Source organism: Nicotiana sylvestris, chromosome 2 (genome assembly GCF_000393655.2).
Source record: "Nicotiana sylvestris chromosome 2, ASM39365v2, whole genome shotgun sequence".
NCBI lineage: Eukaryota > Viridiplantae > Streptophyta > Magnoliopsida > Solanales > Solanaceae > Nicotiana > Nicotiana sylvestris.
In genome coordinates, this window is record NC_091058.1 from 25,401,845 (window position 1) to 25,473,933 (window position 72,089).

Sequence of the window (72,089 nt, forward strand, 5' to 3'; positions counted from 1 at the left end):
GTCCTCCACATTGATCATTGCACTAGTATCATCAATTATCATTGCTGTGACAAGGTCCACAAAAGAGCACACTTCAGAACTGTTGGGTTGCTTCATTGATTTGCACACATGAAAGACCACTTTCTCATCACCTACCCGGAAGGTGAGTTCCCCTGCTTCCACATCAACTAAGGCCTTCCCGGTAGCAAGGAAAGGTCTTCCCAATATGATTGGAATCTCATAATCTACCTCACAATCCAAGATCAAAAAATTAGCCGGCAAGATAAATTTGTCCACCCGGACAAGAACATCATCAATGATACCCAATAGTCTCTTCATAGTTCTATCCACCATTTGCAATCTCATGGAAGTCGTCCTCGGTTGCCCAATACCCAAAGTCTTGAAAACTGAGTAGGGCATCAAGTTGATACTTGCCCCCAAATCACATAGAGCTTTTGCGGCGTCCACACTCCCAATGGTGCAAGGAATGGTGAAAGCACCGGGATCTTCTAGCTTCGGGGCCACTGAGTGCACTATTTCACTAACTTGGAGGGTCATCTTGATAGTTTCCTAATCCATGGATCTTTTCTTTGTCACCAAGTCCTTCATGAATTTAGCATAGCCCGACATTTGTTCTAGAGCCTCCACCAAAGGCACATTAATGGATAAGCTCTTCATCATATCAATAAACTTTTTAAACTGATTCTCATTTTTCTGCTTCGTGAGCCTTTGAGGATAAGGTGGAGGTTAAACTGATTCTTATTTTTCTGCTTCGTGAGCCTTTTAGGAACATCCATTTCTGGCATGTCTATTACTTATTCCCTTGATGGGTTCGCGTCATTCTGAGTTTCCACCTTGGCATCTTGAATATCAATCCTCACTTCCTCATTCACATTCTCATCAATCACATTTTCAAACACCAAAGGAATCTTATCTTCTTGCAACTCAACTTCAGCACTCAAAATTTCTTTTTGTTTGGACGCATTCACATCACCGCCTTGTCCACTTCTTGTAGTTACCACCATAACATGATTGTTCCCACCCTTCGGGTTAACTATTGTATCACTTGGTAGATCCCCCTTAGGGCGAGTATTCAAGGATTGCGAGATTTGGCCTAATTGAACCTCCAAGCTTCTGGTTGAAATATTGTGGGAAACCAACTGAGCATCAGAGTCCGCATTCTTTTTCATCATTTGTTCAAACATCATTTCAATTCTCCCCATTTCATTGGTAGAAGATCTAAGACCTTGGGATGTAAATGGGGTGGATTATTCGGTTGTTGATACATTGGGGGCCTTTGAAAGCCTTGCCCCCGATTTTCTTGATTGCCATTGTTCCAACCACTCTAATTGTTGTTACCACCCCAGTTGTTGTTGTTGCCATTCCAATTACCTGATTGTTCTGATTATTGTTCTGATTGCCCCAATTGGAATTTTGGTTGTTGTTCCCCCAATTACTATTCCATTGTTGTTTTTGATTGCCCCAATTGCGTTGGGGTCTCCATTGTTGTTGGTTGGAAGAATTGCCCCTTGGACTTGATAGTTGTTCACGTATTGCACCTGTTCATTCTGCCCATCATAACCATCATCTTGGAATCTACCACAATCATTGTCATATTGATCCGAACTCCCTTGGTTCTGTTGACCTCTTTGTCTTCTTTTTTTCACTAGCATGTTGACACCCTCCATAGCATTTACTTGGCGCGGATTTTGAACCTGTTGTAACTATGCCTTCACTAGCTGGTTTATTATTGTTGTCAGGTCTACTATAGCCTGCCCATGATCATGGAGCTCTTTGTGCAAGTGAGTGACCGTGGGGTCACCCTGTGGCACATTAGCTCTACTTTGCCAAGCGAAGGACGTGTCAGCCATCTCGTCAAGAATGTCACATGCCTCATCATAAGACAACTTCATGAAATTACCCCCAGCAAGTCGGTTCACTATGCACTGATTTGTTGTATTAATGCCCCGGTAAAAAGTCTATTGTATCATTGCCTCAGTCATATCATTGTTGGGACATTCCTTTACCATAGTTCTATATCGCTCCCATATCTCACATAATGGTTCGGTGGGCTCCTGCTTGAAAACTAAGATCTCATCTCTCAATGCTGCCATATGCCTTGGCAAAAAAAACTTTGTAATGAATTTATACACCAACTCATCCCAAGTAGTGATGTAATGGTTGGGAAGTCATTCAAGCCATCCCTCTAAGTGAGAAAGGGAATAGTCTCAATCGAAGTGCATCCTCTGACACATTAGTTTGCTTGCTCCTCCAACAGGTATCCACGAAACCCTTGAGATGTTTGCAAGCATTCTGATTGGCAGCACCCGTGAAATACCCTCGCTGCGCTAGCAATGTCAACATCACATTTGTAATTTGAAAATTGTCTGCCTGGATCCGAGGTGGGACAATTGCACTAGCATATCCTTGGTTGGGAAACACTCGAGAAGCCACTCTTGGAGGTGGCGAGGGAGTGTTTGGAATATCATCATTGGCCTGGTGGCCTCTCCTTTGTCCTTGAGGTATAATAGGAACCTCATCATCAATGTTGTGATCTACCTCCTCCCCCGACGGAAGATCTCCAAGAGGTGCATTGTTTGCTGCCATTTAGTACCTGAAGTTGTGAGACACAGAAATTAGTAACGCAGAAGGAAAGAAGAATAATACACAAAACTATTTAGATAGATAGCCAAAATTGTTAGCTCCCCGGCAACGACACCAAAAAGTGATCGGAGCCAACCCTACACCACTACGAAGCAGCGAGAGCAGTCGAAGCAGCTTTTACCCGAGATGGTCGGGATCGAATCCACATGGAGCTAGAAGTGGGAATTGGATTCCTATCTAAACTAGATATGCGTAATTGCTCTTAATTACTCTTCCAATCATTTTTTGGTTGAATATTACTTCTAATATTTAGGCTAATAATAAGCTAAATTAAACTAAGAATGATTGCTTGTAGGGTTTTCTAATTAGTTAAAAAGGCACTAGGGAAGTGACTTTCTCCTAGGTGACTACTTGAAGGGATCTAAAGCCTAAGGCAAAGACGTTATGTTGGGGGTTGTGATATAGCCAATGCACATATTTACTCACTCTATACCTCTCGGTAGCTTGAGTGACTTTGTCCTAATTGACTTTCTCAAGACCAATTGGGTGTCAAAATTGTGCAAGCAATTTAGGCTCAAGTCGGGTATTACTATCTCTAGGTTTAATCCTTTAATTGGGGCTATCAATCTCTTGATTATACCCCAATTCCTTGTTGAACTGATTTTCCTAGACTTAAGTTCACTTTCTCAAGAGGAACCCAAGTCAAATAGGCACAAATTAGTGTTTGCAACCACTAATTCAACATGGAAAATACAAATCAGTCATAATATCAACTACCCATACACATCTAAGCCTTAAATCAAAAGACCCATCAAATACCCATACTAGGGTTGAGCCACAACCTTAGCTACTGGGTCTAGCTACTCATAATAGTGAAAGAAAACAGAGAAATAGATAAAGAAATACTCATAAGATTTAATTACAAGCTAATAATTGAAAATTCAATGATAAACCAACTATAAAATTACTTAAAATAGTTAAACACAACCGTTCACGTGCTCTGGTCTTTCACAGATTACAAAAAATGGCCTAAAAATGAGAAAAAATATATTTATACTAGGCCTAATATTCTGGACAAAAATACCCCTGACAAGGTAGTGCGGTCCGCACAAAATGCACTGCGGACCGCAATGAGGCTTCTTGGCTTCAAACTCTGCTTTCTGAACTTGGCCACCGCAAGCTGCATAAAATGCACCGCGGCCGTGGTGGCTTCGACTGCGGTCCGCACAAAAAGGACCACGGAGCGCATTGGCATTGATCTCAAAACTCCCAACTCTCTGAACCCCATCTTTGCGGACCACACAAAATGGGTTGCGGCCGCAAAGAGTCTACTGCGCCCGCACTAAATCCTCCGCGGTCTGCATTGCCTTAGGCTCCAAAAGTGTACCTCTCTGATTCTCCTCACTACAGACCACACTAAATGGATTGCGGCCGTAGTGGATCTGTTTTAATTGTGCTTGGACTTGTTCTTGGTACTTGTGCATGTTTCACTTCTTTTTGAGATGGTTTTGACTAATTGTCACCTTTTTGACCAAACCCTACAATAAAGTACAACATGTAAGCCTTTGGTAATATTTTGTATACATTTTTTATCAAAACTTAAGTAAAAAGTAGTGTTAAATGGGCTAGAATCCCTAGTTATCACCGGTCCAAAGATATCGAAAGAGCGTTGTCATCTCACTTAAAACCTAAGGAGCATAACCAAGGGATAAGTAGTCAGATTTCTCCCGAATTTGTAGCAATCATGATCCATCTGCCTGGCCCGACAGGGGACGACCCCGACAGACGGAGGGACTAACTGTATTGGTCAAAATCTGACCGTTGCGGTCAAGTTGACCAACATCCCGTCCACGCGGCAAGGCAGCGAAAGACGACATGGTCTATTCCATATCCCGCACTCACGATACCCGTCGAGTCATAAGAAATAACATTCAGGGGACGACCAAGGCAGACATAGTGTGAAAGAGCGTCAGACCAAGTACATAGCAAAGGTCCCATGACTATATATAGTGGGTGAAAACCTTTGGTAAGGGGGGGGTTACTTTTTTCTCTCTCCCTAGTTTTCTCTTCTGAAATCTTCATAATGAAAAGAAGAGCGAAGCATTCTCCAAGAAAATATGTAAAATGGTCTCCTCCATTGATTAATGGGAGCCACAATGGAAAGTTTCAATAAGATTGGTTACCTCTATCTCATCTTATGTATTATTTTTCCAATTCGTTTATTGATCTGGAGTTTATTATGGTTGACTAAGATTTACCCAATCATTCCTTTTGATTGATTTATTCAAAAAGATTTCAATATCTTTTGAGTCAAACAAGAAGCACAATTTGGGTCATTTCCTTAAACGTAGATGACACGAAATAATTTATATTTAGAGGAAGGTAAGGATCTAAATGAGTTATTGTCGTTACCTAATTTTTTAAAAAATATTATGCACTATTCCAAACGTTTACTTTCTTTTTTTATAGTTCTTATATCATACTAGTATTTATTATTTCTTAAGAAAAAAATACCATATAAATATACTATTATTAGAAAACGGGGCCCTCAAAAGTTGGGGCCTAAACAAAGGCCTTAGTGGCCTCCCCCTCTGGCCGGCCATGTGCTTATTTAAAATTCTGGAACACGGAGTTGTTTGACAAAAAAATTGTTTTGACGATTTGGCCCTTTGACATATTTCTGCAAATTTTTCATATTAATCTGACTGTCATTCCCATTTTCTTACTTACTATTCCAAAAAGGTGAAAAGGTTGAAAAAATCACAGAAAAGGACAAACACAAAAAGTGAAAAGAAAAAACGACAAGAATAATCACAAAGATCCACCAAATTACTCTGTCATCCACGTACTCCTTTCTTACGAGAGTTAGTTCGTTCATGTTTCACAAGACTATTGTATCTGTCATGTACGTACCTAAAATTCAATTAACTACTAGTACAAGTTTCTAGACAATAAATTGGTAATTTGATAAAAAAAATTTAAAAAAATTGACTGGCATAAGCACGCTTAAGCCACCCTCATATGATAAAGATAGTCACTCCAATTAATTTTCTTCAAATTTGTTGACTATTCTAAATTCATCAATTCGACTAATATAAAAATTCTCACTAGGTGGAGTTCAGAGACAAGTCACTAACTACGGTGCCAAAGAAAGTAATAGCATGTATCAAGCATAGTGGCCTACCTACCTGCTATTCTACAACACTTAAAATAAAAAATAAAATGAAATTCAAATTGATCGGAAAAAGAGTCGCACAAAAGTAAAAAGAAAAAAGAAAAAAAAAAGAAGATACTCTATGTTGTAACTTGCTTGTCTAAAATGAAAATCCTTACTAGCCGAAGTAAGAGACTTTCTTATTAGAGCATACATAACGGACAAGAATTTATAAGACTATTCTGTTCAACCAAGATGATAAAATGCTCTTTACTAAAAGATTTTTCATTTCCATGCCTTGAATCACCGATTAAAGATAGAGATTTTCAATTAATCATACCACCATTTCCTTCATACCTCATACAGCTCCAATAACTTTTTTAATCCTTAATTAATTACCCCTAGGCGCATAGTAGTCATTAACAGCAGAGGAGCCATCTGCCTTTTATAAAAATGCAGGGGAGAAGACAAAGATTCTATGCATGATAAGAAAATTTGCTTTGAGTTTTTTTATTTGTGCTACAAAGTTATTTAAACTTTTAACCAAATTAGTAAATGTTGTGCTTCCGTTATATTCAAATTTTCAAGTGTAGGTCTTTAAGATTTGTTTTAAAATTTGTTACAATATTTAACTAATTTGTCACTAAGAATGATCATGCCATTTTCTTTAGTTACAGTTTATATTCAGTAAGTTCCAAATTTTTGTTTTGAGAAACTAAATTTTTTATAATTTCATACTCTTCTTACGTTTATGGAAATTATTCTTTAATTAAGCAAGTAGAAGCAATATTAGTACTATATCAATCTCAATTATATGAAATCTTTGTACTAAAATCAGATTGTAAGCATTTATTTTGACACACGTATTATATTAATGGTGATAGAAGAAATACTAGTATGGTGGTTTTTTCTTCGAAGTCTAAACCCGGTTATACAGTTATACTAGCCTACGTAAGGGGGAAGTGACTAAAGGGGGAAGTGCACGGTTAGCCATTAATAACACATGTATTTACTTTTAAGCCACTATTTAAAATATCTTTAGCCTTTAGCCACTACTTTAATAAACTTTAACTGCCCGGACGAAAATACCCTTCTTCTCATGTCCTTAACTTTTGAATTTAACTTCAGGACATCAGGACTACATGTCCTTAACTTTTGAACTTGTAACTCTAAGTTTAGGACTTCAGGACTACATGTCCTTAACTTTTGAACTTGTAACTGTAAGTTCAGGACCAAATGTCCTTAACTTTTGAGTTTGTTAGTCTAAGTTCAGGATCTATTGTCCTTAACTTTTGCAGTCACCTGGGCTATGGATTTTTCCGTTGGTTGATTCTCGAAATCACCTCTTGAAAAAAAAGGCCCTCGGGTCCAGACCCACAAATGAATAGGAAGCGAGGCGAGGGTCCTTCATTAAAGGGGGGGGAAGAGGGGTGGGGCTTTGTTCTGGGGGAGAGGGGCGCCTTGCGCAGCTTTAGAAAGGAGAGAATTTCAGAAAGTCATTCTCTCCAACCTTTTCTATCTATCTTTAGAAGTAGGGCGAGAGAAAGTAAATATGATATTTGCGTTGGTTTTTCCAACGAAACTAAGCATTTTTCTTCTTTCTCATTCGGAAGGCTCAGTCCCACACCCTGACTTCAATGATGGGAACAACCTCCGCACTCCGGCGCTCCACTAAACAACAGTTCTCCGCCTTACTATATTTAGAATAGTGGTCGATCCTTCGGGAGTTACATTCGTAACTTAATGTAATGTTATGTTCACGCGGTAATATTCTATCTTTCCAAGAGTACTACCCTGTACGTAGTCTATGTCTGGGGAGCATACTTGATAGGAGATAGACACAGGCGGTAGAGGGGTCCCCCACTTCGATTCCCGCCCCGTTAGCATCTACGATCCTAGATAAGGGATTAGTCCATTAGGTCTTTTCGGTCCGGAGCCTGCTGGTAATGGACAACGAAGAATGGAGAGAATGAACCTAGAGAAAGGTGGGTTTCTTAGCCTAAGTTCAGGACCTATTGTCCTTAACTTTTGAGGTTGTTAGTCTAAGTTCAGGACTTCAGGACCTATTGTCCTTAACTTTTGAACTTGTAACTGTAAGTTCAGGACCTATTGTCCTTAATTTTTGAGCTTCTTAACCTAAGTTCAGGACCTATTGTCCTTAACTTTTGAGCTTATTAGTCTAAGTTTAGGACTTCAAGACCTATTATCCTTAACTTTTGAACTTGTAACTGTAAGTTCAGGACCTATTGTCCTTAACTTTTGAGCTTGTTAGTCTAAGTTCAGGACCAAGTGTCATTAACTTTTGAACTTGTGGGATTATACTGGGTTTATTGTTGACGTTGTTGTTGTTATTGCAAATAATCAATTGGTCATTTGACATGTTTTTCAAAGAATGCCCTCGCCCAGATGATAAACAAAGGAAAGAGTTGGGGAAAATATTAGGGTTAGAGCCTTTGCAAATTAAGTTTTAGTTCGAAAACAAGCGTACTCAAATGAAGGTAATTAGCTAGTCTTTTCTGTTTTAGCATCAACTTTCTAAACGCAAAATTAAAAATAGCATTAAATGCCAGCATTCAATGTAATAACTGTTACAACGACATTATTTTCATTATTTTTCCCTAGCTCATCACGAACGCCATGAGAACACACAACTGAGGAACGAGAATGAGAAACTTGGTGCCGAGAATATACACGAAAGAGATAAAGAAAGGGTAACACAGTCTTTTTATATTAATTTTAATAGACTAGTGGCTACTATTGCTAAGTATTAAAAATGCTGGATAGAAAGTAAACACCACTTTAAAAAGTGGCTATCCCATGCCATTTCTACACGTAATGGATGGTTTGACGTGGATCGCTACTCTGTATGTTAAATACTATACCATAAAAAATTACATGTGATAGAAACTAAGCGTCCACCAAACTTTATAGAGAACCAGATTCTCTATCAGTTTCCCCAGTAAGCAACAAACTATAAAACCAAATAGCATAGGGAACCAGGTTTTCTATTTATTCCCATATTAAATCGGCAGTAAATAAAGAACACGCGATATTTATGTGGAAAAATCTCAAGGGATTAAAAATCACGACTTACCATAGTAGGATTTCAACTCCACTAAACCGAGCAAACTTCAGATTACAACCTAGGAATTAACCTCTTAATCCCTCACTAACTTGTAATACTCTATTACAAGTCACTTTGTAATAACTCTATTACAAGCCACTTTGTAATAACTCTATTACAAAGACTTTAGTATTCCTCACTAACTTGTAACACACCTATTATAAGCCACTTTGTAATACCTTTATTACAAAGACTTCCAACTCGACTAACTCTAGCCAAGACACAAACATAATGGTTTATGATTTACAAAGGTTTCCTACACAATGCTTCAAAGCTAAGTAGGAATTACAAGTGAAGAACAAAATAACAAAGACTCAACAAACCTAAGAACTTAAGATATCTTCAATCTTTGGATCTGATCTTTGAGGTTGCAGTAGCTTTGTTCTTGAGAAATGTGTTAGCTAGCACTTGATAGAATATTGTTTTGATTTGCAAGTGCTGGGGAGATGAATCCCTTGCCTCATGTTGATAATATATGTGTGTGATGTCATCAAGGATGATGTAATAAAGTGCCTTTTGGTTTGACCTTAGCAAGCTACAACCGTGCAGCTGTACTGCTGCCAGAAGGTACAGTGCAGTAGCCTGCCAAACGGTATAGTGCAACAACTTTTACAGTTGTAGAGTTGACTGTACAACGACCAGGGGAACTAATCCCTATCTGTTCCCTCTGTTGTTCCCTCTTCTGTTTCCTTATCTGATTTTGTTGATAATTGAACTAGACATTTGACTAGTTACTCTGAATGCAAGGGAACTAATTGTATCAGATTCCTTATCTTGTTCTCTCATGAAGTTTGTCAAATCATCAATACAAGAGACGCATAACTTATCAATTTCCTCTTTTTTTATGATGACAAACTTAGAATTGATATTCCCCTTGAGAACCAGATCTCCACATTGTCCCCCTACAAATTAGCTATATTTCCCATGAGAACCAGAATAAAGGAACTAATCACAACTAGTTCATCAAGATTGTTTGGTAAATCATCAAAATACAAAATAACATAACTTATTATTTCCCTATTTTTGATGATGACAAGCCCAAAATTAATGTTCCCCTTGAGAACCAGATTCTTCACATGTTTCCCTGTGGATCAGACCTATAATCAACATGTTATCAGCAACGTTCCCCCGGCGAAGTACAGCTATCTTTCATGCACAACACAACATATCAATTCGATTATGTTCCTCCCTCATATTGACACCTATATAACTTTCCCCTTTTGGCATCATTGAAAAGAATAACAGAAGAAGCACAACCAAAAAGAAGTTCAGCAACATTAACTCATGTCACTTGGCAACACATCATAAACAATAACAAGAACAACAAGTGAATGTCATTGCACAAAATAGAGTGATTGCCCATAGTAGAGTAATTATAATAAAAGCATAGTAGTTTGAACAATACAAAATATGACAATTTAAATAACTAAAGTACTAATGTCATCAAACATAAGGATCAAAAGAAGATAGAAATTCAAGGGAATTTGGAAGGAGTGAAAGACATGGATCACTGAGCAGGTGGAAAAGAAAGGGGCTAAAGCCTTGATGAGCTTGTCCATTCGTCCATTCACAATCCTTTGATCAATGATCATCTGCTCTCTTAGGTCCTCCACCTATTTTCTGAATCTTTCATTCTCACCCTTCAACTTAGCATTCTATTCTTCCAAGGGTCCATGGGGATCCGGTTCTCTACCTATCTGAGCAGGCTGAACCATCAACCAGATCAGCAAGAATCTCATCAAGCTTCTCCTCATCAAGTACAAACTCAGTTCCATGTACCTATAGCATCATAGTATCACATACAACATAGAAGTTTTTATTTCTTCTTCATAAACGTTGGGACTTGGAGGAACAAAGAGGTAATTCTATTTTTGGAACTTAACAAGGTCAAGAAGTTCCTCCATTTTTTAGCAATATCAAAGTCAACACTCTACCTAACAGCACTTTCTGAGACTTCAGAGTCATCTGCCTCTCAAAACCCGATAAGTCAACTTTTTGCTTATGTAAGGAACCAGGTTCCTCACTCACACTACCCTTTCGTTTCCTGAGCGGCCATGTCTCCCTCTTCTTATTCTCAATCTGGTCACCCTTATCATTTGTTGCATCTTTCTCATCCAACTTTCTTTTCTCCAATTTGTTTTTTCACAAGTGAAGATTTTTCCACTTCATTCTGTCTTCCACAATCACCACATCAGCAAGTCACATCAATCCAACTACTTTTCATCAATCCTTTTCACTGGATCTGAAGTTAGTTTAAACACAAAACTCAAAAAGAAAAAGATCATCATTAGAATTAACATCTTGAGAAGGACTTGAGGGATCATGTCCCTCATTCAATTTTGCCTTTTTCACCACATTCACCAATTTCTCTATCCTTCAAGACTTCTATAAACCCAACAACAATTTCAGCCTCACGCTCTAGAATATTAGCTCTACCCTGTTCCCTTCACTTAAACTCCTATCAAAATATACTAAAGATTCTTGGGTTTTTTATTCAGATAGAGTTAGGATTTTGGAAAGTAATAGAGTTGGGTTCACTTTTGGCATATTTGGAAAGAAGGATTCCTTGTGAGACAAGGTTGATTTTGGTTTTGAAGAAAAGAATCGATTTTGGTTGGGTATAAGAGAAGGAAGTGATTTTTGGGGCAACAGGTCAGTTTAGAAAAAAATTAACATTTTGGACTTCAAAAATTAGGAGAGAGTCGGGAATAATTTAATGACATGACACTTCAACAGATTAAAAAGGCATACAGTATTGAAGAGACTACCTGAGTCACAGGAACCAAGTTCCTTGACGGGTTTTAAAAATTTGAGCAAAAACTCCTAGAAATGCAATGTCACTCATACTTGTTTTCTCCTGAAACTGCTATGTGTGTATACCTGTAATAGTATGGAATTGAGTTAGATGCCACCAGAAAAATACTTTTTAGTATTATACATTTCCTTCTTTACATAGCCAATCATCAAGGGACCCGGTCCTTAGTTGAGCTTGCTCAACCCATTTCTAGACGATCTCTTTCAAAGTGTTCTCTGCTCAGTTCTTTGGTGAAGATATATGTTACCTGATCTTCCTTCTTGCAAACTTTCATACAAATAAGCCCTTTAAAAGGTAATATCGCACATCAATATGATTTATTTCCTTGTGTTGTACCGGGTTCTTTGTAATGTTTAGAGCACTTGTATTATCACACAACAATGGCATACAATATGTAGGCACACCCATATCTTCTAGTTGTTGCTTGATCTACAACAGTTGAGCACAAGAAGAGGCAACATCCACATATTCATTTAATGGTAGAAAGAGGCACATTGTTTTATTTCTTTGTACCTTATGAGATCAAGCATGACCCCAGAAAATGTGGCATTTCAGATATTCTCTTTCGATCCACCAAATATCAACATGATCGTATCAGCATATCCAACCAAGTCAAAATTATCTCCCAAAGGATAGAAAAGGACCAAGTCTTACGTTCCCTTAGGATACTTCAAACTTCTTATGGCAGCCTTCAAGTAAGATTCTTTTGGGCTTGATTGGAAACCTAGAACACAACCCAACACTAAAAACAAAATCAGTTTTGCTAACAGTCAAGTACAGAAGAAATCCAATGATACTCCTATACATAGTTTCATTGACAGGAGAACCATGTTCATCCATGTCTAAACGAGTAGTAGTGGAAATAGGTGTATCAATGGTCATAGCATTCTCCATCTCGAATCTTTTCAGCAGCTCATTGAATTACTTAAACTTTAGAATTTGAAGGACTGGATTCCTCCATATTTGAAACATCATTGACATCAACAAAATTATAACTTCCACTTCTTTGTTCTGCATTAGGAGTGCATGATGCAACATCAGAAACCTTATGTTCAGCTTCAGTCGAGGTGATAAAGGGTCTAGGTTCTTCTGTGCCTTTTGGAGATTCTACTGTATTTTTTTCATCACTCTACTTGACTTGACACATCAAACCAGTCTTTCAATTTGCAATATCTATAGCTTCACCAGGAGCATTTGTAAATTCTCCATCTTCATCTTCTTTGTTATGTGACCCTTTGTCGCCATTCTTGAGAACAAAACATTTTGCATCCAAAGGCTCTCAGGTAAGTCAGCTTGGATTTTATCCCATTGATCAGGTCATAGAGAGACTTCTCGAGAAGGGACCTGATCATGCACTTGTTAATCAAGTAGTAGGCAGTGTTGACTACTCAGCCTACGAATCAGGTCCTTCATAACCAACTTGTTCATCAAATAAAAACTCACACTCCCAGTGGTCTGCGCCATAACTCAACATCATCATCAATGACACTTACGCATGTCAGATCACCACCATTCAGTGAATCAAGGTCTATAACATAGATTTTCTTGAACTTCTGGGCTATCAACACCTCTTCACCAGTTTTGAGATTGGTGACAATGAAAGATTTGGACAAGAACTTCACTTCATTTTCCCTTATCACAGATTTGAGACACCCTCAACAAGCTATAGTTCAAGCCATTCACATGGTACATATTTTCAATTTGCATAGGAGAGTGTTTTTCCAATTTTTCCAACACAAAAAATATAGCCCTTTTTTCCATTTCGAAAAAACATACTTCCACATTGGAAGGCCTAGAGTGAGAGGAAATCATCCATTCTTCTAGTCATATGCTTAGAGCAGCCGCTACCCATGTACCATTTTTTGACTGCTACCTCTTACTCCAGCCTGCACACGAAATCACTGATTAGACTTAAGAACCCAAGCCAGCTTGGGTCCCTTACAAAGATAGAATGGGCGGATCAAACTTCTTTTTGCCCATGCAGGCAACATATATTTTCCTCTCAGAGGACCAGGTTCCACAATAGTATGCTTCTTTTCAACAAAAACTTTATTTTTTCTGTAGAGACTAAAATTTATCTTTACAAGAGTCCTTGTAATGACCAGTCTCAACACAATGAGTGCACAACCTATTATCAGCCACAATTACATAGTTGCTATGAGGATTATAAAAGGTTTTAGCTTTTTGGAACCCAATTCGTTGCCTGTTTCCACCATTACTCTTGTACATCGACGTTATTACATCAGAAGACCGGATCCATTTAAGTGACTTATCAAGATCATTTTTAATCCTTTTTAAATCCTCCTGAAGTTGTCTATTCTTTTCAAGCTCAGCAACAAGACTTGTTTTAACTTTATTAATCTCACTCTCAAGTTCAAGTTGAGCCTCACTAGCCACTTCTTTACCCTTAGTGTTGTCCATCCATTTTTTTGTTTGGTTTTTCAACAAGTTATGTTCTCTAGTTACTTCTTCCACTTGTTCCTTCAAGTCTACAATGAAAACTACCATATCATCCCTCTCTTGTTCTATGTCACCAATTTCTTCTATTAAAGAATTTTTCTCATTAATGAGGCTATGATAGGCATCAATTAACACATTTGCTAAGGACATCAATTTTTTCTTAGAATAAGTTTTTAAATTTCTTTGAACATCAAGAAAACTTACCTCATCTTCCTTCTTGTCCTCGTCATCATCATATTTAGCCACAATGCCTCGCCCTTTTTTCTTGCGAAATCGGGTTTCGACATTGATAACTCTTTTAAGGAAAGGTTTTAAAAGAGAGAGTCGTCACCTAACAGATTAAGGTGCGTTTGGGCACCTATTTGCAGATAACTCTGGATTAACTAGTTGCGTCACCAAAGATCGGGTAAGAGCTCAAATTACTTTGAGGAGAAGGTGTTAGCCACTCCTCAAGATCCACAACAGTGGGTCCCGACCGAACTTGAATTATATGAATTAGTCTAACTGGAAGGACAAATAAATAAAATGATTGATTTTAAAACAAAGATGGGGGGGGGGGTCCCTAATTTTTTAGCCTAAAGGATCACAACGTGCAACATAAATAATACTTCATAACTCCCTCAAGGTGGGGTGTTACTCATATTATTCAGCGGACACAGACTATCATCTCCTACTACCCGATTTCTATCTTTAAGTTGTTCACTTAAAACGCACTAGTCAATTCTAAGTCGTACCCTACGCGTGCACTACCCGTCCCATACTAGGCATTTGGACCTCTATATCAGGGTGGTTCTAGACCTTAACTTAGGCTGCTCAATCATGAAAAATACTAGGCGACATACAAAACATTTTGAACTTTCAATTATAAGCAAATAAGGGCTCAAGTTGGCCTCCGCACTTAGACAACAAATGCACGCAAAAACCTGATTAACAAAGACTGTTGCAGTTTTTAACAAGTTGAAGTGTAGAAACCTATAAGCAGGATCTCTATGTGATTCTGAGTTTAATGAGTGGGCAATTTACAATCTCTGAAACCTACATGGTTGCTTACTGATTACAGTATAAGAGATTAAACCTATAGGTATGATATCTAGGCATTTTATGCAATAACTAATAATGGTAATCGCAGGATTATGTTCAGAATTGGTCAATTAAGTCCTATAAGCATGGTTTCTAGTGATGATAATTAGCACAACATTTGAAGACTATTAAAGAAACGAGTAGGACAATTAATTAAACTGATTCAGACCCTATAGTCATGAGTTCTATGATTAAAACTGATTTTAGATCTTATAGGCATGATTTCTAACAAGTAGGCATAGAACATCTTTGAACCAAATGAAGAACCTATAGGCAGGATTTCTACAATAACTGGAAAGTAACACGTTTTGAGCAAAGATAAAATACGTATAGGCATGATTTATAACACATGATAGCTAACATGTTTGAATATAATAGGATATTTTAAATAAGTAATGAACTTATAGGCAGGATCTCTATCCATTTCAATGTAAGTATGAGATAAAAGCCCTTTCCCCAATTTCAAAATACCCCAAAATATTATTACATGAATTATTACAGACACAGAATGAATAAAATAAATTATAAAGTAAAATAGCTATATGGAGCCTACAGCAGGCCCAAAAGGTATACCTGGCCAGGCCATGTCATTCTCACAGTTCACAATAGTCCCAAAATTACATGTTCATGGACATAAAACAGCCAGAACTTGAGGAATTCCCCCAGTGGTCTTAAAACAGAGTTGTGCATATAGAACCAAGACCTAGTGTGTCAGAGTTCCCAAGGGCTTCAAGAACCCAGGGCAGTGCTCACACTAGGGAGGTTAGCAGAGATAATTCAAAGGAGAAACTAGGGACCAAGCCCTAGTGTGTCAGAGGTCACAAGGGCCTCAATTGGACCCCGAGAAGTGCTCACACTAGGGAGGCCAATAACAGAACCTAGATAGCCTTGGCTTTCAGCCGGCTAAGAATAGGAATTTGGAATGCCAAAGTAACAAGTAAGGAGGGTAGATAGAGGTCACTGAACTGAACATACAACACAAATAGTCAAGCAAGACAGTAGGTTCAGCAAGGTGCACATAACAAAGTATCATATAAACCAACATCATAGGAATTAGGAGAAGAGACAGGTTTGGAAGCATACATAGGTTGCACTAGTGGACATCTAAGGGTCTAAATTAACTTAATCTCACCTAATGCCACATTAATCAATGCTTGAACACAATAGAGGGATACACATTTTGATAACCACAGAAAGGGGATCACAACAGCTAAACTAAGACATACTGGGAAACATGTTATCATAAGAGTTTTAGAAAATAGAGTTGGAAATTCAGGAAAACATGAAACGAGTTTGAGCAGGTCTTAAAATACTCTAATATACACAGGACTCATTGAAAGTTCATTCAAATCAAAAGACTCTCATAGAGCTAAGGCATTATTTAAGCATAACATGCAAATCAACATACAACCACAGTACTGAAGTCCAAATTGACATGTTAAGATGCTATATGGGTATAGAACTAATCCTAGGAGATAAGAGATCACAAGATGCAGATTATGGTGAAGCATGACATGAACAGTAGACATATTCTCAGGCATCAATCAACACAGAATGATATCAAAGATGAACACCGTCACAGTTGAACCAAAGTTCAGATACATGTGCAGAAAGAAGGAAAGAAATTAAACATTGCGAAGGTTTAAACACTAACCAATAGAGAGCTAAAGGAATGCAGAGTGTAGAAGTAAAAACCCAAATCCCCGATGCTTCAAAGTTCAAAAGAGCCTCGAAAATGGGCTCCGAGAAAATCTTGCACCGGAGGAGGTTATTCAATAGTTTCAAAGAGTTTGAAAGTAACAGTGGGTGAACGAGAGAGTAGTGGAAAAATAGTAGTCCAAGTTCCCCCTCAAACCTCTTCTGATAGGGGTTTATATAGCAGAAATCAAACAAGTAAACATGGAAACAAATTATTCGAACACAAATGGAAAAGATATACTAGAATCAGTCGGAATCAATTTTAGGGTAACTAATGTGAGCACGTGATTTTTGCCTCACGAAAATTACTCCAAAACAAAATTAAAAAAAAAGTAATGATAAAATAATTTTTTGCTTAGTGTACAATTTTTAGAATTTGAGTGGCATTTATTAAATATTTGTGTTATGTCCGTAAATGTCTACTTTGTTTGTTAAAATGAAAAATAAAATAAAAAAACACAAGTTGCATGCATAATTAGGATTTAATTATGCATTTAAGAGTTAATTAAAATAAAATCACAAAAAAAAAAAATACGCATTTATTCTATTTTAAATATTTCACTGTGTGATTAATGTTTTGTCTATGTGTTAATAGTTGTTAAAAGTAATTAATATTTTGTAAGAGTAATTTTGTTTTTATAATTTTAATTAGGATTTTAATAATTAAAGAATAAAATTGGAAATTGAAAAGAGTTGATTAAAATGTAAAGAAAAACGGACTGGGCCATTTATTTGACAAAGGTCATTTAATTACAAATGCAAACCATACAGCGTCGTATGGTTGCAATAGATCGGGGCCGTTCATTACTTCTGATCCAAGGGCTCCCAGGATTTTGACCTAACCCGTGATCCCTACCCGAGCCGACCCATTCCCCAACTAAACCAAAACGACGCCGTTCATGTAAGCATATAGATCCTGGCTATCCATTCTGCCTGATCTAACGGCCAGTATCAATCCACCCCATCCCTATATAAATCCAAATCCCTACCCCGCCCCCTAACTAAAAACCCCCCCTCTTCACTATTCATCATCCTCTCCGAAAGCACACCCCTAACCCTAGCCGCCCTCATTCCCCATCGCCTGAAACCTGGCAGCAACAACGCCGTCGGTCACCACCTTAACACCCCTGAACCCCCTGACCATCCTCTATCCGAATCTATTAGCCACTGGGCTCGAATCCTCCTGAAGGTTCTCGAATCTTCATTTGAAGATTCGAGCCAAACTCGACCCTTTCCGATGACTTCCAAATTAACAACGTAGCTTCCCCTAACTACCCTAGCTATGGATCTGGTGTTGGTTTGGCTCGAATCACCTCAGAGTTCTTCGAATCTTCTTTTGAAGGTTCGAGCCAAACATGAACTCACTCAGATTCGTTCCAAACTAACACCAAATGACCCCTAGGCATCCCTCACCCTTGTGTCATCTTTGGTTTCTTTCGAATCTGCCCAGAAGTGTTCGAATTTAAAATCAAAGAATCTGAAACCCTAAAAAATTTCCAATCTTGGAATTTTTCCAATTCGAGTGAAGGATTGAGGTCTAAGAGACTTTAATCGAGGTATTCTCAATTGAGAATACTTCGAATAAAGTCTGTTCAGCCTCAAAAGGGTCCGAATCCAAGTTGAGTTTGAGTCCGTATGAAATTGAAGATTCAGAGGTATTTTCCTATTTCTTTTGTTTCCTACATATGTTGTTGCCTATTTTAGTTGTCTGTTAATTTTTCATATTTTTGTTTGATTAATTCTGTTATTCTGTCTCATACCCGCTTACTTGATCAAAGTGTGAATTGTTTCTGTTGGTTATGTTTGTTTACAATGTGTGTAATCGACTCGATTAAGTTCGTCGATTAGTTACATTATGAATTCCCGTTTATGATAATACTGATTGAAACAATCTGTTTACCTATTGTTTGTGGACAATTGTTATAGATAATCAGTTTAATTAATACTCGTCAATTAAATCATCCTTGTTTATAATTCAATAAGTTCATCAAAAGGATGCTGTGTATGTGTTGATTTCTGAGCATAAGTTTCAGGGCATTATCAGTATATTGACAATGCTCCTGTATTTGTTTGGATCTTAGTTCAATGCTGAAATTCAGTTTAACTTGTTATGTTGAATTCAGTGTAATATTGTTGTGATGTTAGGTTTAAATTCAATTTCACAAATGTTGATTAGATACAATTTTGTTAGAAAAGTGCATTCTCAGTTAAGATTCAGTCCAGAACTTAAGAGAATTAGTTATAGCTGTTTTAAATCAGGTTGATAATTAGGTTTGAACAGATTTTTAAATCTGTTTTGTACTAGATTCTGATTTTTGTATTAAGGGCAGTAATAACAGTAGGATTTCAGGGTTGTTTTGGGAAAGAAATAGTAGGGTAATGTGATAATAGTAGTGTGCTGATAGTGGAGTGATAATGGCTATTACTTAATGAGATAATGGGAAACAAAGGGTAATGGGAATGCTGAAAATCAGGAAAAGATCACTTAATGAGATTTAATGTAGTAAAAGCAGTTTTTAATGGGAATTTCTGATTTATAAAAGAAGAAGGGGGTCCAAGCAGCACTAAAAGGAAAGGGGCAGACCTGTATAAATAGAGGGACTCAGATTTTAAAGGATCAGATTTTAGAGAGAGATTTCAAAAGAAAGAAAACTGATATCTGCTTTTAAGAGGGAGGAACCAGATTTTTTTACATTGAGATTTTAAAGGGAATCTGAAACAGATAGAAGAAAGAAACTGAAATCTGAAACATATAGAAGAAAGAAACTGAAATCTAAAATGTTATTTTTCTAGAATCTATCCGTTGTTTGTTTGTGGATATTGTTCGGTTTAAATCTGAAATTTTTCTCAAATTTCTGTCACTGTTCATCTGGGTTAACGGGTCTTGTTCAGACCTGCTGTGTTATTGGTATATTCTGCCGGTGTTTTGTTGCTGCTATTACTGCTGAAATTTACTCCTTCTACCTTCATTTCCAGGTACATATCTTTTAAACTCATGTTGTGAAAAGCTTCAACATGACAAATAAATGAAGCTTGGGAATTATAATTCTGTTTTCCATTCGTCTAAGTTCATTATTTTAAATTTTAGTTTTGTTTCATACTGATTAATATAGTAATATGCTTGATAGAATAACTATTAGTTGATCATTTCTCTTTTGAAATTCGTATGAGCGTAGTAATAATGTTGCCTATTTCGGAATCTCATTAAAAGCATAGTTATGATTGGATTGCAAGATAGGAAAATATGGCATAAAGATTGGCCATTAACTAAGCCTTGTGGCATTGTTAGTTGAATAAAGAATAGTATGAAAATATCAAAAACCATATTGCTAGTTTATTCTAATATCTGATTTAGTTGTGTATTGAATGATGTAAGTTGTACATTCATATATGGCATGATAACAGGTATATATAGAACCATAAGTGGAAGGTGATTTGATATAGCTCGTTACGATGTTAGAGTGTTATGAATGTTTCAGACGTACAATTATGTTTCATGTAAGGCAAATTTTATTGAATCGATTTGTATAATAATTCCCTTTCTTATCAACTTGATGTCTATCTACCATCGTAAACAAATTAACCAAACGATTACAACTTTGGATTAAAAACAAGTAATGTAGAAGGTGATTAGGTTTATAGATTATAACATTTTTTTTAAAATATAAAAATAGCATTCGCCTCAAATAGAATAATGAAAATCCTTCGAAAATATCACTTCCTTTCTTACATCAATTCTTTCCCAATTTTTATACGTAATTTGCACGTTGTTTATTTGGGTAGGCAAATATTGCATTCACTAAATGGTAGTATTAATCACACGTTGTTTATTTTTACTCCTTAAATTCGAATGGTTTGAGGATATAATTCATACGCGAAAAAATATAATTTGCGATCAACATCCAATAAATTGTAAATTTTTTCAAGGAATTTAGAGACTAGAGGAATATTTATTTCTCATGATGTTCACATAAAAATACGTGGATATAATAAACAATCTGTAAACAAATTTATACTACCATCAAGAATATTTTTGTGATACGTTCGCGTAACCTGATTATATTTCTAAAAAGCAATTCAGATTATGCGTTCGCGCAACTTCGAGTTAATATTTAATAAAAGGGATTTTTCGGAGAATAGCAAATTAATTTCATAAAACCCGAGATGTGCGGTTCACTATTTAAGAAAGGCGAATGTTCTTAATTTTATTTTAAGCGCAATTTCGAATATCAAATAAATTTTTTTATAATAAAAATATAAAAATATTATCAACCTTTTTGTGTACACGTATGCGTGGCACAATTCTCTACAATTATAAAAGGTATATAATACGAATATGCGTACGCGTGATTCGTTTATATAATTATAAACAATCCAAACAAAAGCGGTAATAAAATCGGGCAACAAGAAAAAGGGTATTTAGCAAATCAAGATAATTAAGTCAAATATAAAAATGGTTAAGCGACCGTGCTAGAACCACAGAATTCGGGAATGCCTAACACCTTCTCCCTAATTAACAGAATTCCTTACTCAGGATTTCTGGTTCACAGAATAACAAACAAAGTCATATTCTCCTCGATTCAGGGATTAAAACCGGTGACTTGGGACACCTTAAAATTCCCAGGTGGCGACTCTAAAACAAACAAACAAAACCCGTTTCGACTGTCCTTTAATTGGAGAAAACTCCCCACGCGCCTCGCACGGGCGCGGTAAAAAGGAGGTGTGACAGCTCTGGCGACTCTGCTGGGGACTAAAACCAGAATCTCTGGTTCAGGGTTTAAGAATTCGAGCTTAAAATAACTGTTATAGTTGGCTTTATTTATTATCTGATTTTTACATTATATATGCTCAATATGCTAAATGAAATTTTTACTGCTTAAATATTATTTGAATTGTGCATATACAATTGCTATAAAACCTCCTTCTTTCTGAGTCTTCTGAATTTTTGGTGCACACGTGCGCGTGGCCCACCTTTCTGTTAAAGGTCATACCAAATAAGACGAAGTTGGGACAAGTAACTAGGACGGGTAGACTTTCGTGCTCCCGGTACGTTGCCCCCACTTCGGCTCAAATTGTCCGTTTGGGTGAGCCAGGTTTAGAACAATATGCCTTAGGTTTTTCACCTAGAATAACTCAGCCATGTACCGGATCCCTAGTAGGAACGTCTATTTACATCATGTACATTTGGCCTTGGAGACTCAACACAGGGGTTGGGTCTGTCTAGGACAGGTGAACCCAAGATGAAAAGACTATCCTGATGCATCCTACTTGCTACCTGTGCATTCATTTGCCTCGGATTTGCTTGTTGACCAGCTTAATTGAAATCATTGTGAGAGCCGAGCAATAAAATGGGTTGTTTTAGAAAATTCCCAAAAATAGTTTTAAATCTTGAAAAAAAAGTGTTAAATAAATCAAAATAATTTTTTTGTATATTTTCAAAATGAGTCTTGATTTTGTTAAAATTAAATTTCAGATACAAAATGAGCACCACGCAAAACCCCCCGTCCACGAATACAGACGAATTTCTATTTCAGCTTCAAATATGGTGGTATGAGTTAGGCGAAGATGGTCAAAAATGGGTCGTCAAGCATTTGGGAAATCTCACGGATATTATGAAAGTTAAACCACGTGATGATCTGATTGCGGCGTTAGTAACTTTTTGGGACCCTGTTCACAATGTCTTTCGTTTCTCTGATTTCGAGCTTACTCCTACATTAGAACAGATAGCTGGATACGCTGGTTTTGACGGAAGTCTAAGAAATCAAAACCTGATATTCACAAAGGCTCCCTCGGTACATCGATTCTTCGGTCTTCTGAACATCAGTAGTCAAATCAGGAAAAGCAATGTCACCAATGGATGTTGTTCTTTCAACTTCTTGTATTCAAGGTTCGGAAAGCCAGATGGATTTGAAATTCATGAGAAAGGCCTTACTAACAAGCAAAATAAAGACACCTGGCAGATTCACCGTCGCTTCGCCTTCATGGTGGCTTTTCTAGGAATCATGGTCTTCCCAAACAAAGAGCGAAAAATTGATATTCGCACGACAAAAGTTGTACAGGTCCTCACCACCAAGGAAAATCACACTCTTGTCCCGATTATTCTCTCAGACATTTATCGGGCGTTGACTTTGTGTAAATCAGGGGCAAAAGTCTTCGAAGGATGCAAAATTTTGTTGCAAATGTGGGTGATTGAACATCTCCAACATCAGCCCAAGATCATACAGTATGGGCCAAGCAATGATAATTTCATCGAGAGTTATGAGGAAAGAATAAAAGATTATAAGTCCCCAGAAGGGATAGAAGCCTGGGTATCTCATCTAAGGGCTTTAACGTCAAATCAAATTGAGTGGACTTTGGGATGGCTCCCGATGAGGGAAGTGATACACATGTCAACCTCAAATAGTTATTTGCTATTATTGGGATTGAGAAGCATCCAGCCATATGCGCCACTAAGAGTTCTAAGACAACTAGGGAGATACCAAGTAGTTCCTGATGATGAAGATTTGAGTATGCAAGTAATCGAATTACACCCTGAAGCCACTATTCCCGAGGCTCTAATTCAGCAGATGTGGAATGGATGTCGATACTTGAAAAGTGATACTCAAGTCCCAGGCACTACAAGGGGTGAGATAAATCCAGGATATGCAAGGTGGTTTGAGAAACGGTCTCGCGTGGATGATGTACCAGAACCCGAGCTAAGGAGGCCAACAAAAAGACCCCATGTTCAAACCTTTAATGATAAAATCCAAGAGCGGTTGATTTGGGGAGAAAAGGAAAAGGGGTACAAAGCAATTATCCATGCCCAAAAGGAAAATCTGAGGAGCCTCAGTCTGGAGAAAGATTTGCAAGCACAAGAAGCCGAAGGCGAGAAGAAGAGTTTAGCTTGTGAGAACGAAAATCTTCACGCTCGATTTCAAAAAATGAAAAAAGCTTCTGAAACACCAATGAGGAGTTGGAAGGATCAAAATACCATCGCCAATCTTTTTGAAAGAATGCAAGATTATGATTCCATTCTTGCAAAAAACGAAATGACGTTGAGCAAAGCTAAAGAAAGAATCCAACAATTAAACGAAGAAGCCAGATCTAATAAGAAACGCCAAGTAAGGCAATCCGAAGAAGACAGGGCACAATTTAAGAAGGAAAAAGACCATTGGATACGTTCAGAAGATCAACTTCGTGCACAATTGGAAGAGGCGAAAAGATACAACAGAGAACATCAACATGTGGACATCGACAGAGAAAGGGCACAGGCAAGACTCGATTTGGCCAGACTCCGAGCTCAGTTAGAGTCAGCTTTAGATCGTGAGGACCGTATCAGAGATATAGACAACACTCGCCAACAGCAATTGCAGAACCAAGACCAACGTCTCCAAGATTTCAGGGCACAAATCCACGACCTGGCGGTCTACACCTCTCAAAGTTATGTAAACTGCCAAGGAATGGATTATGAAAGGTTTACAGAGCATGCACCTATTTTTGCCCGTCATCTGGCAATGGAGTTAGAAAGGATGTATCGTACGCTGGGAGGTCATCCAGGACAAGCCCCACATTGAGCTGATAATCCAATGATTGACAACAAAAGTGGAAAGTGGAGCATGAAAAGAGATGTTAAGAGTTGTGTCTTTTATTTTGATTTGAGTGTGTGTGTTTCAAACCATTTTCTTATAAGGTTTTCAAATGTAATGTCTGTTCCATCTTTGTATAATAAATAAAAGTGTTTGCCTTACGTCCGAACTACGCAAGGTCTGATTCATATGGGGGCATGATACGTAGGCAATCTCTATAAGATTCGACCACCACAATAAAAGATATATAAAAAAATAAAATAAAATAAGAGTGAACAACAATAAAAGACCAAGAAAAGCTGGGATGACACAAGCAGCCAAGCAAATGCATAATAGAAATGGGTTATTTGTCTAGGAGCATTGCATCTCAACGTGTAATTATATATGTGTTAAACTCTCAAAACTAACAAGTTTGTTCATTTCCAGAATTCAAGCAGTTAGTTTCTCTAAAGAGTATACTGGCATATTATCATTATCACACGAGATCAAAAGGACCAATACCCGAAAGTATGTCTATCCCAGATGTTGACACAGGTATTGAGCTAGAGGAGATGGATGTCGGGAAAATGAAAGAAGAGATGTTTAAACTCAAGCAGCAAATGGCTGAGATGTACCAAGCCTGGTCTACAGGACAGTTACCCCCATCTTACCCAACTAACCCTGCTCCATCAATGACCCAAACTCAGGATAATATTACCACTGAATTATCCCCAAATTTCCCCATTTACCAACACTACCGAGGAACCACCTCTCAGACACCGCAGTCTCCACCTCCTAAACCAGTTCCATACTTTCCTCCACCTGTAACTCCTGTCTTTGTGACACCTCCCACAGCTACACTCCACAAATCTCCTAGTGAGCCCATATTCCAGGCCCAGTACAATCAATACTACCCCCCGGAGCCCACCTTCAAAGCCTCCGAAATCCATTCAACTATTCCTCGTTTTGACCTCCCAACCGAAATTGACAAACCAGTCAAAAATGCTGAACAAGAAGAGATGTTCAGAAAGGTCAAAAGCCTAGAACAATCGTTCCGAGACATGCGGGGGTTAGGAGGACAGGTCAGTGTGGCCTACAAAGATTTATGCTTATTCCCAAATGTGCAATTGCCAGTTGGCTTCAAGTTGCCCAAATTTGACCTATACAATGGGCACGGCGACCCAGTAGCCCACTTAAGGGGTTTCTGTAGCAAGATGCGAGGAGCTGGGGGAAAGGACGAATTATTGATGGCTTACTTCAGTCAAAGTTTAAGCGGATCAGCTTTGGAGTGGTATACACGCCAGGACCATGGGAGATGGTACACCTGGGATGACCTGGCACAGGCATTTGCATACCATTTCCAATACAATCTGGAAATCATCCCAGATCGACTATCTTTGACAAAATTTGAGAAAAAACACAATGAAAGTTTCAGAGAGTATGGCTTCCGGTGGAGAGAACAGGCAGCAAGAGTGGATCCTCCTATGAAGGAGAGTGAAATGGTAGACTACTTCCTTCAAGCCTTGGAACCAACTTACTATGCCCATTTGGTTTCAGCGGTAGGTAAATCATTCAACGAAGTAGTAAAAATGGGAGGTATGGTGGAAGAAGGCCTCAAGACAAATACAATCATGAGCTATTTGGCCATCAAAGCAACTACTCAAGCTATTCAAGGCGGGGTAGGAGGAATCGGAAGAAAGAAAAGGGAAGAAGAAGCAGTAGTTGATTCAGGAACTTGGTTGGGATCGAGAGGTTCACCTCCTTACTATAATCAATATCGACCTCACCAATCAACTCACCACCACAATTCATCTCAACACTACTATCACCCTTCGAAACCTCATTTCTCCATCAATCATACACAAGCATACAATCATCCACCGGCACACGCTAACTGGCGTGCTCCTATCATACCAGGTACTTACCCATGAGCCTATCCCGGACCAGGTTTCAGGCCTAGGCCAGCATTCAGGGGAGAAAGGGAACAGAAAAAGAAAACCTACACTCCATTGGGAGAGTCCTACACTAGTCTGTTCCACAGGCTGAGACAGCTGGACATGCTAAGACCAATACAATCCAAGCTACCCAATCCTCCTCCAAAGAATCTGGACTACACCATTAGCTGTGAGTATTGTTCCGGTACACCAGGCCATGATACGGAAAAATGCTGGCATTTAAAAAATGCAATACAAGAGCTGATTGATACTAATAAAATCGAGGTTCAAACCCCCGAAGCTCCCAATATCAACAGAAATCCAATGCCAGCCCATCAGGAGGCTAATATGATAGAAATAGTACAGGTTGATGGGGAGACAAAGAAGCCGTCACAAACCGTCATGATGATCAGGTCTCATGAAGCCAAGCCGAATAAGCAGTTAACAGAGCAGAAGTCGGTACCTAAGCAGAACAGAAATGGTGATGAACCATCTGTGGTAGTCGAGAAGGGATCTTCGAGCAAAGTAGCCACAAAGCAAGAAAGGCCGAAAATGATAGTACCAGGGGTTGCCAGCAAACCCATTGTATTCGTGGAAGGAGCCCGTATAGATCGGGTTATTATCAAACCTGTAACCCAGCTACCAGTGATCAACAACAAGGCCATTCCATGGAACTATGAACGGGTGACTGTAATGTACAAGGGAAAAGAAGTTAAGGAAGAAGTCTGTGAGGTGCAAGGCTTGACTCGTTCGGGAAGATGTTTTACTCCCGAAGAGTTAAGAAAAACTAAAAATAATCCAACACCAATAAAGAGAGCTGTGACGGAAGAAGAAGCGGAAGAGTTTTTAAGAAAAATGAAGCTCCATGACTATTCTGTTGTGGATCAACTGAAGAAGACGCCCGCTCAAATTTCATTATTGTCATTACTGATCCATTCAGAGGAGCACCGTCTGGCTTTGATGAAAATCCTGAATGAGGCTCACGTTCCCGATAAAATCTCTGTAAATCATTTGGGAAGAATAGCCAACAGAATCTTTGAGGCGAACAGAATTACATTTTCTGATGATGAATTGCCTGTGGAAGGGACTGAGCACAACAGAGCTCTTTACCTCACCGTGAAATGTGAAAACTCCGTAGTAACCCGGGTATTAGTTGACAACGGGTCAAGTGCAAACATCTGCCCTCTCTCCACTTTAAGCAAATTGAAAATCAAAGAGGAGAGGATCCAGAAGAATAGCATTTGCGTACGGGGGTTTGACAGTGGAAGCAGAGATTCATTTGGCGACATAGTGTTGGAACTAACAATAGGGCCAGTTGAATTCACGATGGAGTTTCAAGTACTGGACATAACTGTTTCTTATAATTTGTTGTTGGGTCGACCATGGATCCATGCTGCTAAAGCAGTCCCGTCAACACTACACCAGGCGGTCAAGTTTGAATGGGATCATCAAGAAATAGTTGTGCATGGGGAAGAAAGTTTAAATGCTCACAGCAGTGCCATTGTACCGGTCGAGGGAATAGAAAATGACCAGGGACCATGGGTATACCAAGTGTCCGATACAGTGTCGGTAGAGAAAATTCCAGAGGGGAAGTACCTTCCGAATCCAAAGATAACCTCTGCATCAGTCATGGTAGCCTATGAAATGTTAAAAAATGGTTTTATACCCGGCAAAGGTCTGGGCTCATCTTTGCAAGGAATTATACAACCAGTATCTCTCCCCGAGAACTGGGGAACATTTGGTTTGGGATTCATACCCACTGTCACCGACGTGAGAAAGGCCAGAAAGCTAAAACAAAAGGCATGGATTCTTCCAAAACCAGTCCCACATCTATCAAAGTCTTTTATCAAGACCGGTGCTAAAAATCGCCCGATAACAACAATTCCTAAATCCCTGGTCAATCCCGAGGAGGAATTAATTGAAAGATTCGAGAAATTGTTTGACGATGTGAATATGGTAGAAAGCGGGGAAGGTTGTAGCAACGTAGAAGTTCAATTCGTTGGACCAGAAACAAAGCTTAATAATTGGAAAGCCACTCCTCTCCCCATTCGAAAGGAGTCTTGGTAGTTTATTTTGATTTTCCTTCAGTTTGTTTGGGTTACCTCAGGGTTGTAATCCCAATGCTTATCTTACAGTTTGTTTGAAGTGTGCAAACCTTGTTATCTTTCATCATCCAATAAAATACAGTTTCCTTTTTCATTATCATTCCTGATAGTTTTCTTTTCCTTTTCTTCTTTTTTCTGTACAGTTCTTTTTACACTGGCTCTAGTGATATGGCATGCATGAGGAATCCTCAAGCCCAGTCTTAAAAATCAATCTGGTTCCGAAATATTAATTCAAGAAATATATTGTGATTATGAATCAGAATATGATGAAGATGAGGTTTTTGAAGAGATTAGTAAAGAGTTAATTCACTTTGAGGAAAAAATCAAACCTAACTTGAGTGATACCGAGGACATCAATATAGGGGACACGAGTAATATCCGGGAAACTAAAATAAGTGTCCATCTCGAACCAAAGATCCGAGAAGAGTTAATTAAAGCACTCATAGAATTCAAAGATGTTTTTGCATGGTCATATGACGACATGCCGGGCCTGAGCACTGATTTAGTGGTTCACAAATTGCCCACCGATCCAACGGTGCCTCCTGTCAAGCAGAGGCTGAGAAAATTCAAGCCTGATATGAGTGTGAGAATTAAGGAAGAAATCACCAAACAGTTGGAAGCAAAGGTCATTCGAGTCACTCGATATCCTGTTTGGTTAGCTAATATCGTTCCTGTACCAAAGAAAGACGGCAAAATTAGAGTATGCGTCGACTACCGCAATCTCAACAAAGCAAGTCCAAAGGATAATTTCCCATTACCCAATATCCATATTTTGATCGATAATTGCGCCAAGCATGAGATAGGATCTTTCGTGGATTGTTATGCCGGGTATCATCAAATTCTAATGGATGAAGAAGATGCAGAAAAGACGGCATTCATCACACCATGGGGAACTTATTGCTACCGGGTAATGCCATTCGGTTTGAAGAACGCCGGAGCAACCTATATGAGAGCAATGACCACAGTGTTTCATGATATGATACACAAGGAGATTGAGGTATACGTGGACGATGTGATCATAAAATCAAAGCATCAGGTCGACCACGTTGGGGATTTGAGGAAATTCTTCTTAAGACTTCGCAAGTACAACCTCAAGCTTAACCCTGCCAAATGCGCATTTGGAGTTCCATCTGGAAAGTTGATGGGATTCATAGTCAGTCGGCAAGGCATCGAGCTAGACCCATCAAAAATCAAAGCCATCCAAGAATTGCCACCTCCAAGGAACAAAACTGAAGTAATGAGTTTGTTAGGGAGGTTGAATTACATCAGCAGGTTTATTGCTCAGCTCACGACAACCTGTGAGCCTATTTTCAAATTGTTGAAAAAGGATGTTGCGGTCAAATGGACCGATGAGTGTCAAGAAGCGTTTGATAAGATAAAAGGATACTTGTCGAACCCGCTCGTGCTGGTCCCGCCAGAGCCAGGAAGACCTCTAATTCTTTACTTGACAGTCTTGGAAAATTCATTTGGTTGTGTATTGGGGCAACATGACCTCACCGGTAGAAAAGAACAGGCCATCTACTACCTTAGCAAGAAATTCACAGCTTATGAGGTTAAGTATACTCATCTGGAAAAGACATGTTGCGCCCTAACGTGGGTAGCTCAGAAGTTGAAACACTATTTGTCGTCCTACACTACTTACCTCATTTCGCGTTTGGATCCGTTGAAATATATTTTTCAAAAGCCTATGCCAACGGGAAGACTTGCAAAGTGGCAGATATTGCTCACAGAATTTGACATCATCTATGTGACTCGGACTGCAATAAAAGCCCAAGCACTGGCCGATCATTTAGCTGAAAACCCGGTCGACGAGGAGTACGAGCCATTGAAAACCTATTTTCCCGATGAAGAAATAATGCATATCGATGAGATGGAGCAAATTGAAAAACCTGGCTGGAAACTTTTCTTTGATGGGGCCGCTAACATGAAAGGAGTCGGGATAGGAGCTATAATCATTTCTGAAACAGGGCATCACTATCCTGTTACGGCTCAACTACGATTTTATTGCACCAATAATATGGCTGAATATGAAGCTTGTATTTTGGGGTTAAGGCTAGCTGCAGACATGGGTATCCAGGAAATCTTAGTCATGGGAGATTCGGATCTTCTGGTACATCAAATTCAAGGAGAATGGGAAACACGCGACTTGAAGCTCATACCATACCGACAATGTCTACATGATCTTTGTCAGCGGTTTCAATCAGTGGAATTCCAACATATTCCAAGAATCCATAATGAGGTTGCCGATGCATTGGCTACCCTGGCATCAATGTTGCACCATCCGGACAAAGCTTATGTAGATCCAATACATATTCAAGTCCACGATCAGCACGCTTATTGCAATATGGTTGAAGAAGAATTTGATGGTGAACCATGGTTCCACGACATCAAGGAGTATATCAGGATGGGGATATATCCCGCACAAGCCACAGGAGATCAAAAGAGGACCATTAGGCGATTGGCAAATGGATTCTTCTTAAGCGGAGGAGTTTTGTATAAAAGAACACCAGATCTTGGATTATTAAGATGCATAGATGCCAGACAAGCTACAACTGTCATGTCTGAAGTACATTCAGGAGTTTGCGGACCCCACATGAGTGGATATGTGTTGGCAAAGAAAATCCTCCGAGCTGGTTACTATTGGCTTACCATGGAGCGAGATTGTATCAGTTTTGTGCGCAAGTGTCATCAATGCCAGATACACGGAGATTTGATTCATTCTCCACCATCCGAGTTGCACACAATGTCGGCACCATGGCCCTTCGTTGCCTGGGGCATGGATGTGATTGGACCAATTGAGCCGGCAGCATCCAATGGGCACAGGTTCATTCTGGTAGCCATTGATTATTTTACCAAATGGGTTGAGGCCAAAACATTCAAATCAGTGACCAAGAAAGCTGTGGTCGATTTTGTCCACTCAAATATCATATGTCGATTCGGAATCCCAAAGGTGATCATCACAGATAACGGTGCTAATCTTAACAGTAACTTAATGAAGGAAGTATGTCAACAGTTTAAGATTACACATCGCAACTCTACCCCATATCGGCCCAAGGCGAATGGAGCAGTCGAGGCAGCCAACAAAAACATAAAGAAGATACTTCGGAAAATGGTAGAAGGTTCAAGACAATGGCATGAAAAATTACCATTTGCATTATTGGGATACCGCACTACTGTTCGCACTTCAGTAGGAGCAACTCCTTATTTGTTGGTATATGGCACTGAAGCAGTAATTCCTGCAGAAGTTGAAATTCCTTCCCTTCGGATCATCGCCGAAGCAAAGATTGATGATGATGAATGAGTCAAAACCCGTCTGGAACAGTTAAACTTGATTGATGAAAAAGGATTGGCCGCAGTATGTCATGGCCAATTGTATCAAAGAAGAATAGCAAGAACATACAACAAAAAGGTGCGTCCCCGGAAGTTTGAAGTGGGTCAACATGTGCTGAAACGTAGTCTTCCACATCAGGTTGAGGCAAAAGGCAAATTTGCCCCGAATTGGCAAGGACCATTCATCGTGACCAGAGTATTATCCAATGGTGCATTATGTTTAACAGATATTGAAGGCAAATGCATAGACATGGCTATCAATTCTGACGCGGTAAAGAGATATTATGCATAACTTTTTGAATGTTTGTACTTGGCATTATTTCGAAGATTGGAATGACAAAGGCAATTTATTCTGCTATCCAAACACTATACCCTTTTCTTCCCCTTTAAGCCACATTTGTTTCTTTCCTACCCTCTCTTGGAATCAATGGAAATCAAATATGAAAAATATAATTTAAAAAAAAAAAGAGAAAAGAAAATCACTATTATTTAGTGAACTACGTTTGACCTGATTCCTCAAAGAAGGATACGTAGGCGCCTCACGGCTCGGTCATAAGGTGCACGATATGCATAATGTGCACAAAAAGAAACATCAAGAGACCCCAATCAAGAAACTGGGGCAGGAATTGTATTGGAAATAAGAAAAAGATTCCAAGAGTTGTAATTTTAAACCCATATCAAAACTATTTAACTTTTTGATACCTTTCCATTTCCAACCACATACCAAAAAGACCTTTCGATCAATCTTAGAAAAATGCTGAGTCAAGCAAATGAAGATGGTTCATAACACTCTGGTCCAAACAAGAAAAGAAAGTAAAAATGAGAGAGTCTTATAGGTGAAAACCCACACGGGCACCGTAAGACGACGGAAGATGAGAGAAAGTAAAATGAGAGAGTCTTATTGGTGAAAACCTTCGCAGGCACCATAAGGCGAAAAGGAATTAAGAAATGAACAAATAAGAAAGGTTTGTCGATGAAAACTCTTTAAGATATTGCAAGTCAAATAGGTCTGTAAAATGAAAAGATGAAGTTGGGTTATGGAAATTTTGGGGAAAACAAAATGAGACAATTGAAAGGAGATTGATTAAAAGACTGGGTTGATTAATCCAAAATGCATACCATGATCATTGGCACCAGTGACTCCAATCAGATAAGTCCTTTATTCCTTCTCCAGCAATCATCCAAATTTGGATTTTTCTTTTCATTTTAGATTGTCGAAATCGTCATGTTTTCGTCACTAATAATCTTACTCTTCTAAAAGCTTTTGAGATGAGTTTTATTCCAAACAAATAAGAAGGAATGTCAAGGTATACTACCAAAATTCAAGGTTGCATAGGACAAAAATACGGCCATGATGGGCAGGAGGTAATAAAAAATAATAAGATATGGGTGTAAGAAAAGTGGAATCAAAAGCGGATAAGCAATGTCAGGAGAGACATATGATTATGGTTAAAAAGGTTTGAAGGAAAACATACAGTTGGGGATCCTATAGTTAAGGATCAATTACAAGGACAGAACAGTCTTTTCAACCATTCCAAGGCAATAAAACAAGACGAAGAGAAGCCCCACCATCGGCAAGAATGCCCCAGTTAACCACCCTGTTTTAAACTAACGAAGTTTTCTTTGATTTGAAACAGGGGCAAAAACAACATTTGTGTCAAGAAACACCCGGTGAAGAATTGAAAAAGAAGTCAGGCGTCCACTTGGAGAATGAGGATGAAGAATTGAAGAAGAAGTCAGGTGTCCACCTGGAGAATGAGGATGAAGAATTTAAGAAGAAGTCAGGCGTCCACCTGGAGAATGAGGATGAAGAATTGAAAAGGAAGTCAGACGTCCACCTGGAGAATGAGGATGAAAAATTTAAGAAGAAGTTAGGCGTCCACCTGGAGAATGAGGATGAAAAATTGAAAAAGAAATCAGGCATCCACCTGGAGAATGAGGATGAAAATTTAAGAAGAAATCAGGCGTCCACGTGGAAAATAAGGATGAAAAATTTAAGAAGAAGTCAGGCGTCCACCTGGAGAATGAGGATGAAAAATTTAAGAAGAAGTCAGGCGTCCACCTGGAGAATGAGGATGAAAAATTGAAAAAGAAATCAGGCGTCCACCTGGAGAATGAGGATGAAAATTTAAGAAGAAATCAGGCGTCCACCTGGAAAATAATGATGAAAAATTTAAGAAGAAGTCAGGCGTCCACCTAGAGAATGAGGATGAAGAATTTAAGAAGAAGTCAGGCGTCTACCGGGAGAATGAGGATGAAGAATTTAAGAAGAAGTCAGGCGTCCACCTGGAGAATGAGGATGAAAAAATTGAAGAAGAAATCAGGCATCCACCTGGAGAATGAGGATGAAGAATTGAAGAAGAAATCAGGCGTCCACCTGGAGAATGAGGATAAATAATTTAAGAAGAAGTCAGGCATCCACCTGGAGAATGAGGATGAGAAATAAAAAAGAAATCAGGCATCCACCTGGAGAATGAGGATGAAGAATTAAAGGAGAAATCAGGCGTCCACCTGGAGAATGAGGATGAAGAATTAAAGGAGAAATCAGGCGTCCACCTGGAGAATGAGGATGAACAATTAAAGAAGAAATCAGGCGTCCACCTGGAGAATGAGGATGAAGAATTTAAGAAGAAGTCAGGCGTCCACCTGGAGAATGAGGATGAAGAAATAAAGAAGAAATCAGGCGTCCACCTGGAGAATGAAAAAAAAAATTAAGAAGAATTCAGGCGTCCACCTGGATAACAAGGATGAAGGATCGAAAAGGCAATCAGGCATCCACCTGGAGAATAAGGAAATACAATTTAAGGATCTGCAGTCAGGCGCCCACCTGAAGAACAGAATGGCAATATAGTTTGACATCATGGGTAAAGTCAAAAGCCCGCCCATGTGAGAAAGGAGCACACGTAAAGTCAATAAAGCAGAGGATTCCAACCAAATCCCCAGCAAGAACAACAAGAAGTCCCAAAAAAATAAAGGAAATACGGGACACAATGAAAGGAAATGCAGAACAAGTCAGAAGCAAGAGATGTCCAAAAGTCACCAAGACATCAAGACAACAAGAAACGCAAAAGCATGATCTAGATAAGATTCTGTAATTCATATACCATAGTCTAGTTTAGCTTTTGTTTTACCTTTGAAGCAAGGTGTAATAAGGAGGTCAGCAAGCAGTAAAAGCAGCACAAAACAGCAGTAACTTCACAGTCCCATGGTAGTCCCAGCTACCCAAATTTTCCCGAACTACAGTGACCTGATTCCTTTATAGCCAAGGATATGTAGGAAACCTTTGAAGCAGAGGTTCGGTCAAATCTTTCAAAAAATGCTTCCCACGGAGTATTTGAATGGGCAAAAATCGCTCGTATCCGCTCACTTTATCTTTGCACGAAAACTCTTCGAGTTTCCGCACAAAGAGGGGCAGCTGTGAGCACGTGATTTTTGCCTCACGAAAATTACTCCAAAACAAAATTAAAAAAAAAGTAATGATAAAACAATTTTTTGCTTAGTGTGCAATTTTTAGAATTTGAGTGGCATTTATTAAATATTTGTGTTATGTCCGTAAATGTCTACTTTGTTTGTTAAAATGAAAAATAAAATAAAAAAACACATGTTGCATGCATAATTAGGATTTAATTATGCATTTAAGAGTTAATTAAAATAAAATCACAAAAAAACGCATTTATTCTATTTTAAATGTTTCACTGTGTGATTAATGTTTTGTCTATGTGTTAATAGTTGTTAAAAGTAATTAATATTTTGTAAGAGTAATTTTGTTTTTATAATTTTAATTAGGATTTTAATAATTAAAGAATAAAATTGGAAATTGAAAAGAGTTGATTAAAATGTAAAGAAAAACGGACTGGGCCATTTATTTGACAAAAGAATTCAGGCCCAAAACAATACATTTTACCCAGCCCAAGTCAGTCAACCCAAAAACCATCAAACGACATAGTATAGCGCAAATACTACGCCGTTTGATGATGCCCGATCATTTAATTACATATGCAAACCATACGGCGTCGTATGGTTGCAATAGATCGGGGCCGTTCATTACTTCTGATCCAAGGGCTCCCAGGATTTTGACCTAACCCGGGATCCCTACCCGATCCAGTACCCGGGCCGACCCATTCCCCAACTAAACCAAAACGACGCCGTTCATGTAAGCATATAGATCCTGGCCATCCATTCTGCCTGATCTAACGGCCAGTATCAATCCACCCCATCCCTATATAAATCCAAATCCCTACCCCGGCCCCCTAACTAAACACCCCCTCTTCACTATTCATCATCCTCTCCGAAAGCACACCCCTAACCCTAGCCGCCCTCATTCTCCATTGCCTGAAACCCGGAGGCAACAACGCCGCCGGTCACCACCTTAACACCCCTGAACCCCCTGACCATCCTCTATCCGAATCTGTTAGCCACTGGGCTCGAATCCTCCTGAAGGTTCTCGAATCTTCATTTGAAGATTCGAGCCAAACTCGACCCTTTCCGATGACTTCCAAATTAACACCGTAGCTTCCCCTAACTACCCTAGCTATGGATATGGTGTTGGTTTGGCTCGAATCACCTCAGAGTTCTTCGAATCTTCTTTTGAAGGTTCGAGCCAAACATGAACTCACTCAGATTCGTTCCAAACTAACACCAAATGACCCCTAGGCATCCCTCAACCTTGTGTCATCTTTGGTTTCTTTCGAATCTGCCCAGAAGTGTTCGAATTTAAAATCAAAGAATCTGAAACCCTTAAAAATTTCCAATCTTGGAATTTTTCCAATTCGAGTGAAGGATTGAGGTCTAAGAGACTTTAATCGAGGTATTCTCAATTGAGAATACTTCGAATAAAGTCTGTTCAGCCTCAAAAGGGTCCGAATCCAAGTTGAGTTTGAGTCCGTATGAAATTGAAGATTCAGAGGTATTTTCCTATTTCTTTTGTTTCCTACATATGTTGTTGCCTATTTTAGTTGTCTGTTAATTTTTCATATTTTTGTTTGATTAATTCTGTTATTCTGTCTCATACCCGCTTACTTGATCAAAGTGTGAATTGTTTCTGTTGGTTATGTTTGTTTACAATGTGTGTAATCGACTCGATTAAGTTCGTCGATTAGTTACATTATGAATTCCCGTTTATGATAATACTGATTGAAACAATCTTTTTACCTATATTTTGTGGACAATTGTTATAGATAATCAGTTTAATTAATACTCGTCAATTAAATCATCCTTTGTTTATAATTCAATAAGTTCATCAAAAGGATGTTGTGTATGTGTTGATTTCTGAGCATAAGTTTCAGGGCATTATCAGTATATTGACAATGCTCCTGTATTTGTTTGGATCTTAGTTCAATGCTGAAATTCAGTTTAACTTGTTATGTTGAATTCAGTGTAATGTTGTTGTGATGTTAGGTTTAAATTCAATTTCACAAATGTTGATTAGATACAATTGTGTTAGAAAAGTGCATTCTCAGTTAAGATTCAGTCCAGAACTTAAGAGAATTAGTTATAGCTGTTTTAAATCAGGTTGATAATTTGGTTTGAACAGATTTTTAAATCTGTTTTGTACTAGATTCTGATTTTTGTATTAAGGGCAGTAATAACAGTAGGATTTCAGGGTTGTTTTGGGAAAGAAATAGTAGGGTAATGTGATAATAGTAGTGTGCTGATAGTGGAGTGATAATGGCTATTACTTAATGAGATAATGGGAAACAAAGGGTAATGGGAATGCTGAAAATCAGGAAAAGATCACTTAATGGGATTTAAAGTAGTAAAAGCAGTTTTTAATGGGAATTTCTGATTTTTAAAAGAAGAAGGGGGTCCAAGCAGCACTAAAAGGAAAGGGGCAGACCTGTATAAATACAGGGACTCAGATTTTAAAGGATCAGATTTTAGAGAGAGATTTCAAAAGAAAGAAAACTGATATCTGCTTTTAAGATGGAGGAACCAGATTTTTTTTTACATTGAGATTTTAAAGGGAATCTGAAACAGATAGAAGAAAGAAACTGAAATCTGAAACAGATAGAAGAAAGAAACTGAAATCTAAAATGTTATTTTTCTAGAATCTATTCGTTGTTTGTTTGTGGATATTGTTTGGTTTAAATCTGAAATTTTTCTCAAATTTCTGTCACTGTTCATCTGGATTAACGGGTCTTGTTCAGACCTGTTGTGTTATTGGTATATTCTGTCGATGTTTTGTTGCTGCTATTACTGCTGAAATTTACTCCTTCTACCTTCATTTCCAGGTACATATCTTTTAAACTCATGTTGTGAAAAGCTTCAACATGACAAATAAATGAAGCTTGGGAATTATAATTCTGTTTTTCATTCGTCTAAGTTCATTATTTTAAATTTTAGTTTTGTTTCATACTGATTAATATAGTAATATGCTTGATAGAATAACTATTAGTTGATCATTTCTCTTTTGAAATTCGTATGAGCGTAGTAATAATGTTGCCTATTTCGGAATCTCATTAAAAGCATAGTTATGATTGGATTGCCAAGATAGGAAAATATGGCATAAAGATTGGCCATTAACTAAGCCTTGTGGCATTGTTAGTTGAATAAAGAATAGTATGAAAATATCAAAAACCATATTGCTAGTTTATTCTAATATCTGATTTAGTTGTGTATTGAATGATGTAAGTTGTACGTTCATATATGGCATGATAACAGGTATATATAGAACCATAAGTGGAAGGTGATTTGATATAGCTCGTTACGATGTTAGAGTGTTATGAATGTTTCAGACGTACAATTATGTTGCATGTAAGGCAAATTTTATTGAATCGATTTGTATAATAATTCCCTTTCTTATCAACTTGATGCCTATCTACCATCGTAAACAAATTAACCAAACGATTACAACTTTGGATTAAAAACAAGTAATGTAGAAGGTGATTAGGTTTATAGATTATAACATTTTTTTAAAAATATAAAAATAGCATTCGCCTCAAATAGAATAATGAAAATTCTTCGAAAATATCACTTCCTTTCTTACATCAATTCTTTCCCAATTTTTATACATAATTTGCACGTTGTTTATTTGGGTAGGCAAATATTGTATTCACTAAATGGTAGTATTAATCACACGTTGTTTATTTTTACTCCTTAAATTCGAATGGTTTAAGGAATATAATTCATACGCAAAAAAATATAATTTGCGATCAACGTCCAATAAATTGTAAATTTTTTCAAGGAATTTAGAGACTAGAGGAATATTTATTTCTCATGATGTTCACATAAAAATACGTGGATATAATAAACAATCTGTAAACAAATTTATACTACCATCAAGAATATTTTTGTGATACGTTCGCGTAACCTGATTATATTTCTAAAAAGCAATTCGGATTATGCGTTCGCGCAACTTCGAGCGAATATTTAATAAAAGGGATTTTTCGGAGAATAGTAAATTAATTTCATAAAACCCGAGATGTGCGGTTCACTATTTAAGAAAGGCGAATGTTCTTAATTTTATTTTAAGCGTAATTTCGAATATCAAATAAATTTTTTTATAATAAAAATATAAAAATATTATCAACCTTTTTGTGTACACGTATGCGTGGCACGATTCTCTACAATTATAAAAGGTATATAATACGAATATACGTACGCGTGATTCGTTTATATAATTGTAAACAATCTAAACAAAAGCGGTAATAAAATCGGGCAACAAGAAAAAAGGTATTTAGTAAATCAAGATAATTAAGCCAAATATAAAAATGGTTAAGCGACCGTGCTAGAACCACGGAATTCGGGAATGCCTAACACCTTCTCCCGAATTAACAGAATTCCTTACTCAGGATTTCTGGTTCGCAGAATAACAAACAGAGTCATATTCTCCTCGATTCAGGGATTAAAACCGGTGACTTGGGACGCCTTAAAATTCCCAGGTGGCGACTCTGAAACAAACAAACAAATCTCGTTTCGACTGTACTTTAATTGGAGAAAATTCCCCACGCGCCTCGCGCGGGCGCGGTAAAAAGGAGGTGTGACAACTAATACATAAAACAAGGGAGTTCAATAAATTAACAAAGAATAAGAGAACATAATCACGCAAATAGCACTAAAAATAAGGGCGTACGATAGAGAATTGTGAGCACTTAATTTTTGCCCTACATGAAAATAACTCCTAAAAATAGACCGAAAATAATTTTAATTGACTTTTAAGAATTTTCTTTTATTTAGTTGCATTTCATGCATTTTTAATATTTTAAAATCATAAGAACAAATCATAAAAATTACCACATTTTTATTTCATAACATCTTAGGTTCAATTTTCATGTAGGAATTTATTTTATTAAGCAAAAAATCACAAAAAATAGTCAGTTTTACATATTTAGATATTGGCCTTTAAAATTAGCATTTTTCTTTAGTTTTAAGTTAATTAGTTGTTTTAATGTTAAAAATAGATAAATAATTTTAATTTCTACAAAATAGATTAATTTAGGACTTAATTAATTTAATTAGGATTTTTAAAATTAAAGAAAATAAAGAAAGAAAAAGGGGAATTAAGCTATTTTGGGTCTAATTTCGGATATGGGCCAAATCTGCATGGCCCAATTCCCTCAAAAAATGCCCAGTCCACCTCTCTAACTTACCTAAAATCCCCTACCCTTTAATAAAAACCCAGACCTACACCTAGGGAGATCAGATAAAAATGGGTAGAAGCTTCCTTCTCTAAAAACACTGGAACGACGCCTCTTCTCTAAAAGGAAAAATCGAACAGACCCTAAAATTCAACCATGGTTTTCTCCTTCTCCAACCCTTATACACCCTAAGCTCCCTTCTTCTTCTTCGATTTTTCTCCAAGCCACAGAGAAACACAATTAGATCGGGAGAACCCTTCCCCCTTAGTCGTCGTTGATGCTGAAAAATAAAGAACCAGAAACAAACCCGCCTTCTTGAACAAGAACCCCGCGACAAGCTGAAATTTCCTTGAAATTTGGGGGTTAAGACTATACAAAGGTATCAATTGAAACCAAGTTCATTTTCAGATCACTGTTTCATCTGTTTTCTTTCAAAAAATTGAATTTGCTTTCCGATTTGCTGCTGTTCGTTGGAGTCTTTTGCTGAGCTTCAGACCCACTGATTCTAGCTTTATTTGGCTGTCTTCTCTTCTAAATTTGAACTTTGTGCAGAAAAGTATGTTCATCACAAGAATATTCTGAATATATGTTTTTTCTTTAATAAATCATGATGTTATTTGGTTTATGTATTGTTATTGTTGGCCTTCATTCGTCTAGATCTGAATTTGGACAGTGATTATGAAGTCGTTTGATGTTAGTTCATCTATTGCCATTATTTGTATTTGTTTGTGTATATCTAATTTTAGACAATGAGTGGAATTCGGCTAAATTTGCTAAGGTTTTTATCACAAAAGGTGGTTTGTCAAAGTACATGAAGTTTTTTGAGAAAAGATGTTAATTTTATTTTCATGTTAAAACATAGAATGGACTTGCTGTTGCTAACTTTCGATAGGAACCTATAACATGGGCTAAAGAGAACTTGAAAGGCATGGAGGTGGGCTTCTTTGTATACCATGCTCAATTCTGAAGTGGACAATTCTGTTTTTCCAAGAGCCTTACCTACTTCAGAGTTAATAATACTTTTGGAATGATTAGTTTTGGAGGAAATTTTGATGCGTTAGTCATCTATTCGGATGTGCATAACTGGAATGTGCCAAGTCTACATTCAAGATTTGAAGTGTATGTTCCTTCTGTACCGTAACAATTATAGAAAAGCTTAAGCTCTCTAATTACCATTCCCTAGGATTTCGTCCATTTCTCCAGTTTTTCATCGTATAAGGCTTTAGTATGACTTTGCATTAGATCATAAATTACCCTCATGCTATTAGTATTTAAGAGCTACTCATTTGTTAATGTCTTAGAAGCCATATTAGGTAGAGAAAGTAAGATTCAAAATTGCAAGTTTTGGGTAACGCTGGACTTGGTACATCCACAGAAGCCCTGTTATAATTCGAGATGTTGTTCCTCGTATCTCATTAATTTGACTTTGTACTCCAAGATGTAAAGTAAGAGTTATTTCTCTGACTACTGTTATTTTAACTCAAAGTAGCATGCTATTTTTGTATATGTTTAACGGCCTCAAAATAATCTCAAATTAGTTTAGCACAATCTTGAACTCTCGTAGTTTGCTTTAGGCTTGACTTGGACTATATTATTGTTATTATGTATACGTTCGCGTAATATAATTGCGAATTTAATTCTAAAAAGTAACTCGAGGGATGCGTTCGCGCAACTTCAACCAAATTCTTCTTAATAAAATAAATAAAGCGTTATTAATTGTGGATACGTTCGCGTGACATGATTTTTGATGCGCCAATGAAAAGAGTATACGTACGCGTAACTCAATTCTTTAATTACGAATAAATCAAGTGATTAAAAGCGGTTAAATGATAAATGAATATTGGTCCTAAAAATGAGTAGTTAAACAATTTAAGCCAAGTAATAATCACTAAGCGACCATGCTAGAACCACAGAACCCGGGAATGTCTAACACCTTCTCTCAGGTTAACAGAATTCCTTATCTAGAATTTCTGGGTCGTAGACTTTAAAAATAAAAACTTCCTCGATTTGGGATTTAAAATAAACCGGTGACTTGGGACACCAATAATAAATTATTCCAAGTGGCGACTCTGATAAATTAAATAAAATAATCCCATTTCGGTTAATGTCACTTTAAACTGGAAAAAACTCATATATACTTTTTGGAATTCCTTTTTATACCCCATAGGTATATAGAAGTTTTTTCCAGTTTAAAGTGACATTAACCGAAATGGGATTATTTTATTTACTTTATCAGAGTCGCCACTTGGAATAATTTATTATTGGTATCCCAAGTCACCGGTTTATTTTAAATCCCAAATCGAGGAAGTTTTTATTTTTAAAGTCTGCAAACCAAAAATTCTAGATAAAGAATTCTGTTAACCCGGGAGAAGGTGTTAGGCATTCACGGATTACGTGGTTCTAGCACGGTCGCTTAGTGATTATTACTTGGCTTAAATTATTTAACTACTTATTTTTAGGACCTATATGCATTTATCTTTTAACCGCTTTTAATCACTTGATTTATTCGTAATTAAAGAATTGAGTTACGCGTACGTATACTCTTTTCTTTGGCGCGTCAAAAATCATGTCATGCGAACGTGTCCATAATTAATAACGCTTTATTTATTTTATTAAGATGAGTTTGGTTGAAGTTGCGCGATCGCATCCCTCGAGTTACGTTTTAGAATTAAATTCCTAATTATGTTACGCGAACGTATACATAATCACAATAATAGTCCAAGTCGAGCCTAAAGTAAACTACGAGTGTTCAAGATTGTGCTAAACTAATTTGAGATTATTGTGAGGCCATTAAACATATACCAAAATAGCATGCTACTTTGAGTTAAAATAACAGTAGTCAGAGAAATAACTCTTACTTTACACCTTGGAGTACAAAGTCAAATTAATGAGATACGAGGAACAACATCTCGAATTATAATAGGACTTCTGTGGATGTACCAAGTCCAATGTTACCCAAAACATGCAATCTTGAATCTTACTTTCTCTACCTAATATGGCGTCTAAGCCATTAACAGATGAGTAACTCCTAAATACTAATAGCGTGGGGGTAATTTATGATCTAATGCAAAGTCATACTAAAGCTTATACGATGAAAAACTGGAGAAAAGGAGGAAATCTCAGGGATTGGTAATTAGAGAGCTTAAGCTTTTCTATAATTGTTACGGTACAAAAGGAACATACACTTCAAATCTTGAAGGTAGACTTGGCACACTCCAGTTATGCACATCCAAATGGATGATCAACGCATCAAACTTTCCTCCAAAACTAATCATTCTAAAAGTATTATTAACTATGAAGTAGGTAAGGCTCTTGGAAAAACATAATTGTCCACTTCAGAATTGAGCAAGGTAGACAAAGAAGCCCACCTTCATGCCTTTCAAGTTCTCTTTATCCCATGTTATAGATTCCTATCGAAAGTTAGCAGCAGCAAGTCCATTCTATGTTTTAACATGAAAATGAAGTTAACATCTTTTCTCAGAAAACTTCATGTACTTTGAGAAACCACCTTTTGTGATAAAAGCTTAGCAAATTTAGCCGAATTCCACCCGTTGTCTGAAGTTAGATGTACAAAAACAAATACAAACAGTAGCAATAGATGAACTAACAGCAAACGACTTCATAATCACTGTCCAAAATCAGCTCTAGACGAATGAATGCCAACAATAACAATACATGAACCAAATAACATCATGATTTATTAAAGAAAAAAAAGATATTTAGAATATTCTTGTGATGAACATACTTCTCTGCACAAAGTTCAAATTTAGAAGAGAAGAAAGCCAAATAAAGCTAGAATCAGCGTGTTTGAAGCTCAGCAAAGACTCCAGTGAACAGCAACAAATCGGAAAGCAAATTCAATTTTTTGAAATAAAATAGATGAAACAGTGATCTGAAAATGAACTTGGTTTTAATTGATGCCTTTGTATAGTCTTAACCCCTAAATTTCAAGGAAATTTCAGCTTATCGCGGGGTTCTTGATCAAGAGGGGCGGGCTTGTTTTTGGTTCTTTGTTTTTCAGCATCAACGACGGCTAAAGGGGAAGGGTTCTCCCGATCTGATTGTGTTTGTCTGTGGCTTGGAGAAAAATCAAAGAAGAAGAAGGGAGCTTAGGGTGTATAAGGAGAAACCATGGCTGAATTTTGGGGTTTGTTCGATTTTTTCTTTTAGAGCAGAGGCGTCGTTTCAGTGTTTTTAGAGAAGAAAGCTTCTGCCCATTTTTATCTGATCTCCCTAGGTCTAGGTCTGGGTTTTTATTAAAGGGTAGGGGATTTTGGGTAGGTTAGAGAGGTGGGCTAGGCATTTTTTGAGGGAATTGGGCCTTGCAAATTTGGTCCATATCCGAAATTAGACCCAAAAAGCTTAATTCCCCTTTTTCTTTCTTTGTTTTCTTTTTTTTTCTTTTTTTCTTTAATTTTAAAAATCCTAATTAAATTAATTAAGTCCTAAATTAATCTATTTTGTAGAAATTAAAATTATTTATCTATTTTTAACATTAAAAAACTAATTAACTTAAAATTATAGAAAAATGCTAATTTTTAAGGCCAATATATAAATATGTAAAACTGACTATTTTGTGTGATTTTTTGCTTAATAAAATTAATTCATATATGCAAATTGAACCTAAGATGTTATGAAATAAGAATGTGATAATTTTTATGATTTTAAAATATTAAAAATGCATGAAATGCAACTAAATAAAAGAAAAACTCTTAAAAGTCAATTAAAATTATTTTCAGTCTATTTTTAGGAGCTATTTTCATGTAGGGCAAAAATTAGGTGCTCGCAGCTACCCCTCTTTGCTCGGAAACATGAAGAGTTTTCGGGCAAAGATAAAGTGAGCAATTACGAGCAATATTTTCCCGTTTGAAACTCCATTTGGAAGCATTTTTAAAAAGTTTGACCGAACCTTGCTTCGGAGGTTACCTACATATCCTTGGCTATAAAGGAATTAGGTCAGTATAGTTCTAGAAGTTTTGGTAGCTGGGACTACCGAATAGCTGTGATTTCACTGCTGTTGCTGCTGTTTCTACTTGCTGAGCTCCTTATTACACCAAAATGAAAAATAAAAATCTAAACTAGATAAGCCTATCAGCTATGAGTTACAAGATTCATATCTATAAACCTTCTAAAGCTTGATCTTGAGTCTTGGATGGTTCTTCCTGCAGACTCCGACCTGAATCTTGATGTTTGTTAGTTGCAACCACTGGTTCATCTTCTTCAGCTTTTCAGATCAAGGCGGGACATGCAAAGCTTATAACTTTAACCATGGCTTGGGCAGTCCGCATCTTTTCTTCGCTTCCATACTTAGAGTTCAACTTCTTTTCTTTTATTTGGGTTGAGACTTCTTCTTTTGGTCACCTTAAACCTTGTGCCTCATGGTAAAAACCTGTTCAGGCACCCAAAGCAAACAAACGAATGAAATTTTCTGCTCTAATTTTCACTAGGAAAATTTTGTGAGTTATTACAACAAAATCTAAGCTATTTCTTTATTAAAAGCGATAAAATCAGGATTGTGTATCCTTGGGAAAAAGAGATTATAGAGTGGAGCCCTATATCTATAATGAAATAAACTAGGGATTGGGGCCCTAAATTGGAAAGATTGCCAGGTTATGCTGGAAATATGGTCGGGTTATGTCAGAAAGGTAGGAAGGTCCTCGGGTTATGCCGGGAAGGTCTACGGGCTATGCTGGCGAAGGTCATCGGGTTATGCTGAAAACAAAAAAGGTCCTCGGGTTATGCTGGAGAAGGTCGTCGGGTTATGCCAGAAAATAAAAAGGTCCTCGGGTTATGCCGGGGAAGGTCATGGGATTATGCCGGAAAAGAAAAAGGTCCTCAGGTTATGCTGGGGAGATCCACGGGTTATGCCGGGAAAGTCATCGGGTTATGCCGGAAAAGAATAAGGTCCTCGGTTTATGCCGATGAGGTCCTCGGGTTATGCCGATGAGGTCCACGGGTTATGCCGGAAAAGAAAAAGGTCCTCGGGTTATGCCGGGGAGGCCCACTGGTTATGCCGCGAAAGTCATCGGGTTATGCCGGAAAAGAAAAAGGTTCTCGGGTTATGCCGGGGAGGTCCACGGGTTATGCCGTAAAAGTCATCGGGTTATACCAAAAAAAGGAAAAGGTCCTCGGGTTATGCCGGGGAGGTCCACGGGTTATGCTGGGGATCAACTAGGGAGTGGGACCCTATACTAGAAAAGACTACCAGGTTATGCTGGCAGCGATTAGAGAATGAGACCCTATGTTGGAAAAGACGTAGCTAGAGATGGAGACCCTATGCTACCATGGTTTTGATTTTTTTTCTTTTCGTTTCATTTTTCATTCTTTTTTTTTAGTTTAAGAAAATGAGTAAAAATGCACGAAAGAATTTGGAGGAGACTTCCCTTTTGGATTGATTATTGCTGCATAGCTTGTGAGCACGTGATTTTCGCCCTATATGAGAATCACTCCCAAAATTTCAAAATAAAAACAATTTTCCTTTGTGTGCAATGTTTTTATTTTTGTGGTATTTTTGTATAATTATTTGTATTTTTGTCTATGCATGTTTATTCATTTAAATTAATAAAAATATAAAATATGTCGCATTTTCATTTAGTATTTATTTAAGTTTGTTTTACAAAAATGAGAAAATCATAAAAAAATAATGTACGTTGCATTTTTAGCATTTAACGTCTAAATTGTGAAATTTTATAGTTTAATTGCTATTTAAATGTGCGATAATAGTTATTTGGAATTAATTAATATTTTTTATAAGTTAATTTAGTTTATAAGTTAATTTAGAATTTTAGTTTTATTAATTAGGAAGTAAAAGAAAAGAGAGCAAAAAATATAAAAGAAAATTGGAATTAGGCCTCTTCTTCAATTTTGAACCACAGGCCCAAATATACTCAACCTTCCTCTACGACCCAGTCCATTTCAAACCGGGTCGACCCAGTCCATAACCCAAATACCCAACACCCCCCTATCTTACACAAAACAAAACAAAAAAAAACCAAAAAAACCCTAAAAAACAAAAACCTATCCGCCCTCCCCCCCCACCCTCTCATTCTTCTTCTTCTCCAACACTCCCAAGCAAAGCCATCCATGGCTGCTGCCCTACCCCCCTCATCCCCACGACCACCCCCCTCACAACCACCCCCTTTCACACACACACATCAACACATACACACACATACACAATAACGTATACACACACACACTTCGTCTTCTTCCTCACCTCAAACGACCTCCCATGGCTGCCCTGCTGCGCGTCTGCTTCTTCTTCTTCATCGTCTGCTTCTTCTGTTCCTTCTGCTACGTCCAGCCATGGACGAGCTTCATCATCACCTTGCTGCTGCGTCATCCATGGCTTCCCCTGCTGCGTCGTCTGCTTCTTCTACTGCTGCTGCGTCGTCCATGGCAGCTTCGTACTGCTGCTGCGACGTCCATGGCAGCTCGTACTGCTGCTGCGACACAAGCTCTAGCTTGTTGATGCTGCGCTGCTGCTTCACTTCATCGTCGCTGCCACTGCGTCGTCTTCAAACGACGCCAAACAACTATCTTCTTCGTCGTCGCTTCGACCCGGTTAGTAGGTTTGAGTTTCATTTTGCCCGTATTTTTGCAGTACGTTCAGGGGTAAATTGGTAATTTCAGTAAGGTCGGAGGGGTATTTTTGGAATTAAAATTCTGAACAATTGTTTATTTTGAGTGCTTTGTCCATTAAAATTAAATAATTTGTTAATAATATTAAAATAATGTAGGCATGGGGGACAAGACATAATGGTGGGGAATGATATATTTGTTTAATGTAGTGGGGGACAAAACTTTAGGTAGTGGGATTAAAAGGGAGATGAGTGGGAAGATAGTGGGTTTGGTAGGAGAAAGTGGTTGTTTTATTAATTGATTAAAGGGTTTGGGATGAGAAATAAATAGAGAGACTTGAATCAGATTTGAGAGGGGGGGGAAAGAGAGAAGATAGACAGAATACAGAAGAAAATTTTAAGAGAGAAGAGAAGGGGAGAAAAAAAAAGGAGAGAGCTGAATATTGAAGAGTAAGAAAAATTCCGAAAATATTAAGACTTTCAAAAAAAAAGAAAAATACAAAAATAAAAAGAGCTGGAAATTAAAAGAGAGAGTAGTATACACCTGATAAATATTCTGATATACAGGTTCAGAAGTTAAAGGTTAAACATTGATTAGTCTTTCAAATCGGAAAAGATTCCTTTGGCTTCTGTCCGTTGTTTGTTATCGGTGTTTCCGAATTTTTATCCTGATTTTCAAATCTATCACTGGAATTTCTGTGGACTGGATTGCTGGTTAATATTGCTGTTGATGTGTTACGTATTACGTTGCTGACTTTCTTTTCTTATATTGGCAATACCAGGTACACCACTGTAATTTTGGCATTTTGTAAGCTGAAATGAAGAATGGAATGTTAAATTTCTTATTTAGCTTTTTTTTATTAATTGTATTTAGATTATTTTATGTATTATTATTCTGTAAATCGCTGTCGTTTTACATAACTAGACATATTGTAGCGATGTACTAAATAATGCTTTGCTTTAACCTGATTATTAGGTAGTATATATTTAAGCAGGTTTATTATTGATTAAACTGTCTAATAATTAGAATGAGAAGAAAATAACGTAAAAATGACTTTATAAAATCAGTTTTGGCAAAATTGATTAAGTTCACTATTTATAAGGGTTTTAGTATCGCCAACATTAAGTTAATCGAAATCATGTAGCTAAATTTAGTTAAAACATGAGTTTAAATTAACTTTGCAAATCAAGTATTAGAACATGATTTGAATTAAAACAAGGTTAGGTAAGGTTAAATTAATTAATTTTAGAAATACGGATTAGTAATCAAGATTGTTTATAATTTCTAGTATTTGTAAATAATTAATTTCAATAGCTCAAGTCATCTAACAATATGATTTTAATCCGACTATGGGATAATTAGTTTCTTTTAAAAAAAATTATTTGACAATTCCATTGTATTTATAATTAGAATTTTAGTATTATTACTTTCCGTTAATATTTGTTTTAAACCAGTATTTAATATGTTATTTTTAAGTATGTAGAGATTGATTTTATATTTATAGATAAACTTAATAATAAAAAAAATGTAGTCATTTTAAGATATTCATAAAATAAGGGAGGATTTCGCTAAAAAATAAATAAATATAAACAATACAAAAATTTGCAGGGTTCTCCAATCTTATTTAGTTTTTATTTTTTAAAAATACTTAGATCCCGGGATGGGCGGTTTAGTAAATTTCACGGTCCTACCTAAAAGTATAACAACGCATAGTCTTTAGGCGCGTATTTAATAAGGGTATTTTCTTAAATATGGGTGTGCATTTATGTAACCCAAATCCCAATCTTGGCGGAGTCAAAATGCATCAACAAATCACGTGTACATTGGTTGTGACGTGATTCGAGATGCGTTTTCACGACGTTGCAATTCTTGTATAAAATAATAATAATAACAATAATGATAAAGGCGGGTCAAAGTTAAATTTGCATATAAGTTCTTAATTGTTAAAAAAATCAGATAAATAAGCCAAGTATAATAGTTGAGCGACCGTGCTAGAACCACGGAACTTGGGAATGCCTAATACCTTCTCCCGGGTTAACAGAATTCCTTATCCGGATTTCTGGTTCGCAGACTGTAATATAGAGTCATTCTTTTCCTCGATTCGGGATTAAAATTGGTGACTTGGGACACCCTAAATCTCCCAAGTGGCGACTCTGAAATAAATAAATAAATCCCGTTTCGATTGTCCTTTAATTGGAAAAAACTCCTTGTACCCCTCGCGGGTGCCGAAAAAAGGAGGTGTGACAGCTCTGGCGACTCTGCTGGGGAATCAAACCCAGAATCTCTGGTTCAAGGTTCAGAATTCGAGCTTGGAATAATTGTTGTATTTGGCTTCGTTTGATTTTGTTACCTGATCTGTGCTTAATGTGCTAATTGACTGCTTTTACCGCTTTGATATTATGTGAATTGTATATAAACTGTGCCGAAACCCATCTCCTCTCTGAGTCTTCTAAATCATGAAGAAGGGTGCACTTCGTGTGACTTCTTTTCTGTATAGTGTTTAATTCCCAATTTTGAACGAGGTTGGATAAGTTGCAAAGCCGGTGAAGCTTCTGTATTCCCGGTACGCTGGCTCCCCCTCGGCTCGAGCTGTCCGCTCGGGTAAGCCAGGTCTAGAACAAACACCCAGGTTCTGAACCTAGAATAACTGAGCTTCATGTCGGATCCCTAATAGGAACGCTTATTTGCATCATGTGCATTTTGACTTAGGGAACTCAACACAGGGGTTGAGTCCGTCTAGGGCTAGCAACCTGAAATAAAGACCATCCTGATGCATCTTATTTGTTTTATGTGCATTTATTTGCTTGGTCTTGCATGTTGACCGGCTTCTGAATCTCGGGAATGTAAAAAAAAAAATTAAAAAAAATAGCAAGTGGAGAGTTAGATGATTAATTTAGAAAACAATCAGTGTCCAAGTACTATCGGAACACTGCCGAAATTTTGAATATATATATATATATATTTACTTTTAAAATTGTTTGTTTGCCTAAAAAGCAGAAAGTGTGTAGGAATAGTCTTTTATTTAAATTTGCTTTGTTTTCAAAAAAGAAAAAAATGAAAAAGAAAAATAGTTTTTTTGCTATAAAAGAAAAGGGAAAAATTATGTTTGTTTTCAAAAATTAGTTAGTTTATAGCCCGAACTACGCGGGTCTGATTCTCACCGGATGTGAGATACGTAGGCAAACCTCTTTGGTTTCGGCCCACCGTATTCAAAAAGAAAAATCCAAAAATATTTAGCATTACACGCTTCTTTAGAAAGTCTTTCTTTTAGACCTCAATTGATTTTTATTTTCTTAAAAAAAATATATATATAATACAAAAATATTTCCTTGTAATCTCTCTCAAAATCCAAATTATTTGTTTAAAAATTCAAAAGAAAATTCAAAAATATTTTTTTTTCTTTTGTAGTATTTCTTTCATAAATTCAGAATAATAGTCCAAAAATATTTCCTTTATTCTTTAAAAGTTTTTTCGAAATTTCAAAAAAAAAAAAAGAAAAAGAAGTTAACAGTTAAAAATATTTCTTTAAGACGTCTTACTTTTCAAAAAAAAAAACAAAAAAAAAATCTTCGTCCTCAAAGGCCGTATTTGAAAGCCGAGTCATTTGGAATATAGATAGTTTTTGAGTCAAATAAAAGTTTTTCCTTCTTTAATCACCATAATAAATGTGCAGGATGAGCACAAGTCAAAATGAACCGTTCTCAGTCTGTAGCGAGGTCCCTTTGCAACTCCACATGTGGTGGAATGATATGGAAAATGATAGTAAAAAGATAGTGGAAAGAGTTTTGGGAGGTTTTGTCGATCTGTTGAATATCAAGCCAAGGACAGATATCATCGAGGCTCTAATACCGTTCTGGGACCCAACCCGCAATGTATTCCGTTTTGTCGACTTTTAACTTTCACCTACGCTAGAAGAAATTGCAGGATATGCGGGAATGAATGGAAAATTAAGGGGGCAATATTTGCTTTCACCATGACCGGTATCTCCACATGGGTTTTTGGATTTGCTAAATATTAGTCGGAAGGTGCAAAATGATGACTTGTCGAAAGGGTGTTGTGATCTCCAATTCTTATATCAATGGTATGGTGTTCTGAATCTCGGATTAACTCATGCTGGAAAGAGGAACAAGTGGGAGGCGAGACGTACTTTGGCATTTATAACAACATTTCTGGGGGTCGTGGTTTGTCCACGCAAAGATAAGAAAATAGAGATAGGCCTTGTAGGGATGGCTGATGTTGCAATCAAGAAAACTAACAGTACTGTGGTCCCTTTGGTTTTGTCCGAAATCTACCGAGCTTTAACTATATACCGAGAAGGAGGCAATTTCTTCCAAGGATGCAATCTCTTACTCCAGCTATGGATGCAAGAACACCTATGTCACCGAGTAGGATACATGAATCACGGGTTGACCGAACAAAATTGTATCAGTGGTTTTGAGAAACGGATGACAGGCGTTGTATTCCCTGAAGGTGTCGAAGCGTGGCTTGCACGATTAAGGACAACAACAGCAGACCAAATTGAATGGGCATTTGGGTGGTTGCCTGATATTGAGGTAATATACATGGCGGCCGAGGAATGTCATATTCTTTTGATGGGAGTTCGCAGTATCCAATCATATGCTCCTCATCGGGTACTGCGCCAACTTGCAAGATTTCAGGTAATTCCCACTGATGAGGATCTAAGCAAGCATGCCATTGAGTTGAGTCCAGGAGTCGTATTCCCCGAAGAAAAAATTAGAAAGCTGTGGCACGAATGTAGATTCCTTGAGTCCAAGACTATGGTTCGAGAACTGGCTAAGGGTGAGGTAGACCCAAAGTACGATGTTTGGTTCGGGAAAAGGTTCCAGATTTGTCAGAGACCAGCTAAAAGAGCTCACATCCAACAATTTACGGATGATTCGCAGGAACAATGGGGCTGGTTAGTGAGAGAAGAAGGCTACCGGGCTGAAATCGGAAAGATGAAGCGATAAATTGAAAGGCTTATGTTTGAAAACAACGTGCAATTAGCCTCGGAGCAGGGTGAAAAGAACAAATTAGCCAAAGAAAACCAGGCACTGAAAGCCCGAATTCGCCAAGTCAGTAAGAGTGATAGCGACCGACAAAAATGTCGCTCTGATGAAAGGTTGATAGCAGAATTGAGAAATCAAGTCAGCAAAAGCCGAGAAGACTTGGAGAGATCCGAGGCTTGTATAGCAAGAATGCGGGTCAGGTGGGCAAAAGTTACAGCAGCACGGAAAGATCACCTATGGCAAGTGAAAAGGGATTACGAAATGAGTGTTACAACATTGAGAGAAATAAATTCCATTCTCAATAATCGGGTCCTTAAACAAGCCCGGGATGCTAGAGCAGATAGGGAACGCTGCTATGAGTCAATAGCCCGAATGGAAGAACAAATGGAGAGGTTCCAAGATCAGCTCATTGACAATACTCGAACATTGGGACTAAAGAATCAACAGATAGAACAGTTGTGCATAGAGAGGGATAGAATCAGGGGTAGGATCAATGAGATAGGGCGCTACATCACCACGAAGTGCCTAACATGTGAAGAGATGTCCCGTGATATCCTTTTTGCCTCAGTCATGGGTTATGTCCACCGGATCATGGAGGAACTAAAAAGCTTGCAAAGAGGCCTGGCACCAAAGCCCGCGGAAAGGCCGAACGATGCCTCGCGGGCGCCAAAATTCAAGGCTTTAATATATCCCTAGTTCAATCTTGCACTTGTTTGTTTTTCAGAGTCTGTTGTCTACCCTTATGTTCTCTTCAAACATTCTTTAAAAAAAGTATGGAGTCTGTATTTTCGTTTTTTTTTCAAATGATGGCTTGTAATAGCATATTTGAGTAATAAAAGGTAAAATTGGGTATTTATTTTACTTATGGCACGAACTACGCTTGGTCTGATTCGTGCGGGGTCACGATACGTATGCAATCTCTATAGGATTCGACCGTAATTAAAAAAAAGAAGAAAAGAGAGGTCCTTGAAACGCTCGAAAGAGGCACAAATAAAATAAGTCGGTATGATGCATGCGGTCAGAGAAAAAACATGTTAGAAATGGTTAACTGCCTAAGAAAATTGCATCCCCCAACGTGCAATTACAATATCTATTAAGACTCTAACACTGACAAGTTTGTTGTTTTTCCAATCAATACCAGTTAGTTTGTTAGAGCGTACTGGCACCATACCATTATCAAACAAGATCGAAAGGTCCTATACCAGAAAGCATGACTGGGTCAGACAACAACGTTGAGTCGGAAAAGATAGCCAATCAGATGCTGAAGGAAGCCCTAGAGAAAATGGAAAAAATGAGGCTAGAAATGAATGAAATGCAGATAGCCTTAGCTAGATCCCGGAAGGGGAAGGAACTACCCATTACTCCTACCCTCCAACCGGTACACACGCCGGAATACCCCTCCACCGGCCCTTCAACGAGTTTCCCAAGCCATCACTACTATCAGGGATGAGAGGCCTATGATCCCCAAGCTCCACCACCCAGTCAAAACCCTCCTCCACCAAATGTTCCCGTCTTTGTGGAACCTCCCCCAGCCCCATTGCACAGATCATCCAGTGAACCACTATTTCAGGCTCACGACACACAATATTACCCCCCCTGAACTCACATTCAAAGCACCCGAGCCACATACCTATAATCCCCACTTTGAGGTCCCGACGGAGATTGAAAAGCCAGCTAAGAGCCCAGAGCAGGACGAGGTGATGCGGAAATTTAAAAGCATGGAGCAGTCCTTCGGGAATATACACGGGTTAGGCAACCAAGTCAGCGTGGCCTACAAGGATCTATGCCCTTTCCCTGACGTTCAATTACCAGCAGGGTTCAAGATGCCCAAGTTCGATTTGTACGAAAGGCATGGTGATCCTATGGCACATCTACGGGAATTTTGTAGCAAAATGAGGGGAGCAGGGGGAAAAGATGAGCTACTGATAGCTTACTTTGACCAGAGTTTGAGCGGGTCGGCACTGGAGTGGTATACAAGACAAGATCCGAGCAGGTGGTACACCTGGGATGACTTGGCACAGGCTTTCGCATGACACTTCCAATACAACCTTGAGATAGTCCCAGACTATCTCACATTGCTAAAGCTTGAGAAGAAACCCGGAGAGAGCTTTCGGGAGTTTGGGTTCCGATGGAGAGAACAGGCATCCATAGTTGATCCCCCAATGAGAGAGGGAGAAATGGTAGATTACTTTCTACAAACTCTCGAGCCAACTTACTTCAGTCACTTGGTGACGTCATTTGGAAAATCATTCAATGAAGTAGTGAAAATGGGAGGTATGATAGAAGAGGGACTTAAGTCCAATAAGATCCTGAGTTACTCGGCAATTAAGGCAACAACTCAGGCCATTCAGAGCGGCACGGGAGGTGCGCTCGGAGAGAAAAGGAGAGAGGAGGTCACGACAATAGAGGCCAGCAATTGGTCCAGATCTAGAGGTCCTTCCCCTCATTACCAACCCAGACCCCATCATCTAAACTACCCATTACAGATTACCCTCCACAACCCTACTACCCGCCACAAGAACAACATTTCACCATCCATCAAGCCCAAACATACACCCAACCTCCGGTTCGCCCACAATGGCGCGCGCCAGCTCGCCATAATACATACCCACCTCCACATAATACCTATCCACCACCACAAAACACCTATCCACCGCCAAGAGCCTACAGGAACCCTCCAAGGATGGGTTTCAGGGGAAATCTGGCTTCCAGAAATGAAAGACTGTAGAGGCAAAAAACCTTTACTGAGTTGGGAGAAATTTATAATGCCTTGTTCCACAAATTTAGGCAGTTGGGTTTATTAAATCCTGTTGAGCCTAGATTGCCAAATCCCTTACCCCAAAATATGGATCACTCGGTAAGATGTGAATATTGTTCGGGAGCTCCCGGACATGATACCGAGAAATGTTGGAGGCTGAAAAATGCGATACAAGATCTTATTGATACCAACAAGATCGAGGTACAGGCACCAGAGGCACCCAACATTAACCAGAACCCATTGCCAAAGCACCCCGAAGCCCACATGATCTAGCTTGTGCACGAAGGAGGGGAGCCAAAGAAACCCTCACAGACAGTGATGATGATCCATGCCACTCCAAAAGAAAAATCGACCGATGAGGAAGCAGGGGTACAGTTGAAGGGGGAAGAGGTCAAGCCAGTGGTGATATTAGGGAAGAATCCATCTGCCGCTACAAGGAAACCAGAACCAGCCAAATTGGTAATAGCGGGAGCATCATCTGCACCCGCGGTTGTTGTGAAGGGGGTCTGCAGGGAACCGGTCATCATAAAGCAAGTAGTCCAATTACCAGTGATTGATAGCAAGGCCGTGACTTGGAAATATGAAAAAGGCAGTGGTAATATACAAGGGAAAGCAAGTGGAGGAGGATAGTTGTGAGGCGCAGGGACTAACTCGATCGGGACTGTGTTTTTCTCCCGTGGAGTTGAGAAGGTCCAATCCAGCAGTAACAAAGAAACCCGTGTCAGAGGAAGAGGCAGAGGAATTCCTGAAAAAGATGAAAGTACAGGATTACTCCATTGTCGAACAATTGAAGAAAACACCGGCCCAGATCTCGCTGTTATCATTATTGATCCATTCAGATGAACATCGTCGGGCCCTAATGAAGATACTGAATGAAGCTCATGTGCCCAACGAGATTTTTGTAAACCACCTTGAAACGATTGCCAACAAAATTTTTGAGGTGAACAGGGTAACATTCTCAGATGATGATCTGTCAGTGGAGGGCACGGAACATAATAAAGCTCTCTACTTGACTGTCAAATGTGAAGATTCGGCAGTTGCTCGGGCATTGGTGGATAATGGCTCAAGTGTCAATATTTGTCCATTATCCACCCTGAACCAGCTGAAGATCGACCACGGCAGGATCTACAAGAACAACATTTGCGTCCGAGGATTTGACGGAAATGGAACATCCACCGTGGGGGATATTATACTTGAGTTGACCATCAGTCCGGTCCAATTTACCATGGAATTGCAGGTATTAGATGTTGCGGTATCTTATAACCTTCTGTTGGGACGACCGTGGATCTACGCAGCCAAAGTAGTGCCATCCACCTTGCATCAGATGGTCAAGTTCGAGTGGGATAGACAAGAGGTCGTGTTGCACGGCGAGGACACTGCGTGCACCATGGGAGGCGCCATTGTACCCTCATAGAGACCAATGATGACAAAGGTCCCTAGGTCTACCAGATTTTCGATGCAGTGTCGGCAAACAAGATCCCCGAGGGTGAAATCATTCAGCACTCTAGGGTAAATTCCGCAACGGTCATGATGGTTTCAGAAATGCTGGGTAATGGGTTTGTGCCAGGAAAAGGCTTGGGAGCTGAGCTTCAGGGAATTGTTCAACCTGTTTCCTTGCCCAAGAATTTGGAGACCTTTGGATTGGGGTTCAAACCAACTGCAGCCGATGTAAAGCGAGCGCGGAAAATATAGAAGAGAGTTTGGTTTCTTCCCAAACCAATACCGTGTCTCTCAAGATCTTTTATTAGAGCAAGCGCCAAGGGGTCACCGGTCCCGAAAATTCTCGGGCCATTGATTGGGATTGACGGGGATCTGAATCAGAGCTTCGAAAGATTGTTCACTGATGTCAATATGGTAGAAGTCGGAGAGGGTTCCAGCGGAACAGACATACAGTTTATGGGGCCTGAGGCCAAAACCAACAATTGGACGGTTACTCCTCTTCCTACTCGGGGAGAGTCCTGGTAGTAGGCTTTGATTTTTGCTTTCTTGTTTTTCGGATTATTCAGGGTGTAATCCAAATCTCATTTTGTCTTGTAAAAGTGTGAACCCTGTTATCCCGCATTTTTAATAAAATTCTTTTTCTTGTCTCATTTTAATTTTGTTTTATTCTTTTCTCTTTCTGAACAGTTCTCTTTTTACTGGTTCTAATGACATGGCATGCACGGCGGATCTTCGACCTAGTCTAATAAATCAATCTGACTCCAATTTAATGATACAAGAGATCGATTGTGACGATGAGTCTGAATATGATGAGGATAAAGCCTTCGAAGAAATAAACCGAGAACTATGCCAATTTGAAGAGAAACCCAAGCCTAATCTGAATGACACCGAGGCTGTAAATCTAGGGGATGCGGATAATGTCCGAGAAACCAAAATCAGCATCCACATTGAGCCTGGCATCAGGGAAGAATTAATCAAAGCACTCATTGAGTTTAAAGATGTTTTTGCATGGTCGTATGACGACATGCCGGGTTTAAGCACCAAGCTAGTGGTTCACAAATTGCCCACTGACCCGGCATGCCCTCCCGTCAAGCAGAAATTGAGGAAGTTCAAGACAGATATGAGTGTGAAGATTAAAGAAGAAGTAACCAAGCAGCTGCAAGCAAAGGTTATTCGGGTCACTCGATATCCTGATTGGTTGGCTAATGTGGTGCCAGTACCAAAGAAAGATGGGAAGATCAGGGTATGCGTCGACTACCGCAATCTGAACAGGGCAGCCCTAAAGATAACTTTCCATTGCCCAATATCCATATCTTGATCGACAATTACGCCGGACAAGAAATCGGATCCTTTGTGGATTGCTACGCCGGGTATCATCAGATTCTGATGGATGAAGAAGATGCAGAGAAAACATCTTTCATTATGCCATGGGGGACTTATTACTATCGGGTAATGCCATTCGATTTGAAGAACACTGGGGCAACGTACATGAGAGCAATAACTACTGTGTTCCATGATATGATGCACAAAGAGATCGAAGTGTACGTAGATGATGTGATTATCAAATCCAAGCGTCAGGAAGACCACGTAGCAGACCTTAGGAAGTTTTTCCAAAGACTTCGAAGGTACGACATTAAACTCAACCCAGCCAAATGTGCATTTGGTGTTCCATCTGGAAAGCTGTTAGGATTTATCGTCAGTCGGCGAGGCATTGAGTTGGATCCGTCAAAGATCAAATCCATCCAGGAATTGCCGCCACCGAGGAACAAAACAGAAGTAATGAGTCTGTTGGGAAGGTTGAACTATATCAGCAGATTCATCGCTCAGCTCACAACAACTTGTGAACCCATCTTTCGATTGCTGAGGAAAGATGCCGCGATAGAATGGACGGCAGAATGTCAGGAGGCATTTGACCAGATCAAAGGTTATTTATCCAATCCACCTGTATTGGTTCCACCTGAGTCGGGGAGGCCATTAATCCTTTATCTAACGGTCCTGGATCATTCGTTTGGTTGCGTGTTGGGTCAACACGACATCACAGGAAGAAAAGAGCAAGCCATCTATTATCTCAGCAAGAAGTTTACAGTCTATGAGAATAAGTACACTCAACTTGAGAAGACATGTTGTGCTCTAACTTGGGTAGCACAGAAGTTTAAGCATTATCTGTCATCACATACTACTTACCTTATTTCACGCCTGAATCCATTAAAGTATATTTTCCAGAAGCCTATGCCCACAGGAAGATTGGCAAAATGGCAGATATTACTCACAGAGTTTGACATTGTCTATGTGACGAGGACGGCCATGAAAGACCAAGCATTGGCCGATCACTTGGCTGAGAATCCTATTGATGAAGAATACGAGCCTTTAAGGACGTATTTTCCAGATGAAGAAGTGATGCATATAGAGGAGTTAGAACTGACTGAGGAACCACGGTGGAAGCTTTTCTTCGATGGGGCTGCGAATGCGAAAGGAGTTGGAATAGGAGTGGTACTTATTTCTGAAACAGGACATCACTATCCTGTTACAGCTCAGCTACGTTTCTATTGTACCAACAACATGGCTGAATATGAGGCATGCATTTTGGGCCTACGATTGGCTACAAACATGGATGTTCAGGATGTCTTGGTCTTGGGAGACTCGGACCTCCTAGTACATCAGATCCAGGGTGAATGGGAAACACGGGATTTAAAGCTTATACCATATCGACAATGTGTGCACAATCTGAGCAAGCGGTTTCGATTAGTAGAGTTCAGACACATCCCGAGAGTTCACAATGGGGTTGCCGATGCTTTGGCCACTTTAGCATCGATGTTGAACCATCCATACAAAATCCATGTTGACCCGTTGTATATTCAGGTTCGTGATCAGCATGTCTACTGCAACATGATAGAAGAAGAAATGGATGGCGAGCCATGGTTTTATGATGTCAAGGAATACCTCAGGATGGGGATATACCCGGAGAAGGCAACCGGAGATCAAAAGAGAGTCATTCGACGACTGGCAAATGGATTTTTCCTCAGTGGAGGAATATTGTACAAAAGAACCCCAGATCTGGGATTGCTGAGATGTATTGATGCGGGTCAAGCCACGATAGTGATGACAGAGGTACATGCTGGAGTCTGTGGGCCCCATATGAGCGGATATGTATTGGCAAAGAAGATTCTGCTAGCGGGATATTATTGGCTCACTATGGAGTATGATTGTATCAGTTTCGTACGAAAATGCCATCAGTGTCAGATACACGGACATCTGATTCATTCTCCACCAACGGAATTACACACAACGTCAGCACCATGGCCATTTGTGGCATGGGGCATGGATGTCATTGGGCCTATTGAGCCGGCAGCTTCGAACGGTCACAGGTTCATTCTGGTAACCATCGATTATTTCACTAAGTGGGTTTAAGCCAAAACTTTCAAGTCAGTAACCAAGAAGGCAGTGGTGGATTTTGTCCATTCCCATATCATCTGTAGATTTGGGATCCCGAAAGTGATAATCACGGACAATGGTGCTAATCTTAACAGCAACTTGATGAGAGAAGTATATGAACAGTTCAAGATTACACACCGTAATTCCACCCCGTATCGGCCCAAGGCGAATGGAGCGGTTGAGGCAGCCAACAAAAACATAAAGCAGATATTGAGGAAAATGGTTGAAGGATCCAGACAATGGCATGAAAAGCTACTATTTGCATTGTTGGGATACCGCACTACTGTTCGTACTTCAATAGGTGCGACTCCTTATTTGTTGGTATACGGAACTGAAGCAGTAATACCAGCAGAAGTTGAAATTTCATCCCTTCGAATTGTTGCTGAGGCCGGGATTGATGATGATGAATGTGTCAAAGCCCGACTGGAGCAGTTGAGTTTAATTGATGAAAAAAGATTGGCAGCAGTATGCCATGGCCAGTTATATCAGAAGAGAATGGCAAGAGCATACAATAAGAAGGTGCGCCCCAGGAAGTTTAAAGTAGGGCAACAAGTATTGAAACGGATCCTCCCACATCAGATTGAGGCAAAAGGCAAGTTCGCCCCGAATTGGCAAGGGTCGTATATTGTGACCAGAGTATTATCCAACGGCGCTTTACGTCTGACAGATGTCGAAGGAAGATGCATCGACATGGCTATCAATTCTGATGCAGTCAAAAGATATTATGTGTAATTTCTTTTGTTGATTATTTGTTTGTTTGTACTTAGTGTTTCTCGGATAATGAAATGACGGAGGCAATTCTTTCTTCCATCCAAACACTTTTAACCTTTGCTTTACCCCTTTGTGCCTTACTTATTCTTTCATACCCTCTCTTGGAATCGTTAATGAAAACGAAAAAAAAAGAGAAAAGAAAGAAAATAATAACAAAAACAAAAAGGGAAGGTCGCAAGAAAAACAAAGGAATCGAGTGAACTACGTTCGACCTGATTCCTCAAAGAGGATACGTAGGCGCCTCACGGCTCGGTTATAAGGTAACAAAAAAAAATCAAAAAAAAATCCCCAAGCAAGAAAACTGGGGCAGAAGTTATGTTTTTAAATTTTGAAAAAAAAGGAGTTTGATTCCAAGAGTTGTAATACTTTACCCATCAAAGTTATTTTGAATTTTATATCCTTTTCTTCTAAAACCTATATTGATGTCCAAAAAAGACCTCCCGATCAGTATCTGAGGGGTGTTAAGACAGGCAAATGAAAACCGAAAATAAAATGCCGGTCCCCGACTGAATAAGGATCATGATCTGAAAGAATTGATAGCCATAAGAATTCCCAGCAAAGAAAATCTTATCGGCAACACTCCAATCCCCAGTTGAGAAAATAAGATGAGAGAGTCTTATCGGTGAAAACCTTCACAGGCGCCATAAGGCGACGTAAGATGGAAAAAAAATGAGAGAGTCTTATCGGTGAAAACCATCACAGGCACCATAAGGTGATGGGAACTGTGAGAAATGAGAGAGTCTTATTAGTGAAAACCCCTCAAAGGGCACTATGAGGCGACAAGGTATATTGGCGGAAAGGATCCGCATTTTGCGAAGAATTGGGCACCTATTTATCCCCAGCAAGTGAAGACATCAGAAAGATTGATCGACACAAATAGACTGGGTTGATTAATCCGGAATGCACAACATGATCGTTGGAATCGGTTATATCACCCAGATAAGTTCATTTCTTTTCTTTTCCCCATCATTTGTTCAGAAAGATTTTCTCTTTTTCTATCTTTTCATTTCTTTGTTTAAAAGACTTTTTCCAGAAATTTATGTTTTAAGAAAGATCTTTCAGAGCTTACTACCAGTTGCCAAAATGGTACAACATAAAATGTGAAGAGGGCAGGCCAGAGACAAGGCAATAAGACAAAAGACGTTGGTTGTCAGGCCGAATAATATTGTCCTAAAATGGCAAGGAAAGTACGGGGAAGAATAAAAAAAACATGTTGAGAAAATTGTGGGCCAAGTTGCAAGAGGATCCCCAGCAAGACTCCGACCGAATATCGACCAAGTTCCGAGTTGGTCGGACAACACAGAGTGGGAAAGGAAGAAAGGAAAATCCATCTTCAACAAAATAACCCCCAACAAGTTTGGAGATACAAAACGGGGAAGGGATAAATGGAAAAACCATCCCCAGCAGAATGTTATCCCCAGCGAATAACATCATCCCCAACAAGTTTTGGGAACGCCAAACAGGAATAAGGGGAAGGGAACAATCATCCCCATCAGGAGTGACATGACCACTCGCCATATTTTAAAAAAACACTAACTAAATTTTCTTTGATTTGAACAGGAAAATAAAGTGTTGATGATGGCCTAAAGACACGCCATAAGAAAGATCGCCAGAACTGGGACAGAAAATCTTCTGCCACAAGTGAAAATTTTCTCGGAGAATCGAGGAAACAAATTCAAGTTATTCTTTACCATTAGGCGCCCACCTGTATAACAAGGGAATACATTTCATGTCTTTACCATTAGGCGCCCACCTGTATAACAAGGGAATACATTTCATGTCTTTACCATTAGGCGCCCACTTGTATAACAAGGGAATACATTTCATGTCCTTACCACTAGGCGCCCACCAGTATAATGCGGGAATACATTTCTGTTTTCATTTCATGTCCTAGGTCGCCCACCAGTATAATGCGAGTATACATTTCTGTTTTCATTTCATGTCCTAGGTCGCCCACCAGTATAATGCGGGAATACATTTCTATTTTTCATTTCATGTCCTAGGTCGCCCACCAGTATAATGCGGGTATACATTTTAGTTTTTCATTTCTAGGTCACCCACCAGTATAATGCGGGTATGCATTTCTGTTTTTCATTTCATGTCCTAGGCGCCCACCAGTATAATGCGGGAATATATTTTTGTTTTTCATTTCATGTCCTAGGTGCCCACCTGTATAACAAGGGAATACATTTCATGTCTTTACCATTAAGCGCCCACCTGTATAACAAGGGAATACATTTCATGTCCTTACCACTAGGCGCCCACCAGTATAATGCGGGAATACATTTCTGTTTTCATTTCATGTCCTAGGTCGCCCACCAGTATAATGCGGGTATATATTTCTGTTTTCATTTCGTGTCCTAGGCGCCCACCAGTATAATGCGGGAATACATTTTTGTTTTTCATTTCATGTCCTAGGTCGCCCACCAGTATAATGCGGGTATACATTTCAGTTTTTCATTTCTAGGTCGCCCACCAGTATAATGCGGGTATGCATTTCTGTTTTTCATTTCATGTCCTAGGCGCCCACCAGTATAATGCAGGAATATATTTCTATTTTTCATTTCATGTCCTAGGCGCCCACCAGTATAATGCGGGAATATATTTCTGTTTTTCATTTCATGTCCTAGGTGCCCACCAGTACAACGAGGGAATACATTTCATATTTTTGCATTCAGGCGCCCACCTGTATAACGAGAGGAACACTTTTCAGTCTTATATTGCATATCTTGAAATCAGCAACCCACCAGAAGGCAGAAGGTTACAACAGGAATTCCCAGCAGGAAACAATAAAAAATACCCAGTACCGGAAAGCAGAAGGTTGCAACAAGAGGTCCCAGCACAAATTCAAGCGCATGAATCAAAAGGAAGAAAAGACGCGTCTTGAAAGAAGTAGCCTGTGAACATTAAAATATGCCCAGCATAACAAAGCTTAATGAAGGAAGCCATATCCCCAGCGGACCGAACAAAATGATGTAAAATGGTGAGTCAGGAAAGCAAGAGGCCGGTGTCATCCCCATCAGTTCTCGGAAGAAAGAAGCACCGGAATCGACGCAAGCCAACAAGAAAGCAAGGCATCAAGAACAAATGAAGAGATCTTGTAATCCGTAGTCTAGCCTAACTTCTTGATTTTTCTTTTAAGCATGGTGTAATAAGGAGGTCAGCAAGCAGTAAAAGTAGCATGCAACAACAGTAACATTGCAGCCCCATGGTAGTCCCAGCTACCAAAACTTCTCGAACTACATTGACCTGATTCCTGTTTAGCCCAGGATATGTAGGAAACCTCTGAAGCAAAGGTTCGGTCAAATCTTTTCAAAAAAAAAATGCTTCACACGGAGTACTCGAACGGGCAAAAAACGCTTGTATCCGCTCACTTTTTCTTTGCACAAAAAGCCTTCGTGTTTTCGGACAAAGAGGGGAAGCTGTGAGCACGTGATTTTCGCCCTATATGAGAATCACTCCCAAAATTTCAAAATAAAAACAATTTTCCTTTGTGTGCAATGTTTTTATTTTTGTGGTATTTTTGTATAATTATTTGAATTTTTGTCTATGCATGATTATTCGTTTAAATTAATAAAAATATAAAATATGTCGCATTTTCATTTAGTATTTATTTAAGTTTGTTTTACAAAAATGAGAAAATCATAAAAAAATAATGTACGTTGCATTTTTAGCATTTAACGTCTAAATTGTGCAATTTTATCGTTAATTGCTATTTAAATGTGCGATAATAGTTATTTGGAATTAATTAGTATTTTTTATAAGTTAATTTAGAATTTTAGTTTTATTAATTAGGAAGTAAAAGAAAAGAAAGCAAAAAATATAAAAGAAAATCGGAATTAGGCCTCTTCTTCAATTTTGAACCACAAGCCCAAATATACCCAACCTTCCTCTACGACCTGGTCCATTTCAAACCGGGTCGACCCAGTCCATAACCCAAATACCCAACACCCCCTATCTTACACAAAACAAAACAAAAAAAAAACTAAAAACAAAAACCTATCCGCCCCCCCCCCCTCTCTCATTCTTCTTCTTCTCCAACACTCCCAAGCAAAGCCATCCATGGCTGCTGCCCTACCCGCCTCATCCCCACGACTACCCCCCTCACAACCACCCCCCCTTCACACACACACACATCAACACATACACACACATACACAACAACGTATATACACACACACTTCGTCTTCTTCCTCACCTCAAACGGCCTCCCATGGCTGCCCTGCTGCGCGTATGCTTATTCTTCTTCATCGTCTGCTTCTTCTGCTCCTTCTGCTATGTCCAGCCATGGACGAGCTTCATCGTCACCTTGCTGCTGCGTCGTCCATGGCTTCCCCTGCTGTTGCGTCGTCTGCTTCTTCTACTGCTGCTGCGTCGTCCATGGTAGCTTCGTACTGCTGCTGCGACGTCCATGGCAGCTCGTACTGCTGCTGCGACGCAAGCTCCAGCTTGTTGATGCTGCGCTGCTGCTTCACTTCATCGTCGCTGCCACTGCGTCGTCTTCAAACGACGCCAAACAACTATCTTCTTCGTCATCGCTTCGACCCGGTTAGTAGGTTTGAGTTTTATTTTGCCCATACTTGTGTTTTGATATTCTCAGATCTAAAATCGGTAAATGTTCGATTTTTGTTTTGTTCATGTTTATCATTGTATTAATTTTTTAGTTTGTTCATGTGTTTTGTTGATTTAATTTTCAGATTCAAATGGAAATTTAATTAATTGTTTTTCAGTTTATTTCATGTTAGTTTTATTTATTTTTGTAAAAAAGGAATTGTTAGTTTAATTTTAATATTGTTAGATTTAGTTTAATCGCTCGAATCATCCATCTCTGTTGATTAATATGGATTTAATTCGTGTTCATTTTGTTTGAAGTTCGTTTTTAATTCAGTGATTTAATGTGAAGTTATGTTTTGGTTTTTAGTTTTTTTTGAATCATTCATCTTTGTTGTAATGTTGTTAGATTTAATTTTAAGTTCAAATGAATATTGAATTTAAAAATCTGAATATACTTGTTTGTTGTTGTTGTTGTTGAATCTGAAAGTAGGTTTGTTTGTTGTTAAAAATATTGTTTAATCAAAATAATTTTAGTTGTTTCTTTGTTGTTCGTCATTTAGTTTGAATTTGTTGTTGAAAATTGTTTAGAAATTGGTCATATTTGTTGTATTTTGGTTGAAATTGATTAGGTGAATTGGTTATAGCTGATGGGGGTAGTTTGGTAATTTGCAGTACGTTCAGGGTAAATTGGTAATTTCAATAAGGTCGGAGGGGTATTTTTGGAATTAAAATTCTGAACAATTGTTTATTTTGAGTGCTCTGTCCATTAAAATTAAATAATTTGTTAATAATATCAAATTAATGTAGGCATGGGGGACAAGACATAATGGTGGGGAATGATATATTTGTTTAATGTGGTGGGGGACAAAATATTAGGTAGTGGAATTAAAAGGGAGATGAGTGGGAAGATAGTGGGTTTGGTAGGAGAAAGTGGTTGTTTTATTAATTGATTAAAGGGTTTGGGATGAGAAATAAATAAAGAGACTTGAATCAGATTTGAGAGGGGGGGATAGAGAGAAGATAGACAGAATACAGAAGAAAATTTTAAGAGAGAAGAGAAGGGGAGAGAAAAAAAAGGAGAGAGCTGAATATTGAAGAGTAAGAAAAATTCCGAAAATATTAAGACTTTCAAAAAAAAAGAAAAATACAAAAATAAAAAGAGCTGAAAATTAAAAGAAAGAGTAGTATACACCTGATAAATATTCTGATATACAGGTTCAGAAGTTAAAGGTTAAACATTGATTAGTCTTTCAAATCGGAAAAGATTCCTTTGGCTTCTGTCCGTTGTTTGTTATCGGTGTTTCCGGATTTTTATCCTGATTTTCAAATCTATCACTGGGATTTCTGTAGACTGGATTGCTGGTTAATATTGCTGTTGTTGTGTTACGTATTACGTTGCTGACTTTCTTTTCTTATATTGGCAATACCAGGTACACCACTGTAATTTTGGCATTTTGTAAGCTGAAATGAAGAATGGATTGTTAAATTTCTAATTTAGCTTTTTCTTTTTTTATTAATTGTATTTAGATTATTTTATGTATTATTATTTTGTAAATCGCCGTTGTTTTACATAACTAGACATATTGTAGCGATGTACTAAATAATGCTTTGCTTTAACCTGATTATTAGGTAGTATATATTTAAGCAGGTTTATTATTGATTAAACTGTCTAATAATTAGAATGAGAAGAAAATAACGTAAAAATGACTTTATGAAATCAGTTTTGGCAAAATTGATTAAGTTCACTATTTATAAGGATTTTAGTATCGCCAACATTAAGTTAATCGAAATAATGTAGCTAAATTTAGTTAAAACATGGGTTTAAATTAATTTTGCAAATCAAGTATTAGGACATGATTTGAATTAAAACAAGGTTAGTTAAGGTTAAATTAATTAATTTTTAAAATACGGATTAGTAATCAAGATTGTTTCTAATTTCCAGTATTTGTAAATAATTAATTTCAATAGCTCAAGTCATCTAACAATATGATTTTAATCCGGCTATGGGATAATTAGTTTCTTTAAAAAAAAATTATTTGACAATTCCATTGTATTTATAATTATAATTTTAGTAATATTACTTTCCGTTAATATTTGTTTTAAACCAGTATTTAATATGTTATTTTTAAGTATGTAGAGATTGATTTTATATTTATAGATAAACTTAATAATAAAAAAAATGTAGTCATTTTAAGATATTCATAAATAAGGGAGGATTTCGCTAAAAAATAAATAAATATAATCAATACAAAAATTTGCATGGTTCTCCAATCTTATTTATTTATTTATTTTTAAAAATACTTAGATCCCGGGATGGGCGGTTTAGTAAATTTCACGGTCCTACCTAAAAGTATAACAACGCGTAGTCTTTAGGCGCGTATTTAATAAGTGTATTTTCTTAAATATGGGTGTCATTTATGTAACCCAAATCCCAATATTGGTGGAGTCAAAATGCGTCAACAAATCACGTGTACACTGGTTGTGACGTGATTCGAGATGCGTTTTCACGACGTTGCAATTCTTGTATAAAATAATAATAATAACAATAATGATAAAGGCGGGTCAAAGTTAAATTTGCATATAAGTTCTTAATTGTTAAAAAAATCAGATAAATAAGCCAAATATAATAGTTGAGTGACCGTGCTAGAACCACGGAACTCGGGAATGCCTAATACCTTCTTTCGGGTTAACAGAATTCCTTATCCGGATTTCTGGTTCACAGACTGTAATACAGAGTCATTCTTTTCCTCGATTCGGGATTAAAATTGGTGACTTGGGACACCCTAAATCTCCCAAGTGGCAACTCTGAAATAAATAAACAAATCCTGTTTCGATTATCCTTTAATTGGAAAAAACCCCTTGTACCCCTCGCGGGTGCAAGAAAAAGGAGGTGTGACAGAGCTTTTTCTAGCCCTTTCACAGTTTCTTTTTGTTGCACCTGCTTCTTGCAAGGTCGCTTTTGGATTGCACCCGTTTCCTGTTTTCAAACAAAGAATAATTGTTAGTTTGAGGACCGATTTTATTTCCGTCCCTAAAGAACCTCTGGCTTTTCCAGACTTTGCCATGACGGTTGGTCACGTGGGACTTCAGCTTTCAACTTTATTTTGCCTTTGTGGGCCTTTCCCTTTTGACTTGTTACCTTTTCTTTTTTTCTTTTTCCTTTTTTTTCTCTTTTTTTTTTCTTTTTTAACTTCGAAGCATTGGGGAACGTTTTGCTCCTCAAATCTTGTCGCAATAGCTAGTCGCGTGGGACTTACCCCTTTCTAACTTTGTTTCACCTTCATAGGCCTTTCATCTCTGGATTCTTTCTCCCAACATCAATTTCAGGGCATTTGGGTGTCTTGGCTTTTCAAACCTTTCCCAAGACAGTTAGCCATGTGGGACTCAACCTTTTTCAACTTCATTTACCTTTGTGGGCATTTGACATTGATTCCCTTTTTTTTTCAGGAGAGTTTTCTTTCTTTTCTTTTCTTTTCTTTTGATTTCAAAGCATCAGCCATCATGGCCAGTCGAAGTCGACTCGATGAACCTGTCGAGGTTGGGTATCTTCTTGAATATTTGCTCGTCTCAAATGAGAACCCTGTAAACCAGTCTTACCATCCTTTCTTTGTCTTAGTTTCGGAACAGAGTTAGACCGAAAGAGATTCAAAGAAAACAAACAATGGAATGTAGAATGAGTTTAAAACAATATGTGTCCCTTTCGGGGAAAGGATAGAAGGACTTATCTTAGCGCATGCGGACTTCAATGAACATGACATGCCTTTTGGACTAGATTCCTGATCTGTGTAACCCATCCGACTCTCAGAAATTCATCACAACTTTTGCCGCAAAATCGAGAAACCTTGTCAGGACTCTATCGGTGTCGATGGCTGTGAAGATCCTTTTTTCGATTAAGGGGTGCCCTTTGCGGGTTTTCATGAGCTGACCTCTCTAATTTCTCTTCTCACCATCGTCTTATAGTGCTCTTTGCGAGTTTTCACTAACAAGACTCTCTCACCTTAAATTTCTCTGCTTACCATCGCCTTATGGTGCCCATGTGGGTTTTCACCAATAAGACTCTCTCATTTTATTTCTCTCATTTTTATTGCATCAGATCCAAGTAGTTGTATTCTATGATCCTTGAACATTCTCACCGATTGATCGGAAGGACTTGAAAGGATTTGGGTAAAAATAATTTAGACTGAATTACAATTTTGGAACCTTTCAGGCAAAACCATTGCCGAAACATTATAGCATCTGCCCCAGTTTCAATTTTGGGGGAATTTGGATTTTTATTTTGGTGTGACTGAACCCCAGAGAGAGGCTGCCTACGTATCCTTTCAGAATCAAGTTGAACGTAGTTCGGGGAACTTTGTTTTTGATTTTTTTTGTTTTTCTTCTGTTTTGTTTTCTTTATTCATTCTTTGGTTTTTCCTCTATTTTTTTCATTTTTCATTTCATTTTCTTTGTATTTTCTTCCTTTTTTGTATTTTTCTTCTCTTCTCTTCTCTTTTTTTCATCTCATTTTTTCAATTCAATTTTTTTTCTTTTTTTTAATAACACTTCCAGGTTCCAAAGAGGGTAATCAAAGAAGAGTAACCGGCTCAAATGGTTTACAAAAGGGTTAATGGTGTTTGGGTAGCAAAAATGAAAGCCTTCTTCATCCCAATCGGAGAACATTTATATTATATAGAGGATCCAACATAGTACCTTTTGGCTGCACTTGCCTTGACAGTTGTTTCAGGATATTTCCTTCGATGTTTTTCGGGTACAACGCTCTCTTTGGCAGTATCCTTGTTACCATTTATGGATCTTTCCAATCTGGAGCAAATTTTCCTTTAGCTTCTCTAACTCTTTGTTTTGTTTCCTTAAACTTATCTTCATTGCGATCTAATTCTAGATTCATTATTTCGAAGTCTGACAGCATTTTAGGATCTAGGCATGAAATCCGCAAACATGTCATGTTATTGAAATCTGCATTTAACAGAACTAAAACGAGAGTAAGAAAAATGACAAGATTAAGAAAAAAGACACTCCCGGATAGTGAAATATTAATTTCATTTTTTTTATTTTGTTTTTTGATTTTCTTTTTTCAATTTTTGAAGATAGAGGGGTTTACATCAGAAAGTAAGACAATAAAGTAATAACATCCGGATCACACACTGAGATAATCCGGATGCAGAAAGGATAGCAAGACTGGCTACTAACACTCCCATCTGACGGGGAACTTTCATGCTTGGCGACCATTTTTCGGCTTTTCTTCTGTCTCGGCAATGGATGCAATGACCTTCAATACCGGATCAAATTTCTCATCTTCACAAATCATTCTGACTATTGGCCCAGTGTTGTGAGCAGGTAACAGATTGTTCATCACATCAAAAGCTTCTTCATCCCGAAAAATAATTCTTTCATCTTCATTCAAGTCTTCAACTGCCCTTTTAAGGGTCCAACAGTCCTCTGTATTGTGTCCTACTGCTCCCGAGTGGTATTCACATCTAGCATCAGCTCGGTACGAGAAGGACTCGGGGTTTGGCCGGTTTGGGGCCACTGGCTGCAATAGATCTAGCCTGATTAGCTTTTGGAACAAGCTTGAATACGATTCACCAATAGGGGTGAATTGATTCTTTCTAAAAGTCTCTCTTGAGCGAAGATTGTATTGGGTAGCATTTGGTTGAGGATTATATGGAGCTTGGTAAGGATGGTCATTTCTGGGAGGTGGAGCTTGGTTTGTGTATACTATTGTGGCCGCGTGTAAGATTGCCCGTTCATCACCGCATAGAAAGGCGATGCTATGGTATAAGCAACATCTTGAAGGGGATAATAGTGTGGTGGGGCCATAGGAGGCACATATGATTGGCTGAATGACCTGCGAACCCCCCTCGAGCTTGAAGCCATCATGGCTCCCTCTTCACTTCCATTGTTGTTCATCAAACCCTATGAACCATTTTGAGCAGCCTGTGATGTGGCCTTAAAAGTAGCATGACTCAAGTTCGACCCGTTTTTAAACCGTTTTCAACCATTTCCCCAATTTTGATAGCCTCAGCGAACGGCTTACCCACAACAGACATCATGTTCTGGAAGTAGTCAGCCTCATGGGCCTGCAGAAAGACCGTGACCATTTCAACTTCGTCATTGGTGGCTTTACCCTGGCAGCTTGCTCAC

The 72,089-nt window shown here is 38.3% G+C and overlaps 1 protein-coding gene across 1 annotated transcript; it reads left to right on the forward strand.

The window, feature by feature from the left end:
* The first annotated feature begins 23,834 nt into the window (after positions 1-23,834).
* On the forward strand, positions 23,835-41,241 carry LOC138883741 (vicilin-like seed storage protein At2g18540). The gene is made up of 3 exons (XM_070164449.1): positions 23,835-24,164; positions 33,465-33,567; positions 41,150-41,241. Exons 1-3 carry the CDS (start codon positions 23,835-23,837, stop codon positions 41,239-41,241), a joined length of 525 nt encoding a protein of 174 aa, XP_070020550.1.
* Positions 41,242-72,089: the final 30,848 nt, after the last annotated feature.

Coding starts and splice junctions, on each gene's coding strand:
- LOC138883741 (XM_070164449.1), top strand. CDS start 23,835: ATGAAAAAAGCTTCTGAAACACCAATGAGGAGTTGGAAGGATCAAAAT. Junction 24,165..33,464: donor TCGACAGAGAAAGGGCACAG/GCAAGACTCGAT, acceptor GATTTGAAACAG/GGGCAAAAACAACATTTGTG. Junction 33,568..41,149: donor AGAATTGAAGAAGAAGTCAG/GTGTCCACCTGG, acceptor ATCTAATTTTAG/ACAATGAGTGGAATTCGGCT.